Source organism: Zootoca vivipara, chromosome 2 (assembly GCF_963506605.1).
Source record: "Zootoca vivipara chromosome 2, rZooViv1.1, whole genome shotgun sequence".
NCBI classification, from domain to species: domain Eukaryota; kingdom Metazoa; phylum Chordata; class Lepidosauria; order Squamata; family Lacertidae; genus Zootoca; species Zootoca vivipara.
The window spans coordinates 51428605-51498842 of NC_083277.1; the positions used below are offsets into that span (position 1 = coordinate 51428605).

A 70238-nucleotide genomic window follows, 5' to 3' on the forward strand; every position below is an offset into this window, starting at 1 on the left:
TGGAGTATAAATAATAAATAAATTATCATCATCATCATCACTGTATGATCAGATATCTCTTTAGAGTTTAAGTTGTCACTATATCTTTAGTAATTATTCCTAAAGTCAATTGTTTGGTATCCAGAAAAAATGAAACAGTTAAGCTGGCTGGTCATGACATTCACAAGCCCACAGGGAACAAGCAACTTGCTCCAATGTCGTGTTGGACTGAACTGAAGCCTTCTCTTCCTCTGGGGAAGGGGTGGCTACTGGTTTGGGAGGCAAGGCCTGTGACAAAGTGGGTGTGACCAAAGTGTAGAAGTGGGCATGGCTGGGTTTTTCATTGTATTAAGGGTACACTTTAGGGTTTCGTGGGGGTCACAAAAACCTTTTGGCATCACAGAATCACAGCAGTGGACCCCATGGGAGTAGTCAGATGATACACTCATACACGCATATGCTACATGCTTGGGGTGCTACAAAGAACCTTTTAGTATTACGGTATCACAGCAGAGGACCCATAGAAGAGTAAAATAATGACGTTTATGAGGCACTTAAGAGACAGTCTCTTTAGGTCTGATGCAGAAAGGGATCTAACCATAATTGCTTCTACCAAGAGCTCACCATGGTTCCCACTTATCAAAACGGAGCATGCCTGAGCCAGATACCTGACAAAGCTCCCACATGCCGTACTAAGAATCCCTTTTACAAAACCACGATTCCAATCGATGCCCTCGGCGGTGTTTGATGGAAGGTACGGCAAAGTACATTACGAAGAGAGCCTCTGTCTGTGTGGACAACCCTGCGCCGAGGACCTGTGCCATTATTTATTGCAGTGCCCTTTATATATAGGCCCAAGAGACCAATTTATTTAAAAACCCTGTTTACAAATGGAGCACATTTGAATAGGGTGGAAAGGGTGAAATGGCTGCTGAGCGACACCGACGACTTTGTTACTTATAAAGTAGCACTCTATGCGCTGGCAGCTAAGAAGATCAGGAGGAAGGAACTAGACAAAATAGCGGTCAACTGCGACTTCCGGTTTACCGCCATTGCCGATCGGCAAGGGATTTTTCGGGCTCCGAAGTCCCCAGCGCTACGGGGGGGGGAGGCTGTTGGAGCGCCACAGCCACCCTGAGAACCCCCGGATTGGGCTTTCCGGGGACGTGGGACACCCAGCTGAGCTCCCCAAAGTCCCGGCTCGCGGCCCGGCGGCTCTCTTTGTGGAGCGCCATGAGCGCAAGAGCGGGACGGAGCCTTGGGTCCATTTGCTACCCCTGAGGCGCACAGCTCCGTGCCGGCGGCAGATGAGCGGTGGATACCTCCAAGATATAAAAACTTGTGAGTAACCAATTTTTTGGAATTTGGACTTTGTAAAGATTTGGCCCTGGGAGGGGAATTAAAAGAGGAAACGGAGGTCGTTCCCCCCCCCACTCCGAGGAAACAGCGACGCAGATACCGAGCCTGCAGCCATAGAGCTGGAAAGGACTCTGTTTTTCTTTAAAAGCCATGCTGAACCCCTTCCCTGAGGTAGCGGAGCCAAGGGAAGGAGAATTTATGTTCCATTGAGTATCCGCAAAGCATCTAGATTTGTCTTTCTTTAATGACCCCTCTGAGACCCTGGGGGGCAGGAGTCTGGAAACTGACTATTTGCCATTGGGATGCCACAAGCTGAGGAAATTTTTTAACAATGATTTATTGAACTTGGAGAAACTTTCTAAATGATCTTTTGAACTTGGTTCTTTATAACTTTGCAATTCTTCTTTAAATTGGAAATAAAGTTTGAAATTGGAACTTTTAAAAATTGGATTGGTGGATAAAAAGAATAAAGCATTGTCCTGCACAGCAGCCCAAACTCCATATTGAAATATGAGGAGATAAAGGAACTGGCCAGTCAAAACAATAAGTCACAAGATGGAAAATAACTGGCTACAACGCATCTGGGAACAAACCCGAGAAGTGCTGGAAAAGGTGAAAATATACAGAAGCAACACAGCGACTCTCATCGAAAGATTACAACAAGTTACCCCCAAGGACAATCAGGAGCCACATGCTAAAATTCTGGAACCTAAAGATACTAAAGACATAATAGAGGATGTACAAGGAGAGCAACAACATGTGAAAATAGTGCAGCTTGTGAGAGAAGCTGCACAATATCTGGATTACAAACAGGAGGCTCAAAAAGAAGAAAAAATCCAGGATGCCGACCCCCCAGTGAGAGAGAGGGATCGGGCTCCTGGTAAAACCAATCAAGCAGTGGCACAACACAAAGACTTGTCCTGGGATCGAGCCCCCCTAGTGAGAGGAGGGAGGCGAACCCCAGACAACAGTTCAGACACTTGGGAGGAGAAGAAAAGGGAAAGATGGAGGTGGGAGGGAGCTAAGAAACTGCAACAACAGAAGAAGGGATGGGGAGAGGAGGGTGGGCTGAAGTGGTTTAGGGATGGTGTGGGTTGAAAGGGAAGTGGCATACCGATTGGGATGGAACATATGGATTTGAATGCGGACTGTATGAAGGATTGTTAACTAGAGAATTGCCAACCAGGGGATAGAGGAGGGTAGCGGGAATTGAAATAGGTTAGAAATAAGTTGTCAATTGAATTTGATTGATTGGAGTATTTTAAAGAAAAAAAAAATAGGCTAAAGGAAGTTATTAGAGAATTGGAAAATTATGAAATGGAATAATGAAATATTAAGAATAGGGTTCTAATAAGTGAGTAATATAAAGGAACTGTAATGAATTGTAATGGGATAATGATTATGTGTAATTAGATAATGATGATGTAATATGATCATAATTTGAAAGCTGCGCAAATTGGGATATTATAAAGGCTCGGAAGGGAGGGACGGGGAAGCCAAAATTATGTTATGAAATGAGGTTAGATAATGATTGTTCTTTTTTTTGTCTCTTTTTTATTGTCTTGCTGTACCTGTTTTTGTAATTTTTCTCTTTTTTCTTTTTTTCTTTTTCTTTTTTAATCTTTTGTCATTTTGGTGTGTTTTTGTTTTGTTTGAAAATCCAATAAATATATTTAAAAAAAAATAGCGGTCAACTGCAAAGGGGATTCGGATATTTAATTTGGCACATCTTACCTGAGAATCTTCTGCTATTCTATTCTATTTAATGCAACAAATAATTTTAGTAGCTGTGACCGTTGTATGTCTGTGCCTGATGATTTTTATGGTTATTGTTGTTTTTTTTCCTTTTTGTTCTCCTTCTGAATGATGCCATGGCCTATGGCTAGTGCAATAAAAAGTTTAATTGGAATTGGAATAACATTTATGTAGAGACGGGTGGTTCTTAAGGGGGTGCAGACTGACTTAAAGAGACTTCAGTGGGGTCCACTGGCTCAAATGTCTCTCTGTCTGATAAGCTCCACCTCAGGTCTGGTCACGATGCTGGTTGCAGGGTCCGTAGCCAGCATCTCTGTCTGCAATGCCATTGGCCCAACTGAACTGATTTGTCCCAGGTGGTTGCTCAGGGTGGAGACATATGTATACGCATTATATTTTACTACACTAATGTTTATTCCCATAATTCAGATTAATGAACTCCATAAAACAGCCTCAATGACAGCAGCAGTATGCCATTTAACTTTTACAGAGGCAATAAAGACGGCACCCTTAAACCTCATAGGCATCACCTTTCTACAAGCTTACTGGCACTGCTTGCAAAGACATTTTGCTGGGTGGTGATATAAGAGAGATTTTTTTAAAAAAGGCACTATCCAGTCAAAGTTAAGCAGTTTTTAAGTCCAACAAATACTCAACACAGGGTACTTATAAGTAAACATGTATAAGACTGAGCTGCATATTCAGAGGGATTCATTCCCAAATAAATGTGTTTAGAATTGTAGCTGAACAGCTCAACTCCTGTTAGACTGTGTCCTATATTTCTGTGCAAAGTCAGCCTCCATTTCAGTGGTGGGAGGAGACAGGCAATTTTAGGAGAAACCACTTTGATGATAAAAACAGAAGATGCAACAAAGATCCTACCCCAAAAAAGTATAGGCTAATCTAGTGTGTGCACTAAGGTCTCCTGTTTCATAATTCTGTTGTACTCAAATTACATCAGGGCTGGAGCTAGAGCCAAGGTAGATAAAAGCATAACTGTTAAGTCCATGGCTGAGAATCTAGGACATGGTTTAGTTACTCTCACAAGTCTCTTAAACAAGGTTAGCTTGTTTTTTAAAATTGTTCATCCTTTCAGCAGTCTGCTTACACTCATGACCCTTTATTTCTGGGTACCAAAAGTAGTATTTTTATGCATGAAACAAGTACAATGAAACCTATTATTAGACCAATTTGGTTAGAATTCACCAGCTTTTGATCACTGAAGTTCATTAAGTAGAAAATAGAAGGCTTGGCCCTAGGGTCTGTTTCTTTATGAATAAGAGTTCTGTGTATCTGAAGCTTGAACACATTAATTAATAGCATTATATCCAATGAAAGAAAGCATTTGGTCTTTTTTTTTTCTCCCTGCCTGCTGTTGCCTGGTATGTTATTAATGTTTCTTTCTTGCTGATGACATACTATATCAGATTTTCTAAGTGGTCTGTAAAGTGATCTCTTTGGCATCTTATACTGTTTGGTTGAGGATGTGGAGATGCACATAATAAAACTATTGTACTCAACAATATTTACTGTATCGTACTGTATCTTTACTTCAGGAATTCAGTTAAACAGAGCCATTTTTCTTTAAAATGTTATCAGTTTTGCTTACGTCCTCTAAGTCTATTTAACTCTGTCTTCTTCTTCTTCTTCTTCTTCTTCTTCTTCTTCTTCTTCTTCTTCTTCTTCTTCTTCTTCTTCTTCTTCTTCTTCTTCTTCTTCTTCTTCCTCTCCTTCTCCTTCTCCTCCTCCTCCTCCTCCTCCTCCTCCTCCTCCTCCTCCTCCTCCTCCTCCTTTGGCAATCATGCAACTACCTTTCCATTTTTTGCTAGCTATTCTTTTGTTATTGGTGGTGGCCTGTTTCTCCATTTTTGTGCCACTAGCATGTGAGCAGTAACCATTAAATACCATATTAACACCTTATGCTTGATTTGTTTCTTCAAATTCCCTAATAAATTTGTCATAGAATCATAGGGTTGGATGGGATCATGAGGGTCATCTAGTCCAACCCCCTGCAATGCAGGAATATTTTGCCCAATGTGGGGCTCAAACCCCTGATCCTGAGATCAAGAGCCTTATGCTTTATCAGTTGACAGATCCTGTAGCTGAGGCTCCAATACTTTGGCCACCTCATGAGAAGAGAAGACTCCCTGGAAAAGACACTGATGTTGTGAAAGATTGAGGGCACAAGGAGAAGGGGACGACAGAGGACGAGATGGTTGGACAGTGTTCTCGAAGCCGCCAACGTGAGTCTGACCAAACTGCGGGAGGCAGTGGAAGACAGGAGTGCCTGGCGTGCTCTGGTCCATGGGGTCACAAAGAGTCGGACACGACTAAACAACTAAACAACAAAATCCCAGGACAATGACTCTAAGGATAAAAGGTCAGCTTTTAATCATTGATACAGTTTTAACCACTTTCCCCCGCAATCTTTTGATTAATGGATATGTCCACCACTTATGCTTCATGACTGCCCTTAGCAAATATAGATTGCCATGTTGGTCCGTGGGGTGGGAGGGAGGCCAAATATTGCAGTATAGCAACACCTTTATTAGAACCCACCAAAAGGTCATGAGCAAGCTTCTGAGTTCTCCGGAACTCTACATCAGCCTGGATTTTAAACAAAATGAAGAGTAGGGGAGAAAAAGCTGGACATGATATTCTCACTCCAAAATCTGCAGTTTGTGTAACAGTCTTAAAATGGAATTCAGAAAGAGCTGTGCAGAAATAATTGGATTAGGTGTACAAAGAGCAAGACACATTCCAGGATGCACCCAGGGCTACTTGGGTTAAGTAAGCAATAATGGCCACTTCCACATTTTTAAAAAATAGAGCACCAAGTAGTTACCCAGTTCTGTCTCCAGATAACTACAAATCTATCCACAGTGCAATCCTAACCATGTCTATTCAAAAGTCCTATTGAATTCAGTCGGGCTTACACAAAGTAACTACCGGCATACCTGTAGGGACGTCTCCATCCCCAACATTCAGCCTGAACATTGAGGTCCAACTCCAAGGGCCTTCTGGCAGTTCCCTCACGGCGAGAAGTGAAGTTACAGGGAACCAGGCAAAGGGCCTTTTTGGTAGTGGTGCCCGCCCAGTCGAATACCCTCCTGTCAGATGTCAAAGAGATAAACAACTATATGATTTTCCAAAGACATCTGAAGGCAGCCCTGTATTGAGAAGCTTTTAATGTTTTGCTGTGGTTTTATTTTGTTAGAAGCCTCCCAGAGTGACTGGGGCAACCCAGCCAGATGGGCGGAATATAAGCAATAAAATCATTATTATTATTATCATCATCATCATCATCAAATCGAGTTAGGGTTGCTGTCTGTTCTACTAGATTTTATATCGCCTGTTACAAACTGCAAACTGCGACTTTTCCCTCCAACCCCACCCCCAGTTTTGTTTTAATAACCAACATGTTGAAGAACTCAAAAGGTTTGCTTATTACTTGGTGGTTTTTTTGTTTCATTCTAATGAAGTGTTACCATACTGTGGCTTTTGGACAATGTTGTGTTATTTATTCGTTTTCTTCTGTTTCTACCCTACCTTGTTGCCAAAACCTCTGGGTGGCTTACCACAGTATAACAAGCCGGAGAATTAAACACGAAAAGCTGAAGGATAAAAACAAAAACAATACAAGCATGTGTAATGTGCTTGTTTACATCACTGAGGTCAAAAAAGTCTTGTGTGGAATTACAGTCAAGGAATATGGAAACCAGGACTCTCCCATGCTTCCTGGGTCCCCTGAACCATTGCATTTTCATTGCTCAGATGTGTTTTGGTTAAGTTTTGTAACTTGGAGCTGCTGACTCACAGTGCTGAGGTCACAGGGAAATTTCACACGCAAAGACCAGGAAATAAGTCCCACATCCTCTCCAGTTACTTCCCTGCCTAGTTTCTCTTACTGGAGGGAAGCAGGCTTCATCTTAGCCATACTCATACTGTCTACTAGTTTGAACAGAAGAGAGCTTGGAGCAAGGACCTGGCCACTCATATAATATAAAACACTGAGTGCAGATGTTCCCATATATAGAATAATGAAATTAGTTTCTCTCCTGACTTGAGGATGCTGTGCTTTTGACCCTTAAGATTGCCTGTTCCACTGATCCAGAGACAACCAGTTTATTTGTTGCTGCTGGCCTGCTCCTCTTGGGCATCTGCTTTTGCAATACTTCACAGCAAGAAGCAGCACAAGTATCTTCAATCAGAGTTTGCTTGCTTTTCATTTCTGTTTCACTCCCCACTTACCTAAGGGCACAGGGTGACAACATTTTGAGGGAAACACAACATGTTTTCCAATTAAATAAATTAAATGGATTTCCCCCTCCAACTTTGTTTGTTAAACCCAGCACAAGCAGAAAAGTTATTTAGGCTTTGTCCTTTCTCGAGTTCCCAAACTGACACACACAGCTCTTCTCCAAGATGTGCCCTTGAACCTGGTGTATAGACGCACTTGGCTGACATTTAAAGGCCATGCCTGAAGAAATTAGAAAAGGCAGACCTCTGAGATATACAGAGCCCAAGCCAATAAATCCCAAGGGATTTGTTGATCAATACAAGCACTCTGAATGGTTATCAGACAGTAAAGGAGCTAATACATATGCTTAAGCACTGGAGCAAGATGCTCATCCCTCTCAATAAAGAAGCTTTTGGCAGTATAACAATGAAGACTTCAACAGCCTTCAAGGACTGCTCCATTTGCAGCATCAGACCAACTCTGGAATGGGCAAAGGCACAATTAAGGAGAATGTTCCCTATAAATTGATGCAGAGTGCCTTTCCTTCTCCACTGAACTGAAGCTCAGTTAAGCAAAATCTGCCTTTGGGTTTTCAAATTCCACACATCTGATAATATCCAATTCAGTGGGCAAGATTGGATTGATTCCTGGGGGAATTAATCGGTACACAGTATGATCAAAATACAGGTCAAATGCAAGTGTGGATGTGTCCTTAGCACACGATTCCCACAACTTTGGCCCTGATATTAGAGAGGAGGACTTTCAGGCTAGAGAAGGTGGGAGATTCCCAACATCACTCTACATGCTGGTCCAAGCTTGACTCAAGCAGCCACCATGCCTAACAGGAGTCCCCGGGCTGTGTTCCCGATAGGCACAGAAAGGGCTTCTCTACACTTACCTGTCTTCTGCTCTTTCCAGGCACTGCCCCTGCTTTAAAACTCTGTGTCAGAGGATGCTTTCCCCCCCCCTCCAAAGCTTTCCTTGTGAAAACCTGCTCTTTAAAGCTGAATCAGAGGAAAACCCAAACTGAAGCTTGATCTGATTTGAGTGCTAAAGAGCAGGTTTTTGCAGGGAAAGCTCCAGTGCAAAAAAACAACAACAACAAAACCTAGCTTGGGCACAGAGATTAAAGTGTCTGTAAAGAGAAAGAGTGGGGTAAAAGGTAAGTGTGGATAAACAATCCTAGGTGGAATTGGACAGCATGTTTGTGTGTGTCCTTAGGGGTTGCCTTTATCTCTCTTAAGGAAAAACACTTTCCACATATAACTGGATCATAAAGCAGAAACTGAAGGCGGTGGGAGAGATGGTCAAGATCCTTTTGAGTTCTGCGATTCTATGAAATTAAAACAAGGCACTTCTCCGCAGCCGCAGCCGGGAGACACAGAGCCGTCTCAACTCCCTTCGTCCCTCCCTCGCCTCCCACCCAGCAAATAAACCCGGGAAAGGAACAGACGAGCGCGACAGAGGCTTAAGGGGCTAAGGGACAGACCAAAGGGGCGAGGCTCGCGTTGAGCACGCCCCCTCGCGAGGAGGGCGAGTTGCCAACTCCGGCGCATGCGCAGCGGCCGAGCTTCGTGGAGCGCCGGCGGGGGGGGGGTTGCCGCGGGAGAGGGTGCGCGTGCGCGGTGGTGCCCCTTTGCTTTCGACTATATAGGCGGCGGCGGCCGGAGCTGGGTTGACACTGAGCGGAAAGAACTGGAAGGCGAGGGTTGGAGGGACGTTAATTGACGGGTAAGGGACCGGTGGTGGCGGGGGGCGCGTGAGGGAAGGAAGGGAGGGAGGCCCGGTTTCCTTCGAAAGCGGCGCTTGTTCGTGTCCGAGGCGGCGGCGGCGGCCCAGCCGGCACTTCTCCGCCCCTGACCTTGTCCGGCCTCGGATGGACGGAGCTGTCCGGGGCGGGGGAAGCGGGTGGCCGCTCGGGGCGCCTTTGGCCGCCGAGTCTCGGGAGGGCTGGGCGAGATGCGGAGTGGCTTCTCCTCCTCCTACAAAGCACGGATGCTGCCCTTGGGCGAAATGGGCCGGGAGGGAGATCTTCGTCCCCAGGAGGGGAGAGGAAAAGCGGGTCCTCCTCCTCTTCCTCCTCGCCCCTGATCCCTCTGTGCCCATCGCTTCGTTTCCACCGTGTGCCAGGGGAGACACGGCCCTCCTTCACTGGCAGCAGGCTTGCGATCGGCCACAGAGGAGTCTTCACTTAGGTCCCCCCCCAAAAAGAATCCGAGAAGAGGAATAAGTAGAGGCCGTGTTAGGGCGGTCTCTTTCAGCCCTCGGGGATGGAGCCTCCCTAGATCTGCCCGTGTCAGTTGTCTTAGGAGACTTGGATGGGGGTTTCCGACAAGTTCCGCGTCCTCTCCACAAATGTCCCTCACTCACACCAATAAATTTCCCTGGTTTTTAAACGCCTTGCAAACAGAAGTGTTGGCGGGGTGGGGCGAGGTCTTGCAGGTTAGCGAGTTCATTGTGGCACAATCTTAGGTGGGCTAAAGCTCGCTTCGCCGAACCCATGAAATATTGCCTGTCCAGATACTGGCATCTAGCATTATCTGTCATTTTGGGCAAGCACTCAAAGCTGGCTGTAGTCCACAATGTGCTATGCCGCAATAAGTCTTAGTTTTTAACATGCTGCAAGACTCTTTGCGCTCAACATTGCAACAGACCCGCAGGTTACCCTTCTGGAACTGGTGAGTCAGGATTCCTTGGACTGCCTATCCTCCCAGTTTTTCTTTCCTTCTTTTGTCAGTCAAGGGGTCATATGTGAAATTATCCACTGCTGAATTACTATGCCAGTGGTTTGGGTATTTTGGCCTGTAGCTCAATGCATGTGCAGCTATTTAATGATCTTGGTGACACTGTGTTTTTGTTTTCTGTTGTTTGCTTTTGCATTGTATACATCTTGAACTGGAGGGCTCTCCTTTGTAGGACTGAACCTGCAACTGTGTGTGTAGATCATAATATGTTACAATCTTGTGCGCATCTAAAAGCTGCAAGCATATCCAAAAGGCAGTAACCTATGTATGCTGGTCATCTATATGTTTGTCATATGTGAAGTGACCCCAGTAGTTCTTGAAGAAGTTTTGTATACAGACTGTCTCTCTTGCATCTTTGTATGAGGTTAAACTACATTGTTTTGTTATTTTCAGCAAGACTTTTGAAAACTCTTGAAAAATGGAAGCTGTTGTTCGCCGCTGCCCATTCCTGTCAAGGGTATCCCAGGCTTTCCTGCAAAAGGCTGGCAAATCCCTTCTTTTCTATGCCCAAAACTGCCCTAAAATGATGGAAGTTGCGACTAAGCCTGCTTCACGTGCCCTGAGTACTTCATCAGCTCACTGTCAGCAAACTGAAGAAACCACTTCTACTAGTGAGAGTAAGGCTCAATTTTGCAATTTTGTGATTTAATACCATGTAACTTGAAACTTTCTCGAAATGTTGTCCTTACTAAATTGAAATACAGCGGTGAGCAATCTTCTGAAACCCAGTGGAGTTGCAATACCATTGGCCTGATCTTATTCATCCACAAGAGTTTTTGCAAAATACTGATAGTTAAACCTCCTAGAATTGCCTGCTTGCTTGTACCTGTTCAGCAATTTAATTTATTCTACAGTACTCTGAAACTTAGGGTGAGATCTAGTAATGGCAGCCTGTGAGTGCAACAGCCATACAATTGGGGAAGGTGGGGGGACATTCTTAATGTAGTGCAATGGCCAAATCCAGTGAGTAGGCAGCATAGGCCAATAGAAATGTCAAACAGAATTAACCTGTGATATCCTGTTTTGTACTGTTATACTACTTATGCTTGAGTAGCAAATAGCTTGCACAACAATGCCAACTCTCCTTGATATGGGATTTTGCCCATAGTGATTATAATAGAAGTGATGCATTACGTTTTAAAATTAACTTTGTATTGGCAGTATGTTTGGAAATGGTTTATTATTTCAAGGCAGAATGATGTTAGCCAAGTTCACTTTTGAGAAAGTGGCAGGCTGACTGAACTCTGAACATCCTTTCCCCAGTTACAGAGGTCAAAGTATATTGTAACTCTCTCTCTCTGTACAATCAAAGAACAAGAGTGAAGAACAGTATAAAAATTATTGCATACGGTGGATGACACTGATGAAGCTTTTGCAGGGCAACCTTCCAGGGCCCACATGCCAGCAGTAGGGGGGCCAGAGACAGAACTGGGCAAAGCAACAAATAGAAATGTTACCCTTGAACAGTACCCTAGTTTCTACACACAAACACACACACACTGTCTAGGCAAGCAAAAGACATTATCAAAGTTCACATTCCAGCCATGCAGTAGTGTATGAAGTGGGACTGGTAAGGAGAATGGGTTGTGCGGCTGGGCATGGGGTGTGGTTTGCAGCAAAGAGATTCAGGGGCCAGATAGGCTTGCGAGGCTGCATTTGGCCCTGAGCCTCAGGTTCCTTATTCCTGAGTTAGGGCCATCTTAAATGACCTGTCACCACAGTTTTGCCTTTCTTTGAGCTTTGCTTTCGTTGCTAAAAGTATCTTTAATCACAGGCTCTCTAGATGCTGTTGAAATATGTTTTCATCGCTGCATCAGGAAGTACTAACTAAAGGCAAGAGCCTGGCAGGAGAAACTTCAGGAAACAAGAACTTAGGAAATACTAATTGTACAAATCTATGTTTTTCATTAGAAGAAAATCCCACTTAATTAAATGAGGTTTACAACCCTTCAAAGTGTGCGTAGGACTGCAGTCTAAGGCTTTTATCCTATATGCTGTAACTTAGAAGTAAATCCCATGGATTCAGCTGGATTTCCTTTTGAGTAAATGTACATAAGAGTGTGATGCTCGTTCTCCTGAACACTTTTCAGTTAAAACTGTATGTTACACACTGCGTTATTGTGAGGCATAGCCCTGATTTTTAAAATGATTCTATAAAAGCAGACTTCTAATTAATGAAAAAAAAACTGTTGTGCGTTCCAATATTATGTCAAAACTACCATAATAATGGGGCTGATGTAACAATTCATCCATTTCTTCTTTGCACAATACTGGTCTGTTTGTTACTGTTCCCCTCCACCTTCTTCAGACAGTTATTGGAAAAACCACAAAGTAACCCACTATTATGGACTGGTTAACACACAAAATGGTTAGCAGATTTACAACGTTTTAAATGTTTTCTGAGTATAGTTTGATACGTTGCTGGGCAGGGGGGAGAGTGTAGTGTTTCCACTCTAAGTATTTTTTACATTGGATAGTTAAACGGCGCTTCTGAATGAAAGTGTTTTCAATCCTTACAGTATCTGGAGGTGTTCCAGGGCAGTGGTGTCGCAACCGGGGGGAGCGGTGTGCCCTGGGTGCCATGTCTGGGGAGGGTGACAAGAAGGCACCTCGCAGGGGCTCGCGGCGGCACGAGCACCTGTTGCGCCACCGCAGGCGCATGTGGAGGATCCTCCGTTCGTGGCTGCAGCCGTGAGCAGAGGATCCCGGTGCCGGCGGCAAACTGCTATGTACAGCGTATGTGTGGTACCGCACGCATGCGCTGTATGTAAGGATGCAGCACATGCACTCTACATAGCGGTTTGGCGCCGCTCAAGGGCCGTACAGACGGCGGTGGGATCCCTCTGTTGCCGCTACAGCTGCATGTAGAGGATCCTCCGTTCACAGCTGTAGTGGTGATGGAGGGATCCCGGCCCCATCTATACAGTGCTGGAGCGGTGGCGGCAAACCGCTATGTACAGCGCACGTGCGGCGTTGCTACGTGCGGCGCATACGTTGTATGTAGCGACACCGCACAAGCACCCTATGTAGCGACACCCTGCCCCGGGTTTCACGATGCCTTCGTTTGCCCATGTTCCAGGGAAGCCTTTTGTTTTTAACTGCTAATATTTAATGTATTACACATAAAATATATTTTCAGACACATACAACTAGCACACCTATCAAAATGAGTACCTCGGATACCATTGTTGCATACGGTACTAAACACTTTATTCTTTCATTCAAGAGGTCAAAAATTCACCAGATGTGGCCCAACGAAACACAAGCAGATCCCAACTGCCATTGAGCCACCCACCTGCCGCTAGCCAGAGTGCTAGCCAAGCCACTGTGACTAAATGCCCATTCTTGGCAGCTCAGATGAATGAAGGGAACAGCAATGTTTTCTGCAAAGCTAGCCTGGAACTCCAGGAGGATGTGGAAGAAATGCAAGCTGTAAGAAAAGGTATGGCCTCTTCTGAATATTTGAAGGTTTAATAAAATTTGGTTCTAATTGTGCTTGGCAGATTTTAAAGAGAGGAGACAAAACTGAACAAAGTTTAGCCCAACTTTTTCAAGCTGTTTAAATTGTGTAGCTCTTGCAGAATCCACATGTTGCACATCCATTGGATTGGGTTTTTGTCTCTGCTTTATTTACGGTTAATTATTGGTGTAATAATAATGATCATAGTTCTGAAACCTGTCTGAGCCAAAGATCTCTCTTTCTAATGGTGGTGTTTCCTGTAAGTACAGTTATGAAATAGAAGGAAACACTTTGGGACAGTTAATTCACATGCTGCTTTAAATGTACTGTAAAATAACAGACTTTCACTTGCCTCTGCTCTGAAAGCATGGCTACTTTTAGAGAAACACTAGTTGATTCTCAGTGACTTGGACTTTGAATAAGCCACAATACAAGGAAGAAAGCAAGTGGACACCAGTGTAGTGCTAAGCAGTTGTTCATGTATAACTATGGTATAAACTTTTGTTGTCTAGTTAACTAAAGTAGATTCATGCAGCTGTGTTTTATTGGTTTGATTTTGGGGGAGGAATGTGTGATAGTCCTGAGTTTGAAAATATCTAACACACGTAAAACTGGGAAGATACCTATCATAGAGGGCTGAAAAACAGTTATCCCCTATGTGAATCCCCAGCACTGCCAGGACTTACTCTGAAGGGAAAAAAAGTACTTGTATTCATTAAACATACTACTTTATTCAGTTACAATAACATTTTTTTTAAAAAAAGACTGCATTGTTTATACATTAAATTTAATTTGAGCTGTCCAATCACTACTTTAATTTTCTTATGCCCCCTTGCTATGTAGAATTTGCCAAAACACCCGAAAGTACTGTTACGGCAAACACTAAGATGGATGGGGAAAAGCCAAATGGTGGCTTGCTGAAGAAATTCCAGGATATGATGTTGAAACAGAGACCAGAAAGGGTTTCTCATCTGCTTCAAGAGAACTTACCAAAATGTGAGGCACAGTCTTGTTCAACTGGATGGATATCAAAAGCTTGTATAAACTTTGCTGGTCGTTCCAGCTGCTTACATCTGCTAATGTCTTCCTCTTCTAGCTGTTTCTACTTTCCAGTATGATCAGTTCTTTGAGAAAAAAATTGATGAGAAAAGAAAAGATCATACATACCGTGTGTTCAAAACTGTGAACCGAAGAGCCCAGGTTTTTCCCATGGCAGATGACTATTCAGAATCCCATAGCAGCAAGAAAGAGGTGTCTGTCTGGTGCAGCAATGATTATCTTGGGATGAGTCGTCATCCTAGAGTTTGTGGAGCTGTTATGTAAGTGTTTTTTAATTGAAAGTAAAATGTTGGCTAATTACACTGTGTCTTTTAGAAGCCTACCCAACACGAATGTTGGTTACAAGCAAATTATTAAATGATAGGTCCCCTTTGGTTATTAGGGGACCTTTTGTCACGGTCTTTTCTTTGTAATGATCCACCCACCTATATCATATTTCCACATGACACCAAACTGGTTTTAAAAGATTAAATGGAGTTCCACTGCATTTCTTAATACAGAATGCTTCTCCTCTAAATTCCCACAAGTAGTTTGCTTATAATGAAGAATGTTTTAAAAAGAATCTCAAGCTGGTAACCTGTGAGATTCCCCCCCCCCCAATTATCCTAATTTGTGCTTGGATTTATCACTCAGGCCAACTATTTAAAACTCCCCTACATGAATGGGAATGCAACTTATTTGGGAATGTGAGATTGCTTCAAGTTGTGTTTAATGACCCTGTTGGAACCTTCCTCACAGGGAAACACTGAAACAGCATGGTGCGGGAGCAGGAGGCACCAGGAATATTTCAGGAACCAGTAAATTCCATGTTGATCTTGAGAAAGAATTGGCTGATCTTCATGGAAAAGATGCTGCTCTGTTGTTCTCTTCCTGCTTTGTAGCAAATGATTCAACACTCTTCACACTAGCCAAAATGTTGCCAGGTAAATCTAACATGAATATGCTGTTCTACTGTACCTTGAAGGAATTACTAAACAAAAAACAATTCTGTGGTACATTCATTTCAAATACTGTAAAACACCAAATTGCACCAAGATTGCCCCAGATTAATTCAATACAAACACTTAACTAGCTTGGAATTGAATGTGGCTAGCAGTTTTATCAATCCAGCCAGGTTAAGTGCATGTTAATGGTTTTTGCCACCTCATGGAAATTGTATCAAAAGCTTTGAACTGGGGGGGGGGGACCAAACGAGATGTGTGAAGACAAAATGCAAGTACAGTGTGAGCGCATAGCGTGTAGGGTTTTGTTCCAAGGATTCCGTGTATACATGAAAATTGCTTATACCCAAACCCTTGGAGCTGCCCCGGCGGCTAGCAGGTGAGGAGGAGAGAGAATCCCCCATACTGCCATAGCCTGTGCACTGGGCAGGCTTTGCCTCCCAAGTCAAAGCAGAAAACTTAGTTCTTTTTACGCCAGGTAGCCCCAAGTGGACCCAGTGCGAAAAGAGCTTGCTGGGCACATCCCGCTTGGCACACTGGCTCTGGGAGGCTAGGGATGCTCATGTGAGATCTTGCAGGAACTTGGATGGCCCCACAAGATCGTGTGCAAAAATCCCAAAGCTGGTGCGCTGAGCACGCATTTCCCCCCGCAGGCAAGCCAGGGAGCTTTAAAGCTCTTTATGCACTGGGTAACCACAAGCAAACCCAGTAAAAACATAACTTTTAACCTCTCCACCAGGCTTGGATTTAACTTGCGCAGTTTCAGCCAGCTTGTTGAAACTGTGCAAGTTAAATGGGTATAAGATGTGGCTGTACAGTAGCTGAATTTGAAGGTACCACTTTGGTTTTGGGTTTCTTTACATATTTTTCCTATGTTCTAATAACACTTCCTACATAATGTGTGGCCACAGCAGTACCAAGGCAACACTGGATCATTCCTGCCCTGCGCGCTCCCTAGATTTCCTGCTTAAAAGACTACCTTGTTCAGTGATGTTGCTTCCCTTCCGGAATCATAGAATGGGGTTCTGCTTCTAACAATTCGGGTTTTGAGCAATAGCAGAATTTGAAAATTGAGGTGACTTGCAAAAGGCAGGACCAGCTGGGTAATATCTGGGTTCAAGGTTTGAACCCACTGCCTCCTTTCCCCCGGATACGGTATCTTGTTTGACAGGTTCCCACAAGAATCTTATTGCTCTAGGTTTCTTTACATTCAGGTTGGGATAATCTGATCTGTCTCTAGCTGGATTAGTGAGTTGTCCTAATCCTATCTAGTTACAGATGATCAAGCTGTTATGTAGTAATTGATAACTTTTGATTGGCCTTCTCTCTCTCTCTTTCCCTCCTCAGGTTGTGAAATTTACTCGGATGCGGGAAACCATGCTTCTATGATTCAGGGGATTCGAAACAGCAGAGTGCCAAAGCACATTTTTCGCCATAATGACGTTGGCCATCTCCGAGAACTGTTGAAAAAATCGGATCCATCTACTCCCAAAATTGTTGCATTTGAAACTGTTCACTCAATGGATGGTATGCTTGCTATATCATGCTCCAGGTGGGAAGACATGGGTTCTGAAACACAAGAACTTGATATATCACTATTACCTTGTTTTAGGTGCAGTCTGCCCATTGGAAGAGCTTTGTGATGTGGCTCATGAACATGGGGCAATCACCTTTGTAGATGAAGTACATGCCGTTGGGCTGTATGGAACTCACGGTGGAGGCATTGGAGACAGAGATGGGGTCATGAATAAAATGGATATCATCTCTGGAACGCTGGGTATGTGCACACTGGTGCTGTTCATTCTAAATTTGAGTAAGAGTGACTAAGGATGAGTCATAAAACAGAATGATCATACCATTGTAATTCCATTTGCAAGGATAATTTGTATTTGTGGTAGGTCCTCCATTCCTGCATTAAATCAATGTACGTATGTGAAAATGTTGGTTGTTTTACAGAGTCCTCCTGTCTTTACCTTGAGAACTTAACTCTGTAAAGTAGAACGTTCTTAATCCTGAAACCTGACGTGGGAGTTGTGTAAGGAGATTTGGTAGGAACAGAAGGAGCAAATCTATGTCGTAGCAACAAGTTTTACCAGTTAAGGCTATTGCTTATTGCAAGTTTCAAAAGCTGCAATAAAAACAATGTGCCAGAGGAAGCACTTTACCTCCATTAATTTTAAGGAACAATGAACTGGCAGTTGGTGTTACATAACAACTGCAAAGCTGTACCCACCCCAGACTGCTTGCTCTTATTATGCAAGTGAAATATATGAGTACCTCCCTTTGGAGGAATTGGTTTACACAAGGTATGCTTTCTCTGTATATAGTAAGTAGCAAAACTAGTAGAGAGGACTGAATATTGTGCTAATCTTTCCTAATTTTTTTGGTGCTAGAAGCCCTCTTGGTGGGCCAGTTAGAAAACTGCTCCTGCCACTGAAACCTGTTTGACAGTTGTTTTTAAGTGTCACCATGTGATGTCAGAATGTACTGATTCCCCAAAGAAGGCTTCATGTCTGCCTTTTCAGATTTGGTCAGGGGTTTTCTTTATGCACTTTCCCTGTATACATGTGTTTGTGTGCACACACCTTTAAGCAGCTTATGGAAAACGGGGGTGGTAGTTCTGTATTGAACGTACCACCTTACTCTGTTGCATGAAGACTTAAAACAGCTCTCTTCTGTAGAAGAGGGATCAAAATACCGCGTTGCTTGTTGAACACCTGCTTTTTACCAAAATTAGTGATTAGGTATCAAAAGAACTGTAAGTCCAAGTATAAAATAACCTTTTGTTTGCTTTTCCCACAGGCAAAGCCTTTGGCTGTGTAGGGGGTTACGTGGCCAGCACAAGTTCTCTGATAGACACTGTCCGTTCCTATGCCGCTGGCTTTATTTTTACAACGTCCCTGCCCCCCATGCTCTTAGCTGGCGCACTCGAGTCTGTGAGAATCCTCAAAAGTGCAGAGGGGCAAGTCCTTCGCCGCCAACATCAACGCAATGTTAAACTCATGAGACAGATGCTGATGGATACTGGCTTCCCTGTAGTGCACTGTCCCAGTCACATCATTCCTATCAGGGTAACTATTTAAGGACTTAATCTAGTACATAAAAACTCCATTGTTCTTTTATGTCCCACAGAAATTTCATAATTAAGTCTGTGTGCATTTACATTCTTTATCTTGTTGAACTCTGTAGAATGTGGCATCTTCTCCAGTTTCCCAAGAGGCATCATAATGGTCATGACTTCAGCAATTTCCTCCCCACACTGTTTCAATTTAAATTTATGCATAAAACACAGATTGGGAGAGTAGGAGATTGATGGCAACCTGCATTTCTTTGCTTTCCTGCCCAGGACCCACAGAATACAGCAATCTGACATTGATTAGGGAAGAGATTGTTATGAAGCCCACATGGTCTGTTGAAGGAACCTGGGATGGGGGTACTCTGAGGTCTCTCTGGCAAGAGAAGTGGCACAGGAGTATATCACTGGCCTTCTTGGACCACACAAATGTGCTTCATTCTCCCTGCCTTTTCTGCTTCCACCCCACCCCAAAGCACTTGCCTCCTAGTTTTAGCTTGTATCTTACTGGTTAATAGTACAGTCTTGGAAATGTGTCTAGAAATAATCTTTCTGCCTCAGGTTTCAGATGCTGCTAAAAATACTGAGATCTGTGACAAAATGATGAGCCAGCATAGCATCTACGTCCAAGCGATAAACTACCCCACTGTGCCACGTGGGGAAGAGCTGCTACGTATTGCCCCTACCCCACATCATACACCACAAATGATGAACTATTTTATTGGTGAGTGAACACGGACATAAAAGCACAGCAACATCTCATAACACTTTTCTAACATTTACAATGAAAACCTGATAAATCTGTAGTGCTGAAGAACTATTTGGGCACTTATTACTTGCACAATTCCAATCGTGTGTGGCATTAAGGTTGAAGACTGAAGGTGGGAGCCCACTCTACACTCAGACTCCCCCATGTGACTTTGAACCCTGATCATGCATGGGAAGCCTTTTATGTGGAGCATGTCCCTGCTGTACCCCCGCATGCAACTGCAATCCCCTAAGTAATTAATGCTCAAACAGGGTTGCCCCTACAGAAAAAAAATATGCTTTGTCCCTAAGGATGAACTGTCATAAACACAAGAAGCAGGATGGGTGACTGCAAGTACCACTTCCTAAAATGTACATAAACTTACACAGTGCAATATATAAAACTGAATTTGAGACCAGTAAGGTGTTTTTGTGATCACGTTAGATTGCTCTCCAAAAGTTTCTGTATCAGGGAAGCACTCTGCTGGCTTAGTTCCACTTGTTTGTACAGCTTGATATTTCTTTAATAATTATGACAAATGATAAGGCTAAACATGGTACACCATCAGATCCTCACCCTAGCTGAGTCCATGCCTGTTTAATTGCAAGAGTCTCCAAGAGGCAAACTGCATCTGCGCTATGTGCAGCTTTCTTGCTTCTCTAAAGAAAGCCATGAGTCCATGTAGACGCCATAGCACTATGCCAGTAACACAGTACTGGGTTAGTGCCAGTAAATCTGCTATCTCTGTCCTAACACACACAAGCTTCCTGAATAGTTGCTGGCATCCATCTGTCTCAAGAGACAATGGAGTTCACCTCTGGGGGTGAAGTCAAACTGAAGTGACCTCTTCGTGGCGCAAGGCTGGGCAGTGTGTATGGAGGTCCTGGACTGCCCAGATGACAAAACCCCCTCTGGGCCTCACTGATGTGATCCAAAGGAAAGTTGAGCAAGACGTTTGGCACCAGCCTGGCTGCAGGAGTTGCCGGAAGGAGGCGTAGAAGGCTCCATCCAACCGTTTTAGAGACTCCACTTCAGATTTGTATAGGGTATTGGAGACTTCCTCCAAAAGGGAATGTTGTCTAGCAGGTAATACAAGAATTGAGATTGTCTCTCCTAGTAAACCTGTAACAGGCAAAGGGCCATGAAACCTTTGAACATAATGGGGTGATTAGTGTTTCAAAATTCAAGGCTACTGTGTTAAGGAAAGCTAATAAGGATGAACCTTGTATTAGTTGTTCTGTGTCTTCATGCTACAGATTAGCAAGAGTGTTTGCTATGTCTCTATAATTACCAATACTGTAAGCCTGTTTCCTTCTTCCCTTGCAGAGAATCTGTTAGCTACTTGGAAGGAAGTTGGCCTGGAGCTGAAGCCACACTCCTCTGCTGAATGCAACTTCTGCAGGCGACCCCTTCACTTTGAAGTAATGAGTGAAAGGGAAAGATCCTACTTCAGTGGAATGAGCAAGCTTGTGTCAGCGACTGCATAAAGCAAACTATAGAGTCTCATCTATGTCTAGTTGTCTAGTGTTCAAATGTTCACTGTAGCCTCTTTCCTGCATATGACATGCATTTTATTCCGTAGCTTAAGAACAGAATTCCTGAAAATAAACTTTCAGATGGTGTATACTAGTTCTGTATTTTATGGTGGTTTCTTTTCCCATCCTCCAATTATCATCATTGCAGATATAACAAATAGCATGTTTAGATAGCAGTAGAAACAAGCTGGGGTCCTGTTAATGAATAACTCATCTAGTCTTTCATGTACTAACAAATTGCTTTAACAGACTAGGCTAGTTGTTACTAAGCTGGCGAGGTTCTGAACCTGGATATTCTTTCTGCCTGTGCCAGGCCCTCTAATACCAAGAAATCTAAAAGCTGATAGGAAAGAGATGTTATCCTTTATGCAGGTTTAAGAATTTTTGGGGTATTGGTTGCATACTTGTTCTCCAATGATGCATCTACCTAAAATGTTGAAAGACTTTAACCAGTAATTGCTCAGGAGAAAATGTGGGGCAGGGGGGGAGGGGGAGCAAATGCAGAAAGAAATAGCACACGTGTAATATCACTTGGGGTAGGGAGGAAATTTTATCAGAGCTAGTAGAGTTCATCCTCTGACCCTTTTCAAGTCCCAGAACTCCAAAAATGGATTTTGGAGGGAATAATGTATAGACACCCAGGCGTAGAGGGGATATGATGAAGCGGCTTTTCGTGCACAAAGGGCCTTGATGAGCAACGTTTTCCTGCAGCTTTTAGTAATTTTATATCTAGTACTTCAGCCTCACCCAAACAGATGTTGTCTCAGCTGGGGAAAAATGCTAGATTTAATATAGGTGTGCACATACCACCCATCTATATAAAAGTGAGGATGTTGGTGTTGTCAAATGCATGAATTTAGTGAGTCATAAATTCTGTGAGGCCTTTCCTCAAAGTATAAGAGAGACAGTAGGATAAGTTAGAGAAACTTAGATGACTCTCTCTCACAACACACAACATGGGTGTGATTATTTTTTAAAAAAAGTTTCCAAAGTAATCGGACCTTGAGAAAGGAGTAGGGGAGAAGTGCAACTCCACAGAATGACTGTTCACTTCCTGTTTCAAATAAAGGCAATGGTCTCTAGTGGTCTGAGAGAAGCAAACAGCACTCTCAAATTACTGGAGGTAAGAGTTATGAACACACAAATCCCTTTGAAGCCAATAGAGACATAGCTAAGGATTTGGTATGTTTGAATAACTAAAAATTGCATAACAGTAGGTGAAAAGGAATTGGCAAAGGGTGTGTCAAATCTATTTAGTAGGAAAAAACATTCCAACCGCACATTGTCTTCTTGTATGCTGATAATCCATGCATATATTTGACCCAGTGCTCAAGGGTTGGAGGGTGGAATCAGCGGGGACATGCAGGTGGAGTTGGCACCCACAGCCCCCTCCTCTCTACCCATTCCCTCTCTCTTCCCCCAGGTGTTCTTTTGAGAACCTGGGTAGAATTATAGTCAGACTATAAACCCTGTTATCTATTGCTTGGCTAATTTCCCAGCTCCATGATTCTGCTTCAACAGCTCAAGTTTTCAAATGTACTTACCATCCAGAGTCTTTCATTATCTGCATTCCCAAATCAAATTCCTAAGTGGAGGGTGGATATTGTTTAGCAACTATTAGGACTCGTATTAGGACTCGTATTCACATATTTGAATTCAAGTCAATAAAAGATGCTAGCAGCTGTTTCATAAAACCTGGGCAGATTGGTCTGAATCCAATAAACCAGATGTCATTTTAACCTTTTGTGTTTTGCCTTGGAAAAAGGAAAATCCTGTGAGAAATTAAGCTTCCCTGTTCTTCTGAGGGAAGATGGTCACATTTCTATTGCCAACTTTCCAGTGAGCTCAGAACTAAGCATTGTTTGAGCTTTATAGTGATCCTGTGAGGCAGCCTTGTCTGAGGGCCATTATGCCCTCCAATCACAAAATGTGAGTGATAAATATCAGGCCAAAGGACACCTGTGCTCCTTTCTTGCATTCAGTTTTCTCTGTGCTTACGAAATATAATTTGGCAATATGTCTGAACCCAGATATCAATGGTGAAAGGCCAGTGACAGCCCTGCCATTAGTGAAGCAGCCCGTTTGGGGTGTCATGAAAGGCCTGCACATTAGTAGTGATTAAACTGTATTGCTTTTTTCTTACTTCCTAGGCGAGATGCTTGTGGGATTTTTCTAATTCAAGCATCAAAGTAACTTGGTCAGCTTTGGGTACTATGCGCCTTGCTCAGGCCTGGCTCTAGGTGTAGTCCTGGTGGCACGGGGCGCAGGGCCGGCAGGGGGGCGCTGCACGGCAAAGCTGTGCGGAAGCCGTACTGCGCGCTGCGAGGGCGGGGGCGCCGGAGCGATCTCAGCGCCTCAGCGCCAGGGCACCCAACCTGCTTGAGATGGCCCTGACCTTGCTTGGGGGAAAAGGTGAGGGGGCAACCATTTGTGGTTCCATCTCAGGCAGAAAAATGTCTCAGGCCAGCCCTGTTAAAGGCACTCTTGAATCCAGTTTGGAAACCATGCAGATTTCAAGCATTTGGCCTTGTCTATGGCATAGAGAGGACCCTCTTCAGCTGTGTTGCTCTGCAGCTTAGTACACTAAAGGCAAAAAGACCACATCAACAAGGCCCCAGAGTAGGTTTGTGTGTGCAGTAGCTTATATTTCAGAGTATTTAAAACACTGGTCCCTATTGGTTCATTGGTTAAAAAGCAGAGACATCACCTTGCCGACAAAGGTCTGTATACTTAAAGCTATGGTTTTCCCAGTTGTGATGTATGGAAGTGAAAGCTGGACCATAAAGAAGGCTGATCGCGGAAGAATTGATGCTTTTGAATTATGGTGCTGGAGGAGACTCTTGAGAGTCCCATGGACTGCAAGAAGATCAAACTTATCCATTCTGAAGGAAATCAGCCCCGAGTGCTCCCTGGAAGGACAGATCCTGAAGCTGAGGCTCCAATACTTTGGCCACCTCATGAGAAGAAAAGACTCCCTGGAAAAGACCCTGATGTTGGGAAAGATTGAGGGCACTAGGAGAAGGGGACGACAGAGAACGAGATGGCTGGACAGTGTTCTTGAAGCTAAGAACATGAGTTTGACCAAACTGCGGGAGGCAGTGGAAGACAGGAGTGCCTGGCGTGCTATGGTCCATGGGGTCACGAAGAGTCGGACACGACTAAACGATTAAACAACAACAACATTGGTTTCTTGGAGGTGGTAGAGAAACGGAACAATGTTTTGGCCTGACTACCGTGGGTTTTGCATAGGGCCCCTATGAATACTATTCTGGCAAACGCTGAACTTAGGAAACCAGGTAACACCCACCCCAGACACACAGACCCCAGCACAAGCCACATTAACAAAAGGAACTACGGTCTCAACTAAACCTCCTCCTGCCAGTGTCAAGCTTCATGGGAAGAGGGGAACTGAGGGAGCGAGTTGTGCGGACCTGCAACTTCTTTTGTGGAAACAATTCTTCAGTCCTGCACTCTTTAAACCTCTCTTCTGATGAAAAAGAAAAGAGCAGCTAAAACAGTTTAGATTTGTGTTTGCTATATGATGAAGGTAGAAATTAGAAGCCATGGAGGGCCTGCTAGGTGTATTCCTTACATGTGAGCTGCTCCTGCCTTGCTTATGGTATGTTATTATTTGCACTGCACCTGCCATTGGAAATTAATTGGTTCCAGAACACAAATCACTTGTCGTTCCTCATTACTAGATAAGGCACTGAACCCCACATTGTTGCAGATTACAATGGAATCTTCATCTCACAGCCAGATGATGATGATGATAATTTTTGTTTGTGAGTTCTTGTTCAGAACAGTCAAACAAAGATGGGAAGGACAGATGACAACTGACCCCATTGCCACCCTTGCCCCTCCCTCATCTTTCTGTCATAGTAGCACCAGAAGCTGCTTCTCTTCAGGAGAAGACCTGGACTCTGGACAGCTGCCATGGTCTTCAACAGGGCCTGCCCAAGGCATTCTCCACATTCCAGATATCAAAGCCAACCAGACTGTCACATGAATCTTACTTCAACACAGAAGAAGAAGAAGAAGAAGAAGAAGAAGAAGAAGAAGAAGAAGAAGAAGAAGAAGAAGAAGAAGAAGAAGAAGAAGAAGAAGAAGAAGAAGAGTAGTAGTTTGGATTTGATATCCCGCTTTATCACTACCCTAAGGAGTCTCAAAGCGGCTAACATTCTCCTTTTCCTTCCTCCCCCACAACAAACACTCTGTGAGGTGAGTGGGGCTGAGAGACGTCAGAGAAGTGTGACTAGCCCAAGGTCACCCAGCAGCTGCATGTGGAGGAGCGGAGACGCGAACCCGGTTCCCCAGATTACAAGTTTACCGCTCTAAACCACTACACCCTCCACTGCCCAGCAGTCTCACTTAGGGACAGATCATGTGGTGCACAGTTCCTCCGCTCCTCAGCATCTGCTGCCACCTCACTCTGCCTAATAGTAGAACCGGCCCTGCTCTTCATGGAATTCTTGTTTTCTCCTCAGGCAGCAGTGACTGCGCACATATCAAGTGATCCTCTCCTAAACTGCTTTAAAAGCATGAAGAGTCTCACCCTTTTCTGGTCTCTTCACCCACCCAACTCACATTTTCTCTCCTTTCAAAAATATTTTCTTTTTCTCCTTCCACTCCGCTTCTGTTTCAGCGTGGACAGAGGACAGAAACTGCCCCCCCCAGACTACAACGGAGAAGAGAAAGGGGAAGGAAGCACCTGCCTCTCTCACACTCTGCTGCTACTACTATAGGGTGGCTGTTCCGAGGAGGGTTGCATGAGCCCAAAACTTTTTTATCTCTTGGTTGGGCAACAGCACCAAAAAAATCAGAAATGCATCGCATTGGCCAGCCTAACGTATTCTCCCACTTACGATCTTGCTTGACTCAGGGTTGGCCCTATGGTTAGGCAGAATGGCACAGCCATCTCAGGCAGCGGATGCTGAGCAACTTAAAGCAGCAGTGTATGTTATGTGCCATAAGCTAGTCTGCTGAACTCAGGTATGATGGAGGTGCTGCCCAAAACCTGTGCCGGAGTAACATTCAGCTGCAGTCTTGTCGACTTCTATACATGGAATAAGGAGAGAATCTTGCCTTTTGCCTCAGGCAGCATAGTGTCTTAGGCCAGCCTTGCTTGGACTTCTTGTTACCATGCAATGATGTACATTTAGAAGTTGAGGGCTGCAGAAGAGGCTACAGGCTTCCTCAAAATTTGTTGGGAGGTGGCTGAGCGCCCCCAGGTATAATCAGGGAAAGAAGACTGGTGTTGCAATCAGGGTTTAAGTGATGCTCTGTAAAAAAATGTTATTTTAGATTGTACTCTAATCAATTACAAGGAACATGATGGCATTCTTTCCTTCTGCCAATTAGCCCTTTCGAATTGACTCAGAATATTAGTTAGCCATTTATTTGATTTATAACCCCTACTGTCCCAGGGACAAGTGCTGTGTTTATCATTTTTTTTAAGATAGTGATGAAACCATCCCCATTTCAACCAGAGGGGTTCAACAATCCCTCTTCCCGGGCAGCTCTGGAAAATGTAGCTGCGTGAGGGGAATCGGGGTCTCCTAACAACTCTCAACACTCCGAATAAACTACAGCTCCCAGAATTCTTTGAGGGGAACCATGACTGTTCAAAGTGGTATCATACTGCTTTAAATGTCTGGTGTAAATGTGGCCCTAAGTTAGTCATGCTTGTTACGGGTAGGTAGCCGTGTTGGTCTGACGTAGTCGAAACAAAAAATAAAAAAAAATCCTTCCAGTAGCACCTTAGAGACCAACTAAGTTTGTCATAGGTATGAGCTTTCGTGTGCATGCACACTTCTTCAGATACTTAGTCATGCTTATTAACTATGTGGGTGCATTGAAGAAGACTGCAACACTATGTTGTAAGAAGTGAGCTTCTCTCTTCATTACATATTTGAAACATGGAAATGTTTGGAATATTATTACACTGATGAGGCTGTACCTGCAAGTCCCTTATCTGATAAACAAAACAGTAATTTATATATATATATATATATATATATATATATATATATATATATATATATATATACAACTGTGCTTACACGAGCCTGGACATTATGCATAGCTGCCTCGAGCTACAGATGTATTATTTTTGACATAGGGCTGATGAACTGGGAACAAAATTTGCAGTCTGAAAGGGGGTCCCAAGATCTGTGTGTTCCCATAATTTGTTGCTCCATTTCAGGGGTTCCCAAACTAAGGCCCGGAGGCTGGATGCGGCCCAATCGCCTTCTAAATCCGGCCCGCGGACGGTCCAGGAATCAGCATGTTTTTACATTAGTAGAATGTGTCCTTTTATTTAAAATGCATTTCTGGGTTATTTGTGGGGCATAGGAATTCATTCTTTTTTTTTTCAAAATATAGTCCGGCCCCCCACAAGGTCTGAGGGACAGTGGACAGGCCCCCTGCTGAAAAAAAATTGCTGACCCCTGCTCCATTTCATAAATGAAAATGCCCCCTAGTGGTCATTGAGATAGCTTGATTTATCAAGAAATCACTCTTCTGTTTTGCTTCTTCTTTTCTTTTCTTTTTATTATTTTTTTTAAAAAATATTGAGTTTATTTACAACATATACACACACGTTCATATAACCAATGACAAAAATGACAAAAACAAACAAAACCACCACCAAAATTTGCTTCCTCTTTTTTTCACAGCTTTTGCCAAAATAAAAAAAATATTTTTTAAAGTTCACAAAACTTAAAAGCACAAGCATCATGCGTATCGCATACAATTTCTACAGAATGTTGTTTTTTAAAAAACAACAACCAAGAACTGACGATGTTCTTCTCTGTCTTGCACATTGAGCAAATATCCCAACAAAATATATTAGAAAAAAATGAACCGCAGCGTAACAACCAGACTAGCGCACTTTTGCAGCCTTTTCCCAACACATCAAGCCATTTCCACACACAAGGGCACCACTTTATTTGGCATACATGTTCCATCATTTGGCATGCATTTAAGGTGAACAGGACACTGCCCCAGCAACCTCAGTCTGCCCTTTGCCATTCTCACCTGCCAGTCTTCTTACTCAAAACCCATGGGGGGGGGCACTGGCTGTGAGCTTTCTCATTCTCCTTAATCTCAGTAGTCCTGTCCTTGTAGAACTCAGCAAGGAAGATGATGGGACAAAGGTACGGTAGAATTAGTTGGCTCTGCCTCTCAATGACTCTGGCTCCACCTACTGTTAGTTTCTTTGCCTTGCACCCTACTAGTTCCAATGGGCTGCAGCAGAACAAAAACAGCTGTCTTTTGACTACAAGTCACCTGGCTGCAGTCCTTTCATCAGAGGGATGAAAAGGAAAGCAAGACTATTCAGAAAGTCATTTTTTCCTGTTCTTTATACATTTGGACACTTCTTAAGATATCATAACCAGATTCTGTGTAATAGTTTCAGAACTCAAGAAGCATGTTTTCATCTATGTTTGGGTACAATTGGACACTATTGTGAACCAGGATAGTGGGCTGAAACTTTCTAAACTGCACTGATTCTGTTTGTTTCTTAGAATACCTAAGCAATGCTGGGTATAAGGCTGCTAATTGCTTATAAAACAATAGAGACTGGAGTAAACTGTTCCACAAAGCAGCCTGTTAGTTATTTCTTCCTAAATTGTCTATTAGACCTAAAAGACCTACATTGGCTCCCAGTACGTTTCCGAGCACAATTCAAAGTGTTGGTGTTGACCTTTAAAGCCCTAAACGGCCTCGGTCCGGTATACCTGAAGGAGCGTCTCCACCCCCATCGTTCTGCCCGGACACTGAGGTCCAGCTCCGAGGGCCTTCTGGCGGTTCCCTCATTACGAGAAGCCAAGTTACAGGGAACCAGGCAGAGGGCCTTCTCGGTAGTGGCACCCACCCTGTGGAATGCCCTCCCACTAGAGGTCAAAGAGAACAATTACCAGACCTTTAGAAGGCATCTCAAGGCAGCCCTGTTTAGGGAAGCTTTTAATGTTTGATGGATTTCTGTATTTTAGAATTTCTGTTTTTTTTTTGGAAGCCGCCCAGAGTGGCTGGGGGAACCCGGCCAGATGGGCGGGGTATAAATAATAAATTATTATTATTATTATTATATTATTAATTCTCAACAAGGGAAATACTAAGTGCTTAAGGGAAGGGTTGTCCAAATTCCTGAGGCATAAGTGCTTTGGGTGGTGCTGTGGGTTAAACCACAGAGCCCAAGGGCTTGCTGATCGGAAGGTCGGCGGTTCAAATCCCCATGACGGGGTGAGCTCCTGTTGCTTGGTCCCTGTTCCTGCCCACCTAGCAGTTTGGAAGCACGTCAAAGTACAAGTAGATAAATAGGTACCGCTCCGGTGGGTATTTCCATGCGCTGCTCTGGTTCACCAAAAGTGGCTTAGTCATGCTGGCCACATGACCCGGAAGCTGTACGCCGGCTCCCTCGGCCAGTAAAGCGAGATGAGCACCGCAACCCCAGAGTCATCCGTGACTGGACCTAACGGTCAGGGGTCCCTTTACCTTTACCTAAGGGAAGGGTTGTCCAAATTCCCGAGGCATAAGCGCTTTGGAGAAACTCCTTAAAATGAAGGTCTAAACCTCCCTGTGGTCAGCCCTTGTGAAAAACCAATAACAAGGTACGCTGTCCTTGCATTTCTTTGCCTTTCTTTGTCTCTACAAAGAGAAAAGAAACATTTTCTTGCAAAACACGGGATTATCAGAAACAGTCATTTTAGTAAACTATGGAGAAGCACAATTGCCCTTTTACTCATGGCTGAGGAAATCTTAATAATTTGCATAGCAATTGTGTTGCCATGGCTACACCAGAGTTTCCTGCAGCCAGCCTGTGTAAAGTGGGAAAAGGCAGAGCACATTCCTAAGCTTCTGTTTCCACACTCCTGATATGCAGAGAGGCCTAAGGTTCATTACAGCCTTATAAAAGCAGAGTGGCACAGTGGCTGAAGTGCTGAGATGTGGGGGAAACTAAGGTTCAAATTTCTGCTCAGCTGTTGAGGCAGAGCAGGTGGCTTGGGCAAGTAACTACCACTCAACATAAGCCACCTCCCAGGGTCCATTGTGAGGATAAAATACTTCTCACAGCTTCCATGAGAGTAACTGACCCTGATATAAAATAACAAAATGTTCCATGATTTATAAAGGGCTGTGACATGACACGTCAGCAGGTGGCGCTGCAGAATCACAATATTTAGGAATCTCTACCATTTATACTTTTCATTTTGAGCAGCTGAAACAAAAGTCCTTGCAGGAGCCTTTGAACTGCTCTAATATTAGCCCAGTATCATCCCTCTACTGTAACTGGCGGCTGCTTCCTGCAGGCTCGGGAAGGGAGTCTTTCCCAGTGCTGCTTCTCTTCATTGGATATGCTATGGGTTGAACCTAGGACCTTGTGAATGAAAAGCTTACACTCTGTCACTGAGCTATGATTCAACAACTGCTTTCATTCATGTTCTTTCTGATGCTTCACATTGGTTCAGGTGTCCCTTGGTGTGTGAGGTTCCCCACCCCATCTTCTATTATGGGGTTGTTCCCTGGATTCATGTAAAACACAGGTTGCTCACTCCATCAAGCTAGAATTCCTGCTGCCTCTTCTGTTCTCCTGGTGTCTTAGGAGGGTGACGAATGCCCTATGGTGGGTGAAACTGCTACTGGTTGCTGTGGCTGAATGGCCAGTAAGCCGTTTGGCAGTGTCTGCAATGCGGACCCGAGTCTCAGGGACTCCATCTCTTTTACCCCAGAGTTGACCTTTCCCCCCAGGAAAGCAAAAGGTAAGTGTTGCCGCCCCCCCCCCCAATTCCCCTGGTGGGGCTGAACTTCTTCTGTTTCCCAGATCCGTACCATGCAATGAGTCACGGTGGCTGCTGGAGCCACAAGACCCTGTGGCATCAGTTGGGTGTGTTGGGATGCCCAGATTGTCACAACACCGTGGACTGCTTCTGCATCCTTGTGTCATGGCTGTAGTGTTGCTGCTTTGATTCCTGGTTAGTTGGCTACAGAGCAGTTTCTTATCATGCCAGATGTGGGCGGGGTGGGGCATGCCTGTATTTTCTCGCTCTTCCCAGGATCAGCTGGGATAATACCAGTCAGATCTGTGGACCTGAGGCCTGAGGTCACCTGTGAAAGTTCAGTTTTGAAGCTTTCAAAGCACAACTTTCCTGGCAGGCAGCCCCATTTGTTTTAGGAAGCAACCACACCCCGGGCAAAAGCCATTGAGGCACCTGCAATTGCCACCTTATTTCCCCCTTTATCTTCTTCCCCATGTCCCACCCTCGAGCTCACGAGCCTTTTCCTGCTTACTCAGAGATGAGTCACAGGTGAAGACATCGCTGAGCTGCTCCCAGAAACACCAACTTCTGACGACTCCCGGGCGTGAGCGGCCAGAGTTCGCGGCCAGGTGAGGCGGTAGGCGGGGCCGGTGGTGGGTGGGAGGGGCCAGCAGGTGAGGGGCGGTCCTTTGCCCTCCTCCCCCAGGTAAGCGGCGCCGGGGGATCCGGCGGGACTCAGGCGGCGTCAGGCAGCGGTCCAGCCCTGGATGCCTGGACTGGGAGAGATGAGGACGAGACAAAGGTACGTTTGCATCGCGGCGTCTGCTGGGTTGGGAAGCCCAAGCCGGTCCTTTCTTCTTCCTATCTGTTGGGAGCGGAAACCTCCCCGGCCCCGCTCCCTTCCTCTCTCGAGTTTCTCAGTGACTCCTTTGTTTGCAAAGACTTCGGGCAATACAAATACCAGCATCCTCTTGGGAGCTGAGTTCAAATCCAGGGGGTTGCTTTTCTACCTGTTGAAATGGGTCTCGGTGGGCTTCGGCCGTTGCTTCGTGGTGGGTCAACTTTTTGGAGACCTCTTCCTCTTCCTCCGCCTGCATTTCCACTTCCTTCCTTCCTTCTCCGGGGCTGCTTCTTCCAAGGAGCCCCTTCTCCCCGCTCCCCGGGTCGTTCCCTTCCTGGTGTGTAGATCCAGGTGTGTAGATCCGCTAGCGCCGCGCCCTTTGACATTTGCATCTCTTGACCCGAGCGCAGCAGCAACTCGCTTATCGCCTCTCAAGATCGCGGCGAGTGAGATTACCTTGCTGAAAGGGGCTGGGGTGAGGGGCGGGAGAGAGAGAGACGGAGACACGAATGAAGCCCACCCACCCCCACCCCCGTTTGCGCCTGGAATCAACTGGCAAAATCAAGGCGGGGAGGGCATCGCAGCAACCTGTTGAGTCGCTGCCCTGCCCAGCAACTCCACCCTAGGTGTTTATTTAATTATCTGTGCTTGATAGTTGGAGAGCTTGGCATTCTATAGAGAAAATTTCACCCCATGTCTTCTGAATATTGATGGTTCCCCTGAGCAAAGCACCTGAACCTTGGTGTGTGTGTGTGTGTGTGTGTTTAAGCCTTGCTTTAGTGAAGACACCCTAAAGCTGTTGGATAGGCTTTGTATGCTAGATGAATTTCAAACATGTACTGGTTGCCTGTGAGCGCCTATGCAACATGTTGTACCTGTTGGCAAAATGACCAAGCCTACTCAATAATATTCTGATTCAGTCAAACAAAGATGGCCCTTGAGGTCCCTTCCAACTCTGCAATTTGGTGATTCTAAGATGGGGTTTGCAGGCACTTTCTCTCATCCGGGCATTGAGCAGACCAGACCTCCTTAGCTTCAGCAAAGTAGTGACCTCATGTGCCTTGAGCACAGATACCTTGGGGGAAACTTGGATACGTGATACTGTACCCATTTCCCTCTCCAAAGTTCCTTCTGTGCCAATCCTTACATGCTCTCCTTGTTCAAATGTCCTCTCTTAAAATACTTCTGTGGAGATTGCCACATATGTGAGCAAATACTCAAGGGGGGGGGGAACCTGCCTAAAAACCCAACATATCTTTTCCTTCATTATGCAACCTCCAGGACTGCAGTTGATCTGCCAATCAGATTCTTATTTGCAGTTTACAAAGGGTTTGCAGCAGCTGTGTGGAGCTTGCTGTGTAGAAGATGCTGTGGATGACATCAGCTGAACGATTTGTGGTGGCTTTTGCCATCACTGAGTGCAGGGCATTGAGTGGAACGGTTTGTCTGCCCCAACACACCATGTACAGAGAGAGTGCCTTTCTCAGTGAAATGCCCAAAGCTGATCGACATGTGACATCCACAGGTATCTTGAGCTCATGCAGCTGGCCTGGAAGTCACTAGGAGCTGCCTGAAAAATGCTACAGCTCTAAGCACAAGGTTCTTATGTGCACAGATGTGCACTAAGGATTATGCACTGTGGAGTTCATGGAGTGTGCTGGACCAGCTTAGACAAAAGTTCCACTTGATCTCTCAGGCAGGGTGATAGCTAAAGTCAGTTTGTGTTGGATATGAACTTGCTTGTCTGACTTCTCTCATTATGATCAAAAAACCTTCCTATCAACATAAGCAAACCTGCCAACATTCTCTCTAGCTCTTTGGGAAATGGGCTGAAACACAAGTGTTACTGGCTAAAAAAGCATTCTCTCCAATCTTCGGTATTTATTGCTACCGCTAGTAACATTTCCTGGTAGTATACTATAATCAACTGAAAATGGTGAATATAACTGCAGCGGTTATGAATGCAGATGGTTATGTACAGAAATGACCCTGCCAAATTGAGGCCTGTTTCCATTTTAGTGCATTATTGTCAACTGGCAGCAGCTCTCCAGGGTGTTAAAGGAGAAAGGTGGTTTTGTCCTCAGAATTCACCCGAATTTCTAGCCAAACTGCAGACAGAGGCTGGCGCCGCATGTGAGCTTCATGGCTGAGGGGGGATTCAAATCCCAGTTGCCGAGTTCCTAGTCTGACACTCTGGCCATGACACCACACTGGCCGTATTTGCGGCCATCGTCTAAGTATTAAACTACATGTGATGGCAGCAGGTAATGTACAGACCCCTTTTACTCTGATAAAGGTAAAGGGACCCCTGACCATTAGGTCCAGTCGTGACCAACTCTAGGGTTGCGGCACTCATCTCGCGTTATTGGCCGAGGAAGCCGGCATACAGCTTCCAGGTCGTGTGGCCAGCATGACAAAGCCGCTCCTGGCGAACCAGAGCAGTGCATGGAAACGGCGTTTACCTTCCTGCTTGGAGCGGTACCTATTTACGGTATCTACTTGCACTTTGATGTGCTTTTGAACTGCTAGGTTGGCAGGAGCTCACCCCGTCGCACGGATTCGAACCGCCGACCTTCTGATCAGCAAGCCCTACCTTCTCTGATACCCCTCCTCAGTTTGGGGCAAGTTAACCTCAGCTGTAGAAGCGGCCCTGCAAACATGCTCCCTTTTCTTCCTCTCACCATATCAACTGTGATTGGGGGAAATCCATGTTTTAAACACATGAATCTATTGCTGCCATGTGTACTTTGAGCCTTAACTGCTCTTTTGATCCATAAATACTCCTTAGTGCAGGAATGCAAGCATTCACAGGTATTTTACAATATACAGTATATATAATGTTATAGTCCTTTAACAACCTTGCTAAGCCAGGTTAATGCGAGCAATTTTATCATGAATGAGAAGATGCTTACAATCTGGGTGTGCATCTGTTACGTTTCTTGTATTGGTTTAAGAGAGGAAACAAGCTGACTGTTAGATTTGTCTCCCACAAATTGCTGTACCTGTTCTGTTCTGTGAGTAATGAACACATCATTGTTTATGTTTTAAAAGAAGCCTGAAATGATAAAAAATATTTACAACCCGAGTTAATAAATTGGTATTTGGGGATATGCTCAAGGAAAAACCTGGTACCTTTTGAGCTTCTGCTGAAAAATGTTTTGTAATCGGCCATCTGCCAGATGAGACCCAGACCTGGAAACTGCTAGATAACAGCAAGGCAGGCTGCTTGAGCTGAGTGTTTCAACATTTGAGCTTATGAATCCAGCTGCTTAAATCATTGCAGGATTTGTTTAGATATGAACATGAAATTATGATGTCAGTTTGCTAATCCAGAGTGAGTGCTCTTTCCTGATGCATAACCTAAATATATCTGCATGGATTCATTTTCTGGAGAGTAGGCATGCTTAGGAGAGCTTGATATTTAAGGGGAACATCAGTTAGCAGTACTGCCTCAAGCTGGAGAATATTATTTGGAGATTAGTGTCAGCTGCTACCAAGGGCAAAACTAAACTGAGTGTAGCAGCATTGTAATCTTTGCCTACACGGGTGGAAATCTACAGCAAATGAATGCTAGGCAGCTATTCCAGACTGAAACCAATTTGACCTGAAATCCAACTGAAATCTGCTGTTGTCATATCTGCTCAGAGTTGCCTCCCCGTTCTGTCCTTTGCCAGGATCCTTTAATGTTCAACGGATTCTATACTGCCTTTTATGGTTTGTTTACTTCCATGCATGTCAAAAGTGCCTTGCAGTGCAATTAGAGATGTCAAAACAGTTCAGAGAATGGGGTTCATTATCGTGGTCTCCTGTGGATGGCTGCCTCTGCAACTGAGCCAAAAGAGGAGGAAGAAAGAAAAGGAGGAGCTGCTGTACAGTATAAACGCAGCCCATTAATTCCTTGTTGATGGTGCTAGCCAACTGAAATGTCGCCATTTTTCTTAATGGGAAATTTTGAATTGGATGCAGGAAACAAAGCTTCCTCTTCTAGGTGCTCTTTATATGCAGTATGCTTCACTAGAACCTAGTTGTGATGGAAAAGTTCACTGGCAACTAGGGAGTTCTGCATGCGCTCCTTCGCACGAATCCACATTTTCACCTACAGTTGTTAGTCAACTCAAGTGTTTGGCAAAGCCTTGGGCTGCTTTTCCCCCATCAATTCACAACAGGTTCTCGGGGCTGGCTAGGCCAGTCTTAAACCTGTATACTCAGCAGGAGGTTGTACTGAGTTCAGAGGGACTAAGTTCCTAGTAAGCATATGGTTAGGATTGCAGCTTGACTCTATTGGTTAAGGACAAGGAGAAAAACAGGCTAGCTTGGGCTTGTTTGTGGATTAGGGTGAAACTTTACACTTTCTACTAATTTTGCCTTTCAAAGATAAATTAGAGCCAAACTAGACATGCTACATAGCTCACCCTTTTACAGTTGGTTTTACAAAATAAATAGTGAGTATGTTTCCTCTCATTGTGAATAGCAGGTGTAGTCTCTCTCTCTCTCTCTCTCTGTGTGTGTGTGTGTGTGTGTGTGTGTGTGTGAGAGAGAGAGAGAGAGAGAGAGAGAGAGAGAGAGAATCTATTGGATCCCATGAATCTTTGATGTGGATGGTTATCCCATTTCTGCAGGGAGGAGCTGCCAACATGTGACAAAACCTCAATAGGAAATGGTCTGACCCTGACAGCAGACTTATTTCGGCTCGCACTATGTGCAGATCCTCTCTCACACACCTTGAGGCAAAGACAAAATGGAGGATTGCATTCTCCTCTACGTATTGGGCCGGTAACAAATGAGAGGGCCCTATGGTTGTCATGGATGCCATGAAGTCTCAAGTCTGCCCATCTAAGGGCTGCTAGTACTCTACCAGTTATGTTTAGTCAATGCTTGTTGGTGTATCTTTTGATACATCAGGGATGGTGGCTGGTAGGCAGGAGGAAAGGCTTTGCAGAGAACCTTGTGTAGTAAAGGATAAACACATCTCTCTCTCTCTCTCCTTTGAAAATTGCACATAGAAAGCTTTGGGATTCTGATATTGTTTACTTATTCTCTGGGCCATTTCAAAATAATTTTATACCAGGGTATCCACTGTCCACCCACAATGAAGCCATGTTAGATTGATAGTCAACAGATGTAGGTTCACTCTCACTCTGAGGCTGGCAATACTAGAGCGGAAGCAAGCAGCAGAGCACCATTCAGGGTCTGCCTGAGCTGGCAGTGAATCCCAGCCACACCATCAGCTTTCACAGCATCTGAAGGCAGCCCTGTTTAGTGAAGTTTTTAATGTTTGATGTTTTATTGTGTTTTTAATATTCTGGGAACCCCAGCCAGATGGGAGGGGTAAAAGGTAAAGGTAAAGGGACCCCTGACCATTAGGTCCAGTCGTGACTGACTCTGGGGTTGCGCGCTCATCTCGCATTATTGGCCGAGGGAGCCGGCGTACAGCTTCCAGGTCATGTGGCCAGCATGACAAAGCCGCGTCTGGCAAACCAGAGCAGCACATGGAAACGCCGTTTACCTTCCCGCTGTAGCGGTTCCTATTTATCTACTTGCACTTTGACGTGCTTTCGAACTGCTAGGTTGGCAGGAGCTGGGACCAAGCAACGGGAGCTCACCCCGTCACAGGGATTCGAACCGCTGACCTTCTGATCAGCAAGCCCTAGGCTCAGTGGTTTAACCACAGCGCCACCTGGGTCCCTTAAAAGGTAAAGGTAAAGGGACCCCTGACCATTAGGTCCAGTCGTGACCGACTCTGGGGTTGCGCGCTCATCTTGCATTATTGGCCGAGGGAGCCGGCGTATAGCTTCCAGGTCATGTGGCCAGCATTATTAGTGAATGCCACCCTTTAATGTTTAAAGGTTCTCCCTGGACCTGAAATTTGGCAGGTTTCTTATCTAGGGCAGTGTTTCCCAACCAGTGTGCCTCCAGATGTTTTGGGACTACAACTCCCATCATCCCTAGCTAGCAAGACCAGTGGTCAGGAATGATGGGAGTTGTAGTCCCAAAACATCTGGAGGCACACTGGTTGGGAAACACTGATCTAGGGCTCCTTTGTCATGTCTGCTGTTTTCAGACTGGTTTTCCTCATAACAAACAGGGAGAATCGATTACCATACTCCTTGTTTGTTTGTTTGTTTGTTTAGTCATTTAGTCGTGTCCGACTCTTCGTGACCCCATGGACCAGAGCACTCCTTCTTTTACCAACCTCAAAACTGCAAACGCCAGCCTTGCAGGAAAACCATGACAGTTATTCACCACCTTTGAAGGGTCTATGATGCCTGAAAACTCCATCAAATTCTGCCCCCCCAAAAAAGTATTGATGTGATGCTGATAATACCAATATTGCAAGTTTGACCCCCCCCAAAATGAGACAGATGCATATTTCTGCACTACAGGGGTTGGACTAGATCAGGCACCCCCAAACTTCAGTCCTCCAGATGTTTGCTTTGGACTACAATTCCCATCTTCCCCGACCACTGTTAGCTAGGGATCATGGGAGTTGTAGGCCAAAACATCTGGAGGGCCGCAGTTTGGGGATGCCTGGACTATATGATCCTCAGCGTCCCTTCCAGCTCTACGGTTCCTTTTTTTAAAGAAAAGCAAATTTTATTAAGGTGCTCAGCATAAGAACCCCCAGAAATACTTGTCATTTGGCATACTTTACACACACTGGAAGGGGCTATTGTGTCTGAAAATTTCACCCACTTCAATTTCATTTACTTAAGTACACAAAGTTATGGACTCCCTCCCTCCCTCCCTCCCTCTGTGCATCTGAAGAAGGCCAGCTGAGAAAGGAAGAACCCTCAACCTGAGCAAACCTCAAGTTGTTTTTATAATCTCTCCCTGCAATTGTGTGACAGTGATTCCCCAGGCAGCTGCATTTCTAGACATCTATTAGCTAGCATTCTGTATCACAAAGGGAATTGTCAGGCACACAAAGGTCGTGGAGATGTCCTTGGTTGCAATCTATTTGGAGGAAATTATTCCATTCTTCAGATCTGCTTTGCATGACTTTGCTCTCCAGGGTGGCCTCTTTTAAGAGTTACTAGCCACAAGAAAGCCCTGTAATCCTTCCCTTTGGTATTTTTATTTGTCAGGAATCTCCAATCTATGGGAGCTGTGCTCTTTTCCTTCCTGAAGAGAACACCTGTTGCTCCTATTTTGCTATAGCAGAGCCTGCAAAACAAGGAAGACTAGTCTTGATTCCCCCCCTTCATTTAAAAAAATTTTTTTTTAATTCCATGAAATGTATACACCGCTTGACTGTAAAACAAACCAACAAACCTCAAAGTGGTTTACAAAAATATAAAACCACAAAATCAGGATCCCCCCCAGTACATTAAAACATACAAGAAGTTAAAAGTTAAAGCAGTTAAAGCAGATCAAAATTCACACCAGCATTTCTAAGCATCTGGGTAGGCTTGTCTAAACAGGAATGTTTTTCGCTGTACTCCTGAGGCTTCATCAGCAGGGTCTAATGATGGGAGTTCTTGCTATGTTCTATTCACTTCCCTTGTTTCCCAACCTGTGTGTGTAAGAGTCTTAACTGAGACATTCTTCTGGTATATACTCACAGAATCACAGAATTGGAAGGGACCATGAGGGTCATCTAGTCCAACCCCCTGCAATGCAGAAATCTTTTTCCCAACGTGGGGCTTGAACCTATGACCTTGAGATGAAGAGTCTCATGTTCTACCTAGCTAATGCCAGATTCACAGGATCCAATTGTTCTCTGCACAATTAATTAATCTGGGGGAAAGGAACTATCCCTGATATTGTATATTCTATCAAAAATTGAATTAAAATCTCCTTTCCTTCCTCCCAATAAGGATTAATTAAACTTTGCATATCCCATTGTGCAATTAAGTAATGATAAGGTAATTTGAGCCATATTATGCAATCTTGAATGCAAACCGCAATACAGGGTCACCAAGTTTTAGGAATAGCTAAATAGAACTATCACACCTGTAACCCATGTTCCAACGGCAAAGGAAAATGGCTGTGGAAAAGCTGACAAAGAGCCATCACTTTTTCTTATTTTCCAGAAGCTGGCTGTTACTGCTTCTTTTGATCACCACATACTTTCTGATTTCCAGAGATGTCCCCCAACTCATCAAGAGCCCAGCTGGAACAACTGCATATAATTGTTGCCTTTTGAAATTTGCTAGCCAACCGTTGCCAGAGACAATCAGCTTGAGTTTCATTTTGCAACTATATCTTAGAAGCATCGGGCTAGAACCTCCTTTGGCTTTACTGAAACGATAGTTCAAGATGGTGGGTACCTGAATGAGGAGGAATTGCTCAGCTGCCAGCCAGCGCTGGGTATGGGACAAATGTTAACGTTACAGTTTTCAAGTGGTAACCTGCACGTCAGTGCGAAAATCTATCAAGCACCAGCTCCTCTCCGCTTGGTACATGTTAGTGAAAAAGCTGTAGGGGGTATTCCTGCCGCTGAAGAACACATTATATGTGTGCCAAGTTAATCAAAGGGAATTGCTTTTGTTCTGATGAAGCTATTAATAAATAACGAATGCACATCTGGGCAGATTTAAACGAGGAATAGTTTTGGATCAAATATAGTTGAGTGCATTTGCCTGGGACTCCTTTGGGATGTCAAGGATTCAGTTAAGGCAGTTTTTATCACTGAGAGCTGGTGAAACGTAAGAAATCGTCTTATACTGTCAGACGGTTGGTCCATCGGCCAAAGCCCTGAGGTCCACTAATTGGGTGCAAAGCAGTGTATTGAGGAAAAGGGGAGGGGGGAGTGACATGACTTGCACTTGGAATTAAGGAGCAGAATGTTTCTGAACATATGTTCAGGCACGAAATGTGGCCTTAAGAGCAGAGGCGAGCGCACAAATTCACACAAAAATCCACTCCTGCCCCTCCACCCCAAATCTGATGTCAGCAACCTAATTGGGGAGTGGGAGTGGGGTGGGGGAGAAGAAGCCGTTTTGTTCTTGCTGTTGTGAAACCATCCGGCAACAGAAGCCCTTGACGCCCTCCTTGAATTCGCTACCACAAGATGTAGTGATGGCCAGCAACTTGGTTTGAAACAAATTCATGGAGGGTTAATCTAATACGCAGTACAAGTTACGGTGGTTAGATATTGGCTCCCATTATCACTGCCTATTTATGCCTCTGAATAATTGGGAACGAGAGTGGGAGAGGGGCCTATTGCATTCATGACCTGCTGTGCGGGCTTTTTGTATCTGGGTGGGTTGCTATGAGAACCGAAGGGTGGCCTAGATGGGCCTTTGGTCTGATCCAACAGAATCCTTCTTACATTCTTACTTGCCAATCCTACTGCGAACCACCCAGTCAATCCCAATCTATGTTCTACCCACCAGGTAGAACCAGGGCTGTAATTGAACTTCTTTTCTAGCCTTCCTGCCTGAGACTTGTCAATGGAGTGAACCTGGGACATTCAGCATCCAATACATGTGCCTCTGGCCCTGAACTCTGGCCCTTTCGCCTGCTCTTTGTAAAGCTAAGCATACTGAGTTAAATCTAAGCTCCCTGATTCAAATTGCACTACGACTGCTAATGATGTGCCAAGCCTTGGGGAAAACATGATCCAGAATACAGGGATGCTGCAAACCTACCTTACAGGTAAAGGTAAAGGTAAAGGGGCCCCTGACCATCAGGTCCAGTCGTGTCCGACTCTGGGGTTGTGGCGCTCATCTCGCTCTATAGGCCAAGAGAGCCAGCGTTTGTCTGCAGACAGCTTCCGGATCATGTGGCCAGCATGACAAAGCTGCTTCTGGCGAACCAGAGCAGCGCACGGAAACGCCGTTTACCTTCCCGGTGGAACTCACCCCGTCGCAGGGATTCGAACCACCGACTTTCTGATCAGCAAGTCCTAGACTCTGTGGTTTAACCCACAGTGCCACCTGGGTCCCACCTTACAGGTAGATTGGAAGAATAGAGCAAATTTACGTGAAGTGTTTAGACTGCTCCAAAATGTAACATAAACACTAAATATTATCATAACCCATTATCTAAATTAATCATACTGTTTGTATAGCAGGTGGAATTTTCCATTGTGTTTTTAAAAGGGGATAGTGGTGCTATTTCCTCCCCCCTTTTGGATTCCATTGGAGGGAAAGCAGCAGCAGCCCTGGAGTAGGTCTTGGATTCTTGAGGCTTCAAACTGCCTCTGCTGAACTTGTACCGCACACACCTTCTCTCCCCCACTCCCGCATCTTCCGCTGTCGGAAATGTTTTGAAGTCTGTTCTGCTTCACGAGAACCACGAGCAAATCGGGTACCCGAGGGAAAAAACCGAATAGCTACCGTTTCGATCTTGCTGGATTGTGAAACGAACCACAGCAGGTGGGATGGGACTCTATATGCTTCGGGAAATTGCAATTCCCAACGGTTCATGGGGATTCTCATTTAACTCGGCATATTCAAGAGCTGCTGCTTTCGGAGGCAAAACTTTGGAATGAGCACCTTCCCAGCAGAGCCAAATCATCGCCAGCCCTTTAGCTCAACAGCTGAGGACCAGGGGAAACTGTCTGGTGAAATGAAAGACTTTGGGCTTGGCAGCAACATTTGCTAGCCTCCAGGTGTCTGCCTGTCGCTTGCCAGTACTTGTGACAGTCAAGCCATCTGCACTGATAACTGCGAGAAGTACAGGAAGACAACAGGAATGTAAAATGTTGACAGATGTTGACAGGGGTTCTGTGCCATTTAATTGTTGCATGGGAGGGAGTTTTATAGCAGGCCTGGCTTTTCTGCCATAGTTATGGTAAGAGAAATTACACCTGTCAAAGTTCTCCTTTGTACACAACTGTTAACAGATACAGGAGCCTTATCATATGTAGAATTGGCAACTTAAAGTGTGCCTCCCCATACATCTGTAGTGAATCTTCTAACTTGTTAGTATTAGTTAGCTGGTTTAAACCAATCAACCTCACCAACCTAACTGTTTCTGTGTTAGTCTTGGCCAGGCATCCCCAAACTGCGGCCCTCCAGATGTTTTGGACTACAATTCCCATTATCCCTGACCACTGGTCCTGTTAGCTAGGGATCATGGGAGTTGTAGGCCAAAACATCTGGAGGGCCGCAGTTTGGGGATGCCTGGTCTTGGCCCTAAATTTCTTAATACGGTTCAGGAAAAGAGCTGGTCCAAAGTGCAGATTTTTCTGTCCTTGTGCACTCATTTTAATAACTCTCTTGATTCACCATGTTGCAATCTCTTGTGCAGGCTTCTTCAACCTTGGCCCTCCAGATGTTTTGAGACTACAATTCCCATCATCCCTGACCGCTGGTCCTGCTAGCTAGGGATCATGGGAGTTGTAGGCCAAAAACATCTGGAGGGCCGGGTTTGAGGAAGCCTCCTCTTGTGATTCTTCAGTAGAGCATGACTCCCTGTTTTCTGATCAGAATGACCAAGAAGCCATTTGGGTTAGGTTTTCCCAATTCTCTCATATGCTAGATATCCTTTGGGACTAGCAAACTGAGCAGGACACATTGCCAAAGTGTTGTTGCCTGGGTCTGCACCCACACACTTTTGTCACGCTCCCTTTGTTTTGTTGCTTGCCGTTCCAGAACAGACCACTTCCTGTTTTTCCTACATCTGCTGGAGTTGCAAGCTTGGGTTTTTAATTAAAGAGTAAATTTGAACAATTGCATGCATACACCAAACGACCGCCACACAAGGATTTGCCAAGTATATATGCATGCTTTGGGAGAATAGGCACACATTCACTGTTTAAATATAAGGAACTCGCCCTTTTGCATTTTCACTGAAACGGCGCACAAATACTGATGCCTAATGGGGCTGGCCCTACCATTAGGCAGAGGAAAGCAGTGGCCTCGAGCAGCTGATTTGGGTTGTGTCCGGAAAAGGCAGCAAATTGTCAGCTATTTAATTTATTAGGACTGCATTTTTACTGCCAAGGAGATTGAGAGGCACTTGTGGGATTCTCTGCCTCAGGTGCCAAAATAACTTGGCCCCTCTTTGGTGATGTGAACCTTGACCAGTGGGGAGGGGTTTCCATTTGTTGCTTCACCTCAGGCAGCAAAATGTCATGGGCTGGCCCTGATCACTAGCTGGGATATGGGCTATCCTTCCTTGTGCCAACATGACAGCTTGTAGAAAAATCAGCCATTCTGGAAACTCACACTGATCTGTGTAACAACCTGTGTAACAAGAGAATATTAAACTGATGGGGGAAAGGGGGTGGGGGATACCCAATATTTTAAGGAGGTTTAGAGAAGCATGCTTATGCTCAACTATTTGGTGAGTCAATCTTTCTCTCAGCCTGGCGGTGTTTGTTTCACCAATTCCTGTGTGTAGCCACCAGGTGAAGCAAGGTAGACTAAAATGCTGTCATAATGCATTCATTCATGCTTTGGGTTGCTTTTTGAGAAGGGATGACACTGTTACGCCTTGACGAGAGGCAGCAGAGCAGTTAGGTAACTTCAGACTCTGGACTCTATTGTCTTCCACTCACCCCCTCTGTAAATAGTATGGCACGGTGTATTGATAAACCACCTTTTAGCCCCAAAGAAATATACAATAAAGGTGCAATACATAAAAGACACCAATGAAAACAATATAAAATAGCTGTTGTTCTCACTGAGGTTTTTTATGCATTGTATTTTTTGTATTACTTTGCTATGGTAATGTGTATTACTTCAGAATGTCCTAAGCCAGTCCTACACTCTGTGTGCTTTATTTTTTTGGGGGGGGGGGCTACTCATTCTGCAGAGTGAGGCCCTGGATTTCTGCCCCAGAGTCTCTTGCCCAACAGGCACCACTGCAGGGGAGGGATTGCACCTTTCTTTCTGTTGTGGTGGAGTATAACACCATGACATGGGCTGGGAATCTCTGGCAGAGCCGCTTGACCACTCCTCTTCTTCTATACTGTGCTGTTCTTTCCCTCCAATCAGATGGCACCCAGTGCCTCAGGGGACTGGCAATGGGCTAAGGAGGCCTTTATCTGATCCAGATAGCCAGTTGTGAAATATCTGGTCATTGTTTCCTGCCAGTTTTGCTTCAGTTGCCTACTTGAAATTCGTTGGAAGGTTTGGGCTTGATTCCCACTCTGCACCATAGAAATGCTAAGGCGTGGAGGCAGTTTTGAAACTGAACTCTGGAAAGACATTCCATTTAAGTAGGTCCCAGGGTCAGAAAGCAATATGAAAGTGGGGTTGTAATTAGTTTTTGGTGCCAGTCTGGGACATTTTGCTCCCTGAAGCAGCGGGGTCTTCTCCCTCGCCCCCACCCCACCAGGGCCAACACTTAAAAATCTATACCTTAGCTTTCTAAAGCAGATTCAGTAGCCTTTCTTGCTTTTCACCTGTGTTTAGGTGTACCTGATCAGAGCCCTGCTAAGTCAGACAATCGATCTAGACCTGCATCCCATTTTGCACAGTGGCCAACCAGATACTACTAGGGATCCCACAAGTAGGGATCAATAGGAGTATAGCGTCTAGATCTAGGGAAGTAATAGTACCACTGTATTCTGCTCTGGTCAGACCTCACCTGGAGTACTGTGTCCAGTTCTGGGCACCACAGTTCAAGAAGGATACTGACAAGCTGGAACGTGTCCAGAGGAGGGCAACCAAAATGGTCAAAGGCCTGGAAACGATGCCTTATGAGGAACGGCTTAGGGAGCTGGGTATGTTTAGTCTGGAGAAGAGAAGGTTAAGGTGTGATATGATAGCCATGTTCAGATATATAAAAGGATGTCATATAGAAGAGGGAAGAAAGGTTGTTTTCTGCTGCTCCAGAGAAGCGGACAGGGAGCAATGGATTCAAGCTACAAGAAAGAAGATTCCACCTAAACATTAGGAGGAACTTCCTGACAGTAAGAGCTGTTCAGCAGTGGAATTTGCTACCAAGGAGTGTGGTGGAGTCTCCTTCTTTGGAGGTCTTTAAGCAGAGGCTTGACAGGCATATGTCAAGAATGCTTTGATGGTGTTTCCTGCTTGGCAGGGGGTTGGACTGGATGGCCCTTGTGGTCTCTTCCAACTCTATGATTCTAAGTAGGGCATGAAGGCGACGGCCCTCTCTGGTTACATGATCCTAACATGTGCAGTAGCTCTGAGAGAATCCACCTCCAGAGTATTCATCCTTTTGCGACCATCCTATGAATGATCTACTGCTTCTGGAGAGGGGAGGGGCAACCTATAAAAGGCTGTCTGACACCTTTCCAAGACAATCTCATTGCCGTGCAGTAGCAGAAGAGCAGTGTAAGCTTGTTTGGGCTTATAAATTCTAGACAAAGATTTCCCTTAGAAAACACACATTCCAATTCTTATCTTAACTGATCCTGGGACTTAAAGTCTCAGACCTGTTGCCAGAGCTGGCACACATGAGGCAAAGTGAAGCAATCGCCTCGGGCGGCAGGACCCACAGGAACAGCAGATCCCAATGCAGATCTTTATTCCTGTCTCCGTGGTTTCTGATGTAGATTTCCACTCACCCCTTCTTCCCTGGCAGAGTGTGTGTGTATGTGATTTTGTAGTTTGCTTCAGGCTTCAAATGCCTTAAGCCAGGCATGTCCAACAGGTAGATCGTGATCTACTGGTAGATCCCTGAACGTCTGTGGTAGATCACTGGGAGATCACTGGCTCCCCCAAAGAAATTCAAAGAGTTTGCCCTGCACGCCTAAGAAACTCTGCTTTTCCTCCTCTCCAAAAAAAAAGCTCAACAACTTTGACCTGAACCCTCAAAAAGGGGGTAGATCACTGCCAGTTTGAGTAGATCGCAGTCTCTTGGGAGTTGGCCACCCCTGGGGGCCACCCCTGTCTGTTGCAACTCTCTCCAAAGTTAAGACGCCACCTAGCACTCCTGTTCCGAACTGGCAACAAGCGCTGCCTATTCAGTTTGGAACTTTTGAGCGACTGTCTCTCCGGGCAGCCCGCGGGGACCCTTCGCACATCCCAGCTGCTTTGGGGTTATAAAATGCATCGGAGCAAAGAAAAACCACGGAGCTACAAAGGGTAAAGACTGCTGCCTTCTGCTCAGTGAGGCTGCTGTGAAGACAGGACAAAAGTGGCTGCCGCCGCTCGTCCTTTCTTATGGGGTCGAGCGCAGGCGAGCTTTCTGTGTGACTGAATGAGCACACACCGCACTCGAGCACGAGGTTAGCCTGGAGGAGGTGCTCGCAATACACACAGCCGTCCACAGAGCACACACAGACATGGGCTGTACCACTTCAGATGCAGGGGAGAGCGGCCACAGGTAGTTCCCCTCCCTTCCTGGTCCCTTGGTCTAGGGAACCACCTCCTGGGTGTCTCTGAGCACAAAAACTGATGTGCAAATGCATCTGGCAGGCAGGCGAGAGGAACTGAGGCACCCTGAGGAAATAAGGACTTGGTCCTAGCCAGAGGGGACCCACGGAGGGAGCTGGCTTAGCAGGTGCCCTCATCTTCCAGGTCTGAGCCTGACTCTTAAGAGGGAGACACAGCACTGGAGGGACCAGCGAGGCAGCCAGGAGGAGGTGGAGGGAGTGGCTCGGTCCCATGGCTGCAAAACTCTTCAGGTAGGTGCCCTTCCAACACCACCCTCCCGACATGTTTTGTTTTGTTTGGCTGAGCAGTTGTTTTTGTATTGTTCTTTGGAAAAGAGGGGTGAAATGCATTAGGGCTGCGCTGGAAATTCACCTGTCTGAGCTAGCAGCAGGCAGAGTCTCATCTTTAATCCAACCGCTCACATGGAGTGGTGTGTGTGTGTGTGTGTGTGTGTGTGTGTGTGTGTGTGTGTGTGTGTTGAAGTCATGAATTGCAGGGATGCAAGTTTGCCACAGGCTCTTCAGTCTTCTGGAAAGCCTGCCTTTTAAAACCAGAGTGGGTTCCCATTTCTCTTCCTTCGTAAAAGTGGCTGATGGAATAAAGACACAGAAGGCATTGGGAAGGAGCTTGGCGAACTAAAGCTTTCTGCATCTGATGCAAGCAGCCGGGATATCTGAAGCCTTTGGGAAATTGCTGCTTCCTTGCTTTTAAAGTATCTGGTACTTTCCCTCTACTCCGATTGTCTAATGTTGGAACATCCAAGGAAAGAGAATCTATATCTCACTTGGTGATTGCATTCTTTCTGTGGCTCTCCTACTGCTTATTTAATGGATCATTGTAGTTTGTAGAGCTTCTGGATTTTTATGTGACTTCCTTCCCTTTGAAATGCATTTGTTAAATGACTGAGGTGAAATAGTCAGCCTCTTATTTGCCATGAAATGCATAAGAATGAGAGAGAACAATTCTTATGTATACGTATGTGTGTAGACACACACACACACGAATTTGGTAAACAGCTCTAATTTTTAAAAGCAGTTTTAAATGTTCAAACTGTAGCATTGGTCTGAGTAAATTCTTGTTTTGTAGTGTTAATTTCTCTGCCTTTTACTTCAGAGGGAGACCAGAATTATGAAATTAAAATACAAACTCCACTGGACCCTCATTTACAGACATGGAGATGCTTAGCATTACTTAAGTGCCCCTCCCCTCCCCACTTTCATGGGATTCAATGCATCTCTGAAAACATTGATAATTGAATATTTGTTGTTTATATTCTTGCAAGCCCTGAAAATGCTGGGAATGTGTGAAGAATAAATAGAATGTGATGATGGTGAGAGGAGTAAACTGAAAGAAAGCAAAATGTTTTCAAAGGCATCAAATATATCTTCTTTTTTTCTTTATTCTTTGCATCGCACCAGTTGCTGAACAGAATGTGATCCTGCTCTGTTTGACATGTGGGGTTGCATGAGTCCTTAACTTTGCTGGATCATGTCCTAATTTATTCTGTAGCAAGCAATTTCAAAGCACTCATCTGGCAGGCAGGATGCTACCCTAGCACAGGGGTTTTCTTTTTCTTACAAAGTTTATTCACAAGTTTCCAGACCGTTCAGATGTTAACATTTTTGCTGTATTCTACACCTGAGAATACTTACTGTTACCTACCGTAGTTTTCAGCACGATGCTCTTGTATTTTCAGGCACAAATGCAATATTAATTCTTTTAAAAGGATGGCTGAGGGCAATGTCCGATGAGCTAAGAGCTTTATGGAAAATGGGATCATGTGTGAGGCAGTCTTCTATATCTGTCATAGTCTCTCCAGAAACTCCACCTGGATTTACAGCTTAAAGAATCGATAGCTGCCCCCCCCCCCGAGCATTCATGCTACCATTCTCTAAAGAGAAACTGGTGCTGAACCCCCCCCCCCCAATATATCATTGTATGGGATCCACTTAACAGCCATCAGAACTAAGTGCCTCAACACGAGGCCCCTGAGGGTCAGTGGACCCACACAGAATTGGCAGGAAGAGTTAATGGCCATTGTGGCAGAGCAATTATTATGACAACCTGTAGGTTTGTGTTGTAATTGTAAACTTGGCCCAGGAACAAAATAAAAGAAGAAGTGTGCATGCACACGAAAGCTCATACCAATGACAAACTTAGTTGGTCTCTAAGGTGCTACTGGAAGGATTTTTTTTATTTTGTTTCGACTACGCCAGACCAACACGGCTACTACCTACCTGTAACTTGGCCCAGGAAGTTACATTAGCACAAAAAGACTGGTTTGCTGCTATGGCACCAGTAACACAACTGCCATTCCATCACAAGGCCTCTTATTTTTCTCACAATAAATTTTCTCATTAATTTGTTTGAAAGGGGAGAGTTGGTACAGACCAGACTTCACTGTAGACTCCTGCAACAATGGTTTTGGCACAGCCCTAGGCATGTTCTGTAGAATAGCAATTTTATAATTAACAATGATTGGCATGAGAACTTTCCCCTCTAGATGGAAGGACACATGATGCTGAAACTCTCACTTGAAAGTGCATGTTTGTGCAAAACCTTAAAACAGCTGGTGTGGGGGACTCACCAGGATTGCAGCAGGGTGAGCTCTATCCATGACCACCATCTACAGTTCTGTGATCCCAGTGCAGGTTCTTCCTCTCCCCCAGGCTGATGTTAGCCCCAGAAAAGTGTTCCCATGGGCACCACTTCTCTTACACTGGGAGCAAGTCCTTCTGGCTGCTCTTGTAACTGCACACAGAGAAGGGGCCACGGCTCAGTGGTGGAACACCTGCTTTCTGTGCTGGAGGTCTCCGATTCAATTCCCATCAACTCCAGATGAGACTTGGGACTCAGCTATACAGCTGCAAATAAAATGTTTTAAATACTGTATGTTGTAAAGTGCAATATACAAATGTGACACTAGATGGTGACCTTGAGCTATGCCAAATTTAATGTATTTTTCAAAACTTTTTAAAAAGCATTTTCACAGCATTTTTTTATATGTGTTTAGGTTCCACCTTGGAAGTACACAAATAATCCGGCTCTTATAAGACAGGGAAAGTACAACTTTGTATGTGAACCCCCCTGGCCCCTTTTTCTGGTTCTTTCGCTTTCCTGTAGCAAAGTCTTACCTTCGCCTTGCAATTACATGGCAGGTGGCTCTCTGCCTCTAGTCTCTCCCATGATCCATTTCTGCAACAGGAATTGAGTGGTCCAGGAAGTGGTGGTGGGCTTGGCAGTGGAGGCATTATCAACCCACTCCATTTGGCATGTTTCTGCAGTGGCATTTCAAGCCGTGATGCTGCTTTTGCTGCTCCTAACTCATTTATATTGTCATGTTATCACTTTTAAACCTCTGTTGATTTACAAATAAATATCACAACTAAGCAGCAGTGTGGTTATTGCTGGCTCTCTGGAACAAGCACACTAAGATTGGTCTGTGCTAAAAAAAAAAAATCCCCTGAATTAAACCAGGTTATCAAACAAATGCAATTCTGTCTGCCCTCTCCAGTAAAGATCCCAAGAGTAGCATCACAAATCTGTCCCCTCCCCCGAATAACTGTTTACCCGTATAAGACATACGAACATGCATATGTATGCATTGGCACACTAGGGAGCACCATGTTATACTATTCATCGCTCTGCCACAAAGTTGCCTGGCATCCTTCCATCAGCCTTCGCAGAACTTAAGTGAGCTGGCATCTACAATAGTAAGAGCATGAATTATGAGCAGGAAATCTCCTTAAGCTCTGAGCTCACTGGGTGGCCTTTGGCATGCCCTCCTCTCGGTCTTCGCTTTCAATCTGCGAAATGGGGGTAATAATGCCAGCACTTACAGGGGCGCTGTAAGGATTACTGAGATACATGAGAAACACTTTGAACATTTCAGGAAAAAAGCACTATAATTAAATATTAGTGCATTATTAAATAAAATTGGTGCATGGGATGGGAATCACACACGCTACCCCGATGAGGAGAATAAACTAGCTGGCAAGTATTTAAATGCTGTTTTCGTGGCTTCCCTGGAGTAGATCCCTCTGGTTGATTTACTCACTGCTTAGGAAAACTCATGAGATGTAAATTATGTCTTGGGAGTCAAGTGGGTGAATTGCTATGCCACTGAGACCAAAGGCTAGGTAGTATTTAATTATAGTTTGTTCTCCATCCCCACTGTTTAGAGAGGAGGGGGGAAGTCTTTCTTTTGGGAACAAACTCCCCCTCCCATACAAAGCACTGAGAGCTTTGACTCTCCAGAAGGAAATCTTAGCTCAGTATCCAATGTTGCCATTTAATCTTCCCTGGAGGTCTAGTTAGTGCTTCTGAAGCTTGGGTTCAGATAAAAGCAACTTCTCCTTTACAGCTTGGGGGAAAAGCTTATTCTGCTCCTGGGTTGCTTGGTGAGAGTGGTGCTGCTGTCCTTAAACAGAGGGCAGCATGGCACACCACGTTGGCGCTGCTGCGAGCTTGTGATTTTTGTTGATTTCACTGTAGATCCAGGGGCTGGAGAGATGCTGATTGGCTTATAGGATTTATCTGGGAGATCAAAACCACAGACAGCAGCAGGGAAAAGGCAGGCCCATTTACAGGCACCCTGCTCCCCAAGTAAGTTAATTGGTGGTTTGGCTATTGCTTCGAATTTTCTGGTCATCTTCTCTGAAAAAGCCACTAAACCCCCTTTGTGATTGCTTTTTTGGCATTTCCCCCTGCTAAATATGCAAATACACCTTCAGGGCCTTTTCAGGTCTGGATGAAAGATCTGCTGGAGATTATGGGAAGAATAAATAGGGAGGAGACAGGAAGAGGAAAAGAAGATTTTGATTTTTTTCCCTTCCAGGCACTATGGCATCATCCTAGACTTTTTCATCCTGCCTTTCCTCCTTTACAACAACCCTGTGGAGTAGCACTCAGGGGTAATGAATGGCCGCATGGCTGGCTCAGCAGTCAGGCGGGATCTGAACCCGGACCTCCCTGTACAGCAATGTTACCACCACCACTGCCCTTCATTTCTCTGTGCCACCTGCCCAGCCTCCCTCCCTCCCTCTGCCCATGTGCAGAGTTTCGGGCTGGGCATGCTCTGCTGGCTTCTACCCACCCAGAGGCCTCTTTCTAGCCTTCATTCTGGTTGATATTCTGCCCCCCCCCGCCAGTCCCTCAATAAACCTCTGATTCCCCAATCCGCAAAAGCTCACATGGAGGCACTTTGTTCCTTGCCCCAATCTTATCAAATGTTACACAAACTTTCTGGCTTTTCACGCTGCTTCTACCCTGCCATGTTATACCAGGTTTTCTGAGAGCTCTGGACATTAGTGGGTAATGCATTTGACTAAGAAGCGCTTCACCTCCAGGGAAATACTAGGCTTTAATGCAGGTCAGCAATGATTGAAAGCTGTAATCATCAGATGTCTGCTCTGTGGCCTATGCAGAATGAGGTTAATGTGAGTGCTCAGTTCCTGGTGGAATTGGCCTCACTGAGCTGGGGAGCATGAGAAGGGGAGAACGAGATGAGACACTTGCAGTGGTAGGAGGGGGGAAGGGAGCAGCGCCCTGAATGTGCCAACAACAAACTGGAGCTTCTGGGGCCTTAGATTCAGAATGTATATCCATGTTATTTTATAAACCCAAACGCGTTGCATTGGGGCATCAGGGTTTTGGTTTTGTTTTAAATCAAAGGATTAAATTATAAACTGGGCTAGGGAACCTGTGGCCCTCTAGGTCGGACTCCAAAGCTGGTTGTGGGACTGAAGTTCCCATCATCCCTGACCACTAGCCAGGCTGATGGGAGCTGGAGTCTGCCAATGCAGGTTCCCCATCCCTGTTTTAAACAGAGAAAACTGCTAATGACAAAACAGACAAGGCTATAGCGACACAGGAAAGCAAGGCCACCATTTCCCCCACACTTGAGTAAATAGCACTGGGAGCAGATTTGTGACCCCGGAGACGGATGGCCTCTAAAGAGTAGCAGCAGCAGCTCTCCTTCCCTCCCTCATGTATGCTGCAAATTGAATTACTGTACTCTGCAAATTAGCTTGAGGGAAACCTCTTGCAACCACAGCAATTAACAAAAAGGCAGCTTTCCTTTCAGGCCTGATTTGGAGAGAATGGAGCCCTTAACAAGCCACCACTAACCCCTTGTCCTGAACTTGCCACCCGTTGTCCTTTTCCTACCCAGTCTGCTTTTGACCCCCTGACCCTGGGATGTCAGACAAAAGCAAGGGAAGGTGCAAGGTTTCATTTGTGCTTTTTGCAGCTGGAGTCTTCAGAGGCTCTGTGATGCTCACAAGCAAAAGGAAGAACTTTCTGATGGCAAGAGCTGTTCTCTGACAAGGGGTGGTCAGGCTCTCCTTCCTTGGAGGTTTGCATTCACTGCCTGCCTTCCAACTCTACAGCTCTATGATTGTAACGTGGCTGTCGGATGAAAACGTCTATGATAAAGAAGGCTTTACATATATAGCACTAGTTAGCGAGGCAGGGGGCAGGGTGGCCAACAGTAGGCTGAACCAGAGCCAAAGACAGGCAGAGCAAACTAATTCTAATTTTGCCCCATCCTCCTCTGTCTGGGTTCTAAGAGGAAGGAGGTTGCTGGCAGCCAGTGTCAACCGTTTGCAAATAAGGAGGTAGGCCGGCAGGCCGTGGCTAAGCGTGGTGGGGCAGTGCCCCACTTGCCCTAATGGATCGGCCTTGGGATGATTGGGGAGCAGTCCCACTCTGTGCAGTGTTAGAAACTCAGTTGCGCCATATGGCACCTTAAACTTAGGTTTCGGTTGTCTGTTTGCCAGGGGGCTGGAGTCTATATGACCCTTCCAATGCTACAGTTCTATGATTCTATGATCTCAACTACTTTGCTTGACTGTAGCTTGCTCTTACAACAGTTCATTTGTCCCAGTTTGCAAGGAGGAAAAACACACACACACAGGAGAAATGGAAATGGTATTACTGTAACTATGGACTAAGGCAGAAGTTTTTAAACTGTGGTCTGTGAGTTCCATTTGGGTGGCTTATGGAAAGGCTGTAGCACAGTCAAATATATCTGCACTCAGCCTTGCACTGACTTTCCTTGATGGGATGATGGAGGACTAAGATGCCCAGCAAAGGGTTCATGGTGTGGGATGTGCCAGTCAACTCCAACATCCCAAGTTTGTTTTAGTCCATTGAACAGTTAAGCTGCTGCTGCTGCTAGATGCTATGAAGGAGTTGTTAAGACTCACTAATATGTAACATATTGTTTATTTTGTAACCTAAGTATGAATCTGACAGTAAGCGAGTTTGTTTTATTATAACACAGATTCATGTGTATTGTTTTTAAGAGGGATAAAAAGGATTCGCAACTAAGAAAGACTCTAACAAGCCAGCAAGCCATTTTGCTGCTGTGCAGACCTCAGTAGGGAAACTTTTGACTCTGCAACTAAACTCAAGTTCCTACACATGGTTCGTGCAGCAGCGCAGGAGAACAAGATGCTTGTTCTTTGCTGCACACAAGTTAGCTGGCTTGATGGAGATGTCAATTGCCAACTGGTACCCAGAAATCTCCACGTAGATTTCTGCAATTGGGCCTTCAATTGTGAGGGAATTAAACTCCCATTTGCAGAGTTACCGTATGTGGAAGAGAGCCTGGGGCGTTTGACCCTTTAATCACTTTGCTTTCCCCCAAAACTATCCAAGACACGCTCTTTTAAAGTTTAAAGAACATATAACTTTTACTTAGTGTACTTGCAACTTGCAAACTAAAATATACAACGCAGGTAGGTGTTAACTTACATTGCTAATACATCTTACATATCTAAGATAAATACTGTTACAGACTAACTGTGGCACAACTGTTCAGCTGCTCTCACATGACAGACTGTTACTAACTGCCATAACTGTACCAACTGAAATACCTGCCTTGGGATGTGTGACAGCACAGATTTCTATAGTCCTTGTGAGCATTAGCCCTTTACTTAGCATTTTGGGTGCTTCCATCCCACAAATTGGACCCGTGGCAGTAGCAAAATGCGCCTGGGGAACTCTGAACATTGCTGCACGGGGAAACTGTTTTGTTAGACGTTAACCAAAGTTCCAGATTGGAATATGGTTGGGTTTGTTTTACAACACCTGGCCAGTAAGCATCATGCTCATGTAACTCTTGACGGGCCTCTTCTGTCTTTCCTGCAGCATTGCATGCGACGCAGCGCCTTCGTGCTCAGCCGGGCCACCCACGTGGGCATCCGCACCCTTGAGGCTGTGCCAGCCCTTCAGCCGCCATGCCCTCCTGCTGCTCCTGCTCTTGTTCCCAGACCTGCCTGTGGCGTCTCCCAACCTGAAGCCGTCCTTGCCTCCCATCGTCAAAGAGAGCCCCTTTCTGGTGGCCTGGAATGCGCCAACCGCACGGTGCTCGGCTGCCTACGGGGTGCCCCTCCGCTTGGACTCCTACAGCATCCTGGCAAATGCCCAGGAAGCCTTTGTGGGTGGCAACATCACAATCTTCTACTACGACCAGCTGGGCTTGTATCCCTACTACTTGGACACAACGGTGCCGCCCACTGCCGTCAACGGCGGCTGCCCTCAGAACGCCAGCCTGACAAGGCACTTGGAGCAGATGGAGAGCGACCTGTCGGCAGCCATGCCCTCCAGCTCCTTTGCGGGCCTCTCTGTGATAGACTGGGAGAACTGGAGGCCCCTGTGGATCCGGAACTGGGACAAGAAAAATGTCTATCGGGACATGTCCGTCCAGCTCGTCAGGCAAAAGAATCGCCTTTTGCCAGACAGCCAGGCCGAAGTTCAGGCTAAGTGGGAATTTGAGACGGCTGCCCAGGAATTCATGTCTAAGACGCTGCAACTGGCCCGCTCTCTCCGCCCCAAGGGCTGGTGGGGCTACTACCTCTTCCCAGAGTGCTACAATTACCACTACTTGGATAGTTTTGAGAACTTCACAGGGCACTGCCCTCCACTGGAAGTGCAGCGCAACAACGAGCTGATCTGGCTCTGGGAGAACAGCAAAGCCCTCTACCCTTCTATCTACATGGAGGAGGCGCTGAGGACCTCTCTGCAAGGGAAGAAGTTTGTGTGGGCCAAAGTGGGGGAAGCTCTGAGGGTGGCGGAGCTGCCTTCTGTTCAACATTCCCTCCCTGTCTTTGCGTATGCCAGGCCATTCTACACCTACACGCTGAAGGAGTTGACTCAGGTGAGATACTTGCCCTCTTTTCCCACCTTTGCTCCTAAACTGCACAGTGTGTGTGTGTGTCTGTGTGTAGTGTCCATGCTTTGAGGCCCAGTAGATTTACTGCTGAGCGAGGTTGCTAACAAGTTTGAGTCTTAGTTAGAGCTCTTGATCAATGGTAGCCAGTGAAGGAAGGAGCCTTGTGGCAAAGAGATAAAGGTGTTAGTTGATTTCTGAGTTTATCTCAGTTGAGTTGCCACCAACTTCACTCCTGGCCATGGTGATGCAACCAAATAGAGGGTGAGAGGGCTGTTGGGAGAGACCTATTTTGTTTGGATTAAAACACAATATTTATTACAAACATTTCAATACCCTCTTCAGCTAAAGTGACTCCACGATGAACGGTGTCCTTTTAAAAAAATAATAATTAACTATTACAAGGGTTGGAAGAGATGACACTTCCAATATTAATTCTCTCTCTCTCTCTCTCTCTCTCTCTCTCACACACACACACACACACACACACACACAACTTCCTTGTGAACATCCCTTCTCAACATACGCAATTAAATCTGATACACATGGCACTAATGTTGAACATTTAATACCTGCACTCAGATTTCACACCACTTTACTGGCCATGCTTGCCATGGTTTTCTTCCCCTCCAACTATGTGCCAATTAAGTCTGTCTGCGTGAGCAATTCTCAAATATTGTGGGCCCTGTGGCAGGAGTAGAGATCCATTAGGAATCTTGATTTTTCTATGGTGGTGTAATACTCAGTCATAAAAATGTTTAAAATGTGTCTCTCTCTCTGTGTGTGATGTGTTGGGAAATGCCATTCCATCTCTCTTCAGGACTGGAAATTTTACTGTTTCACAAGATAACAAAAACTGCTTCTGTTGCACAGAAAGCGAAATGGATTAGGTTTATGGTTTGACAATAAACTTATTCCTACTCACGCTCCATGAACACACACACAACCAGCCTCCCCTTGCACTGTGCAGTGTCATTTGCATCAAGTGAGACTGATATTCCTGTCTAGCCATTTGAGCATCAGCAGCGGCCATATTGGGCTGTATACAGTGGTGCCATTCTGCTCATGCAACAGGCTTCTGTTTGCTAAGTCGAACTTCCTTCTCCTTTCCTCTGCAGCCCCCATGCACCCTCAAAATCCACCCAGAGGACCTTCCGGAGCATATCTTTTGGGGCGGGGCACATGCAGGGAGAGGAGAGGATGTCCTATTGCGTTGAGCAGAGTCCCATTATTGCAGCACTGGACACAATCCACAGCTTGAGTGTTTGTTCTGGACTACAGCAGGAATAGAGGATATCCAAACTGCGAGCGAATGCCAGATTCCTGGTGGCCTTTGCTTTTAATTCAAAAGGAGATGGGATCCAGAAGTTGCCACCAACTCGCTTATCCATGGGGGCAGTACCAAAGAGAAGGCAGCAGTGGGAAGTGGTGCCCTTGCTAAAGCTTTGGCAAATAGCTGGGATTGGCTACCAATACTCTTGGCCATTCTTTCCCAACCCTCCTTGCTGCCTGTACTGACCACTTCTGGAAAACATGCATTAGAGCAGGCATGTCAAACCTGCGGCCCTCCAGATGTTTTGGCCTACAACTCCCATGATCCCTAGCTAGCAGGACCAGTGGTTGGGAAAGATGGGAATTGTAGTCCAAAACATCTGGAGGGCCGAAGGTTTGACATGCCTGCATTAGAGGGTTTGATTTCATACAAGTAGTGTGCTAATTGCCTGCACGTTTGTAGCCCACATGGTTGAACAAAGAGAAATACTGGTAAATGTCCTGTAGCAGGGTGGCTAACCTGGACCTGGGCCCTCCAGATCTTACTGGATTACAACTCTCATTGTACTTGACCACTGGCCATGCAGGCTGCAGTTGAAGTCCAACAATATCTAGAAGGCTTTGTCCCAAAGCTTCAGATACGAGAAGTCAAACAAAAAGAAACCCAGATTCGTAACTGTGTATATTCAGTTGAGCATCATGATTTATAAACTCAAAAGCTTCCTTTCTTTATAGACCAACTGACTCAGGTCTTTGTATGTATGGGGAACAGTTCTATGAGAAACGTTATACCAAATATATTCTGGTCCCTGATGTCCACCAGAAACAACGGCTTAGGTATATACCGTCAGCTTGCAAATTAATGTGTGCTGGTTTCTGTTGTTCTAGACAGACTTGGTGTACACCATTGGGCAGGCTGCAGCCATGGGGGCTCACGGCATTGTACTCTGGGGAGACGCAGAGTATTCTCGCAACCGGGTAATTTTAATAGCAGCCCTTGAGGCTGCTTTCCTTACTCATTCTTTTCTTTCATCTCTCTTGTTTATTGTTCGGCATCAGGTTGATGGGCAAAGGGAGAAAGCAGAGGTTCTACTTTGTATACTGGCTACTTAAAAGACTACCAGAGAGTACCATGGGGTATTTAAAATGTTCTAGCTCCATACTGCTGCTTATTCTGAAATGTTGAGCTTGTCAGTCTTACTACACTTACTCATCTATATCCACATCTGCAGTTACACAAATTCCTTGCATGTAAAAAAAAAAAAAGGATGTCAGGGAGGGTTTCTAGACTAGCCTTTTCCTTGACATCCTAGCTCCCTGATATGCAAGGGGTATTAAAAGAAATCCCTGTTCCTACAGTCTGCAATGCTGCACCCTGATACAGATTTACCACTGTCATGAGAACTTTTGGCCTAGGCATTGGTATGCAGCCAGGGTTCAGGTGCTATATTTAAGTTACAGAATGAACTACAAAACCTCTCCTGTCACAGACCCTCCCATGTGATGCCAAGGGAATAATTTTAAGGCAGAATCAACCCCTTTGGGAGGATTTTGTGGCCTCTGTCCTGAATACCTGAAGGAGCGTCTCCAACCCCATTGTTCAGCCTGGACACTGAGATCCAGCGCTGAGGGCCTTCTGGCAGTTGCCTCACTGCAAGAAGTGAGGTTACAGGGAACCAGGCAGAGGGCCTTCTCGGTAGTGGCGCTTGCCTAGTGGAACGCCTTCCCATCAGATGTCAAGGAAATAAGCAACTATCCTACTTTTAAAAGACATCTGAAGGCAGCCCTGTTTAGGGAAGTTTTTAATATTTAATGCAGTATTTTTAATATTCGATTGGGAGCCACCCACAGTGGCTGGGGAAACTCAGCCAGATGGGGAGGGTATAAATAATAATAATATATTATTATTATTATTATTATTATTATTATTATTATTATTATTATTCAATTCCACAGGACCCCAGCCTCAATTAGGACATTTTAAGTGCTAGTCAAGAATAAGCAAGTCCCCAATACTATTAAATTTCAGTATTTCTAATAGATTTATTTAGTTTTGCATCACAGACTTTCTCTGGCATTTGTAGCTCTCTATTAACTCATTTTGTAATAACTGTTTCCCTCGCAGACCAACTGCTTAAAGATTCAGGACTACCTGAATAGCACCTTAGGCCCTTATATTGTCAACGTGACCACAGCGGCCAAACTTTGCAGCCAGAAAATCTGCAACAGCCACGGCCGCTGCATTCGCCGACGGATGGACTCAGACAGCTACTTGCACCTCAGCCCTAACACCTTCCAGATCCAAACAATAGCAGAGGGCAACCAAACCCGAGTGCTGGTGAGGGGGCAACTGAAACGTTGGCAGGAGGACAAAATGAGAAGAGAGTTTGTGTGCCACTGTTACCAGGGTTGGAATGGAGAACGCTGCTCTGCCCGGGGGCGGGGCTTCTGGTTGCGGACAAGTGATTGGCTAATTCCTGGGGTGCTCCTCTCTGCACTGTGGGGGTGTTGTTTGTGAGCCGTTTGGACCAGTTGTGATACATTTGGATTTTTGTGAAGTGAATCCCACGACCCTCTGCATAGTGGTGAGAAGGGAAGACCAAGACAAGCATGGTGTTTGGTGACAAAGGTGTTGTGAAGTGATCTGTGGCTCCCAGTGATGTTCCTTCCTTGTTGTGTTTCGCTGGAAAAGTGAGCACATATGGATTTTCCCCTCCAACAACTTCCATGACCTATGCAGGATTCTATTCTTCCAATACACTGAAGATTTTCTTTTAAAGTTTTGTAACTCTCTTCACCAGCATAGCTGCAGCTTTAATATTCAGCGGTGCATATTTTCCTAAACTGTGACAAGAACAGTCGTTTTCTAATGGATTTTTTTTTTTTACAAAAGCAAAAGTTAATTCAGTCAGGATCGGATATTTATAACAGTTAAATAATGGCAGGGTCACCTTTAACAGCACTGTACTGTATTTAAGCAGATTATTTATACACAAAAGAAACATTTCCTACTTGAACCAGATAGTCGTCCTCCAAATGTGATTGGTACTGTTTAACTGATGTGTGTCTGTCCGTTTGTATACGTCAAGCTACCTCTCTTATTAAGCGGGGGCAAGATTAAAAAAAACTTTTTAAATTAAATATTTTTCATGTGACACAGCCTGACCTAGCATTTCAATATTGTCACCTACTGAAAGCCATAACCAGCAGTGTTCAAGATCAGTGGCTCTCAGATGTCTCCCCTTACCACAAACCCAAAGGTAAAGGTAAAGGGACCCCTGACCATTAGGTCCAGTCGTGACCGACTCTGGGGTTGCGGCGCTCATCTCGCTTATTGGCCGAGGGAGCCGGCGTACAGCTTCCAGGTCATGTGGCGAACCAGAACAGCACACGGAAACACCGTTTACCTTCCTGCTGTAGTGGTACCTATTTATCTACTTGCACTTTGACGTGCTTTCGAATTGCTAGGTTGGTAGGAGCTGGGACCGAGCAACGGGAACTCACCCCATCGCAGGGATTCGAACCACCGACCTTCTGATCAGCAAGCCCTAGGCTCTGTGGTTTAACCCACAGCGCCACCCGCGTCCCACCACAAACCCATAGACCACGTAAAAATTGGGTGCATGGAGATTCTTGACAGACCATAAGTGTAGTCTTTGTTTTCCAACTGCAATGGATGCGCCTGTTTTTGTGAGTGAAGTTCTGTAGAGTCAGGTGTCATGTTTGTCAGCTGTAACTGCAGGTCAAAATGGCCTTCATCTCAGTCGCCACAAAGAATAAATCAAGTGCAGAGCTAAGTACAGATACTCTCAACTGTTTAACAACCTGAATGGAGTTTGTGGAGCACCAGGTAAGAAAATATTATCTAGACTGGGGTGGGCCACCTGCAGACCTAGCCTAATTCCAAAGGCCCTCTGCAAGAGAACCAGGTTAGACTCCTGGTAACAGCAATCTACTTCCCCGGCAGCCAGCTGAGCAGGGAGAAAGACGGGTGGGAGAAAAGAAGTGGTTCTTCTCCCCTTCTGGCTTCAGCCCTGCCCACAGCTGCCCTCCTTCCCTGAACAATTACCTGTAATTGAAATTACCTGTAAGAGAATGCAGCCCTCAACAGCAAAATGTTCTCCATCAGCTCATTGACATCTGTAGCACAGAGTTTGCAGGAGCTGCTGCCACCACCATCACAATCTCTGTGCATGGTGTTGACTCAAATCTAGAGAATAGGCACATAGCTCTAATGTTGCAGGAGAAGCACAGACACAGCTCCCTTCAGCAGGTCCTCTCCTGGTTTTCTCAATTCTCCCCCTGCCCAGGCCCACCCATTTTTGTCTGTGCTATGCAGCAGGGATGGGAGCAGGAACAAAGGGTCATGAAAAGGAGTAGTGAGTGGAAGGATCTTTGCTGCCACCACCATAGCCTTTGGAGCTGGGCTGCTGCTACTTATAGGAAAAGAGGCGGAGGGGGTGGGCAGTAAGATGCTCCCCCAAGCATCAGCCACAAGATTGATCTAGATCAGATAGTGGAACCTTGTGGCCCTCCAGATGATTAAAAGCTGCAATTTAGATTTACACAATATTTAACCATCCATTAAAGCCGTGATGGGAGAATAGTAACACAAGGGGGAAATATGCTAACAGGATACATGAAAGATGGCCTGGGAAATGTTGAGATAACAAGCATTCACATTCAGCCCATCACTAGCGCTTCAATTTATTTTATTTTTGGTTGGTTATAAGCCATGTAATTTTCAGTATTCATTCAGACAACGTTGAAGTAGCTCCTCTGCCTGCCTTAACAAGTCAAACTTTTCTGTCCTATGCTTATGAGATCTAAAAACAAAGGATTAGACCTAGCTTCCACTTTTAACAGGCATGGGAAGAGGGGGACTTGCCACACCTTTTGATCACAATCGCCAGGAAAAGTCAAGTGTTTATTTTCCAACACAAGGCCAAAAAGGTATGTTAATTTCCTTGCTGGCTCTGATATACAAACATCAAATGAATTATTCTTCCACTTTCTGGATTTTGCAAGAATACATTTTGCAAAAGCTGGGAAAGTGGGGTGGGGTGAGGGGAAGAGACCCATTACAAGGCTGGCATTCTGGGACATGATGGTGTGCAAGTGTAAAACCTGGCCAGAATACAGAAGTTGCATTTATCCCTGCATTAGAAGACGGCAGACTCCCCCCATGCCCCTAGAGAGCATCTGTCCCCTGCAATCATGAAAAACGGTTCCAGGACCTTATAAACCAGGGATATCCAATTATGTAATCTAAGGTGCAACATTATTTTCCACGAAATGGAATTAAAATTTGTTATTAGTCCAGGCTGTCTCATGGATAAAGTTTTCAAGCAACTAGGTCATTACCTACAAGACCCAAAAAGACTGAGAATGGAAGGTTTTGCTAAAAACCACTAGGTTCAAGATGCGAACATCTGGTGTGTGCATATTGCTTCAAAAAAATCAGGCAACATACCTGTGTCTTCATTAAGCTTCAGAATCCTCCTTTGCCCAGTCTGTGCTTACAAATAAGTTTGAAGTCCATTCATTTGCAAAGCCACCTTACCTAGCTTCCAGTGCTCCAACTGAAGTGATTGATATTCAGAGTTACCTTCAAAAGCAAGCTAAGCAGCATCAAAATCTACCCAGTAGGCAATGATTGCTATCTCCTTTTAAGCACCTAGAGGCCTCAGGAGAGAGACTGAGAAAGGGTGGCAATCCCAAATAGAAAACAGAAGCTTCCAGCCTTGGCAAAAACCTATTTATTGTCTGGTTATCACACAGCTGCTGAAGGCATGGAGGCTCTCATGAAAAGAAGGTGGCACCCCCAATTATAGCCAGAATACAACCAAGGCATGCAGCATCAATGAAAACAAGAGTCTGAATCAAGGGGCAGGAAGACTTGACTGCGCACAAGCCAGCACTTGCTGTTTTGTGGAACTGGCAATCACATTCCTTTGGCTCAGGCCCTCCCACAGAGTTGCAGAGAAGTTAACAGTTATACACTGCTGGTTAAGTTTAGAGCAATTAGGGTGATCTTACATGCTGCCTACAGACAATATCTCACATTTTATTAGGGGACTGCATTTCTGCCTTTGCTCCGACTTGTCCCTTGCACATTCCAGAGACACAAACTTGTATTCTTGTTGTCAAGCTGGCTACTGCAAGCGCTTAAAGGAAAAGGCTTGATTAAATTAGTACGGTGACCTTTATCTAGAAACTGAACGCATGATTATTGGCTGGGGTTGATTCATAATTTACACACCTGCTTGCTGTACACACACACACACACACACACACACACACAGAGAGAGAGAGAGAGAGAGAGAGAGAGAGGTTTGCAAGGCTGAACACCAAAAGGGGTGATGGGGAGACATCCATTTCCAAACACACAACTAGGCAAGCGGTTGGGAGTCCCAGCCTATTGGCACACAATCATGTCCTGTTCCCCTAACCGATGGGAGATGCACACTGCTGCTTCACCATAGGAAATACCAGCAGATACACATGGTTGAAGTGTAATAGGTGAGCTGAAATGTTAGCTTGAAAATTAATGCCCCTGAAGGTAAAGCACACTTTTCTTTTACAACAAGAGTGAAAGACAATTTTTTAAAAAACCAATATGAAAGACAACAAGAGTGCATTTTCCAATCACTGTTATGTACGTTGACTGGAGAACTTATCCATACTAGAAAACAGGCCACTATGCCACACATCACAGTTTACAATATACAGGAAGATTAAATAAGTAGGTAAAGGGGGGGGGAGTATTGCATGAATTGAGCCCTCCAAGACATATAACAGAATTATCATTTGATGAGCTCCAGTACCCATGGCCAAACTGGTGTGTAAGACTGTGGGATGAAAATAAGCTGGGTTGAGTTGCAGTCCTAGCAAAGAGGTGGGGGTAGTTTTGCTATGAGGACACCTTGCCACTTAACCCATATTTCTTATAACCTCACCTGCCAGACTTGCTATCATGTGCAAAACGTGAACTTCGTATCTTCCTCCTAGTATCCCCCTCACTCACCTCAATGTGCCAGAATGTTACATCAAGCTTATTAAAGAAACCCACATCCTATCACACGTATGATGAAGTGGGCTGTGGTCTACAGGTGCCTAAATGGCTCCTCTTCATCCTGGAGAGAAGTGGGGTGCCGCAGGGTTCTGTCTTGGGCCCAGTCTTGTTCAACATCTTTATCAATGACTTGGATGATGGGCTTGAGGGCATCCTGAGCAAGTTTGCAGACGACACCAAATTGGGAGGGGTGGCTAATATCCCAGAGGACTGGATCACACTTCAAAATGACCTTAACAGATTAGACAACTGGGCCAAAGCAAACAAGATGAATTTTAACAAGGAGAAATGTAAAGTACTACACTTGGGCAAAAAAAAAATATGAAACGCACAAATACAGGATGGGTGACAGCTGGCTTGAGAGCAGGTCTTCCATTTGCTAGCAGAAAGACCGCTAAGGGGGGGGGGGCAGTCTACCTTCTCCAGAGTCTGGGAGCAGCCACCCAGATTACATGGGTGACTGCCTCCTTTCACTCACTTATGAACTTACCCTACTTATTACAAAATTCACAGCAAATAGAACTACTCGTCCTCAAGATCTCTCAGAGCAGGAATATTCACCTACCGGTAAATGTCAAGTTTCAGCTCTTATTAAGTTAAGTACACTTGGGGTCAAGTGTGTACCTTCTATTTCACAGGAATATTCTTCCTCCTCAAGCTCTTGCAAAACACCTACTCTAACTTGGGCAAGTTGCTCTCAGCCTTGAGCGCATGTTGATGATGAACAACTTTCCTATGCAGTAAATCAAAGGGGTATTTTGATATTTTCTTGAGCAGCTGCGAAACAACAAAGAAACAGATCTCACATTTCTCCGCTTGCCTTACACTCTGCTGTGCTGGAACCAGCCAAGAAGGCAGAAGAACATCAGCAACATTCTTGAAAGGAATCAGTAAACTGAGCAGCAATGGAGTTTGGGAGATGGGCTGTTAGAAGCAAATGGAACACCCTCTCCATTTGGTGCACGGAAATAGCCATCATGGGGATTCTCAGAATTTAGCATGAATTCTCTAACCTTTGTCTGCAGAAATGAACCTTTCACTTGCACAAAGGAAATACATACCGGTATTAAAACCTACTCTTTAAACGAATTTGGCCATGAGGCACCATCTGTTGGGAATGCTACTCCTCACCCACCCAATAATTCTTACGAGATAATCCTCATCTTGGAGTTACCATGCATGTAGAAAGCCAGCACTGCTTATTTCCACATTAGTTATTCCAAAGCCAAATATTGCAGGGAAGAGTAGCTTATTTGAAGGATGTCCAGTTCTTCTGAATTCAGGAATCTTCACCCTGGAAGCTAGCAAAGTAGCAGCACTTTAGGAAGATTCTTCTGCCCAAATGGTCTCCATGATGGCCTAGTCCTAGCAGGTTTTCCCCTGAGCAGGAAAGTCTACTGCTTGGTCTGGTTACCACTTGGGAAAGCCCACTGAAATCTGAACAGCAAAAGGAGTCACTAGTCCCAAGTGGCTTTATTTACACCAACTCAGGCCAAGGGTGGCTTATGCAAAAACCACCCAAACCCTGATGAGCAACCTATGGCACTCTTGGAGGAAGGATGCACATGCGGGACGAGAAATGAATGCCCTCCTGTGTTATAGCCAGATTGCCATAGCCACCTGCCCCACACCTGACTTCATGTGAAACAGGTAGTGGAGCAGGTAGAGATGCAACTAGGCCAAAATGGGTTTGCAGGCCCTTTTGATCAGCTTTGCAAGCCCCCAATTGATCGTTAGTTTGGGTAAAAAGGGGGTCAGCTGACACCAGGTGACAGGTGGGCAGCCCCACCCATCTGTCAAAATTGGCCATCACTTCATAATATGAGCAAAATTCATTTCACCAACAACTGAGTCTCCGCCAGGTTACAGTCTTTGCATAGTGAACTTTCCAGTAGCCAACACAGGGCTGGCAGCTGCCTCAACCCACTAAAGAAATACACAGAAACCTATTGTTTTAAAAATACTTTTTATTTTTTAGAAAATACAGCATTCAGTACAGTGTGCCCTGCCTCCCCCATAATCTACAAATCCACATCACCACCCAGTCCAATCAGGAATGTGCATTTCCTAAGTTTCTCCAAACCTCTGGTGCCCATGTTAAGATTATGCGTGCTGTTAGTGTGAATAAGGTAGTGGTAGTTTCTGCCTTGCTCGTCACTGTGGCAAGTTACAGTCAAGTGACGGCTGCAAAGAACTCATCACTTTTACCACGTTGTCCATTGGCTCTGCCCTTCAGCCACTACAGCTAAGCACCAGCTAGAGCGGAGTGTGCGCTAAACCTATTGAAGCCTCCACTGAGCATATGCAGGAATACTCTACTCTTCTTCAGTATTAGCATAGTCTCAGTGCTTTATGGGCTCATGCCACTTTGGGGCCCTTCAAAACATTGCCCCTGGGCTTCCATATAGAGCCAAAACAATTCAGGTCAAAACAAGTTCCAAATGAGAGTACAGCTGACACTCCAGCAACTACCTTGGCCACCATAGTGATGCAATATTAGTGGGCCCACTAAAATAAATTGAAACATTTTAAAGGGGAAGAAACCATGTCTTCTGGTTCTGTAACTTGACTCCTAGAGGGCAAAAGTATGACGTTATCTTGACTGATTGATTCTGATCCAGCCTAATAAATCTGGAGAATGTTTTAGGGGTGGGAAATTATTTCCACAGGCAGAGATACCTGAGGATACCCCTGGGAGGAAGGATCTCCCATGCTTTGAGTAACATTCCTCTCCAGCTTAGAAACGTTCCAGTGCTGGGGTGTTTCCTCCAAAACAGATAAGGTTGGGGGGGGAGCTTTCTATTGTGCAAATTGGATGGATACTTGTGAAGGATGGGGGCGCAGGAAGGCTGGATACTTATGGGATTGTCACATAATTGTGATCTTCATTCAGCATGGCTGATTTTGAAAGTCTTCTCGTCACCTCGGAAACAAGGGTTACCCCTTCATAAAAGAGAGAAGCTCCAGATATTTAGATCGCATAGTGGAGTAACCACAGGCACCAGTCATGTTCATGGGACATTGGGTAGGCAGTGGAAGACACAACGATTCTGTAACTAGTCTCTCTGAAATCCTGAGATTTGGCCTTTAGTGTTAGTGGAGAGGAGAAAATGAGACAAGAAAGGGAGTACTGAGATGTAGGCTACCAATTCTCTCTTTTTCCTTCATGGAAGTTCTGATAGGTCCTTAAATTATAACTGATCATGCACTTGAGGCTGCTGATTGTACCATCACCATTACATGGTAATGTTCTGAATTAATGCAGCAAAAGAATAGATTCAGACCAATCTAATGGAGTCCAAATATCACACAAGGCCAAGCTAGGTCTCGGTTGCTTTAGCCACCAAATTCCTTAAGGACATGTTGTGGGATATTGAACACGGGGCTAATCCATTAAATAGAACATGGCAGAGAACATGTCAACACTGACCTTGCTAGACAAACTTAAAATGGAATGAAATCCTTGTTTTATTAATCTTTGGCAGTGGTGGGGATCCCAAAGAAGTGTAACCTCTGTGGCATGTTGGTCACCATCTTTCAGCTACAGAATGGAAAATGCGTCTGAGTCAGCAAATGCTCACCTCTGGATGTCCCTTTGCTTGGGCCTTGGGGAGATGCTCTTAAAAACGTTTGACTTCTTGCACATTCCTGAGGGAATGGGATGACAGAGGCACCGGTATGCATTATCTCAAGACAAGAAAGCTTTTCACTGATTCACTATGTCTCACAGTGGCAGCAAAAATGCCCACAGAGGGTGGCAACATCCAGAAGCACATGAATGAAACACAGGTGGGCTAGATAACACCACATGTGCATAGCATACTCCACCTAGAATGCAGACTTGCCCCACAGGATTGTTACCGGGAGGTGGGGGGTTAGGGTGGCAGCTGGGGAGGGCGGGGAGAGAGCCTAGAGCAGGGACAGCCAGTGTGGTGTCCTTCAAATGTTGTTTGAATGCAACTCCCATCTTGCCAGCAGGGGCTGATGGGAATTAGAGTTTGACATCTGGAGTGCACCAGCTTGGCAACTCCTGGCCTAGAGTTGCCAACAGTTATGGTGCTCTAGGAACAAGAATTGGGGGGTGGAGGAGTGATAACACCTACTACTGCAGTCCCTGAATGTAGCTTGACAGTTTGGGTTTTGGTCACAGAAAATATAGGCAAAAGAGAGAGAGAGGAAACCCCCAGTAGATGATTTCATTATCCCTATCTGAATCTGGATCCTGTTGGCTGAACATGACATGCTGAGCTAGGCCAAACTTTGAACCTAATCAATGTCTTCTTATCGCTACATACTGGAAGCAAGGCCTGCTGCCCAATGTGGAGGAAATTCTGAAAAGTTAAAAGAGACTGTCCTTCCCAATCCTTCCAGCATACCTCTCAAGAAAATAAAAAGATTATGGGAGAGTTAAAATCTCCTCTGAAATTATGGCATGAGCTGTTCTGTATTTTTTAAATCATTTTTTAAAAAGCCAGATACTTGAAACTGCCCTAGGGCAGTGTGCTTTGAACTTGGGAGAAACCTGCCCTTCCTTTCTTGAATTGTAGGCCCAAGTCCCAGCTGTTTCCACCATGGGAATGAGCGAGCTAGAGAAAACCCAGGCTCTTTCCTTCCCAACTGTTGCAGCATGCTTTGCTGCTTAAATTATCTGCCTCTTCTGTAGACTTCAAAAGAATACACTGACTTCATAAAGGGGGCGGGGGGCAGGGAAGAAATCACGATTCAAAGCCATCAAGCTAACACCACACAATTGGCTAAGTAAGAAAAGAAAAAAAGAGTAAAGGGAGAAAAAGGCTTAGCATTTGTGTGGAGTATTTTTTTTCATGAAATACAAAACAGACCACCAAGAAGCTCCCTAGGGGTCAGAAGGAGAAGCTTAATCATGCACGTTAAATTCAGTGACCCCCATGGAATGAACACGTCGTCATCTACTACAATGGTTTTCAGAAGTCCCCAATCTGGGTCACATTGCTGGCTTGAGCCGAGTCTGGGCCTACCTCTACTCTTGCATTCAGAGTGGATCGAGAAGACTTATTCCACCCCACCCCACCCGCCAATGCAACTGCCCTTCCATCATGAGCTGCTCCAGTCTCCCCTGCACATGGGTAACACTGTCACACCAGCATCTGCCCCTTCCTTCCACCTGGTTTACGTGGATCTGCAGCAATCACTCTCGGGCACAGAACATTCCCGCCATGGTGAACAACATCTGTCATGGGGAAAAGGCATCCCATGAAGAAGACAACCCATTCAACGTTCAGCATCCTGTGGAAGTGCCAATATTCCCTTAGCCTGGCAAAGTTTTACTGTACAGCTAAGGATCAGCGTGGTTTTGCATCATGCCAGTGCAGGTGTCACGATAGAGGGAGGAGAAGGACGACACCTGAGCAAATGCATCACTGGGCCAAGGAGCCCAAAGGCTTCACAACCAACAGCCAGCTGAATGCAACATTTGGAACCATCTAGCTCGAGAAAAGGCAGTTCCTGTAAGTCAGAGCAACAGCTGGGTAAGTTGACGTGGCCATTTGGCTGGGAGCCCATTGCAAGGTGAGGCGCTGGTGTGGCAACGTGGGGCAAAGCATACCAGAGCTATACATGGAGGTGGCATAAAAAGAAAGAAAGAAGTGGCAGCCTTAAATTAAGAATGTCAAAGAGCCAACCAAGAGGAACTGGGCAGGGATTGCACTTCCTTATTTCTAATTGCTCTCGTCTTCTCATGTGGCTGCAACAATGAGCCATCAAAGTGAGGCAGAGGAGGTTGGGGGAGAAACTGAGTAGTCTCCAAGGAACAGCTTTACAAAACTCATAAAAGTGGACAGTGAAATCCAGGACCTGTAGGTGGATTTGGGGCGCCAGAAACAAGGCTACCTGGTAAGGCTTGGAACTGGATGCCAAGCCTCTTCACTGGTGAAATGAGAGCCGCTATCAGGAACAGCTGCCTCTCCTTCAGCTGCCTGGAGATGAACAGCTTTTCTTCATCCA

General features: G+C 45.2%; 2 protein-coding genes across 6 annotated transcripts; both read left to right on the plus strand.

The window, feature by feature from the left end:
- Nucleotides 1-8937: 8937 nt before the first annotated feature.
- ALAS1 (5'-aminolevulinate synthase 1) lies at nt 8938-20995 on the plus strand. Its single transcript, XM_035106119.2, has 11 exons — nt 8938-9064; nt 10471-10694; nt 13304-13519; nt 14381-14533; nt 14634-14856; nt 15335-15519; nt 16885-17064; nt 17150-17314; nt 18340-18608; nt 19172-19334; nt 20685-20995. Exons 2-11 carry the CDS (start codon nt 10496-10498, stop codon nt 20843-20845), a joined length of 1914 nt encoding a protein of 637 aa, XP_034962010.1. The 5' UTR covers nt 8938-9064; nt 10471-10495; the 3' UTR covers nt 20846-20995.
- Nucleotides 20996-31355: 10360 nt separating this feature from the next.
- Nucleotides 31356-60340, plus strand: LOC118080620 (hyaluronidase-4-like). 5 transcript variants are annotated; one of them, XM_060271511.1, is made up of 5 exons: nt 31378-31456; nt 51229-51339; nt 54889-55897; nt 58070-58159; nt 59307-60340. In XM_060271511.1, the coding sequence occupies exons 1-5, from the start codon at nt 31422-31424 to the stop codon at nt 59697-59699; spliced, it is 1638 nt and encodes a 545-aa protein (XP_060127494.1). In that variant the 5' UTR covers nt 31378-31421; the 3' UTR covers nt 59700-60340. The 5 variants fall into 5 exon arrangements, with proteins under 5 accessions (XP_034962007.1, XP_060127494.1, XP_060127496.1 ...); XM_060271512.1 differs by lacking the exon at nt 31378-31456 and adding an exon at nt 45463-46985; XM_035106116.2 differs by lacking the exon at nt 51229-51339 and having other exon boundaries at nt 31356-31456.
- Nucleotides 60341-70238: the final 9898 nt, after the last annotated feature.

Bases quoted from the DNA above. Each gene is read 5' to 3' on its own strand.
- ALAS1 (XM_035106119.2), top strand. From the start codon at position 10,496: ATGGAAGCTGTTGTTCGCCGCTGCCCATTCCTGTCAAGGGTATCCCAG. The intron at 18,609-19,171 runs GTAACTATTTAA...TTTCTGCCTCAG, and splicing joins GTCACATCATTCCTATCAGG to GTTTCAGATGCTGCTAAAAA. The intron at 19,335-20,684 runs GTGAGTGAACAC...CTTCCCTTGCAG, and splicing joins AATGATGAACTATTTTATTG to AGAATCTGTTAGCTACTTGG.
- LOC118080620 (XM_060271511.1), top strand. From the start codon at position 31,422: ATGCCTGGACTGGGAGAGATGAGGACGAGACAAAG. The intron at 55,898-58,069 runs GTGAGATACTTG...CTGTTGTTCTAG, and splicing joins CGCTGAAGGAGTTGACTCAG to ACAGACTTGGTGTACACCAT. The intron at 58,160-59,306 runs GTAATTTTAATA...TTTCCCTCGCAG, and splicing joins CAGAGTATTCTCGCAACCGG to ACCAACTGCTTAAAGATTCA.